Raw genomic sequence first — 67,998 nt, forward strand, 5'->3', positions numbered from 1 at the left:
GAAAAAAAAAACCACGTTACAAGGACTTTTTTTTAAAGCAATTAATGTTTTTCGTGTAATGGTTTTCAATGCCTTGAGAGGCTCTCTCCTCTCCCTTTTAAGTTTTTGCAATATTTAAAGGAGACGTGGTTCTTGCGGCTAAAGTTCGTGTGACAATTCTAACATTTCTCTTCACATTTTAGTACTATGATGAGTATGTTGTTAGTTGTCAATTGCTCAATCCTAACCTATTCTTGAAAAAGTTTCAATTTAAAAAACCCTTTAAGTGGTGACTAAAAATAGTCTCCAATTCAGAGTCCCATCTCAAGTAGGTTAGGGTCAAGATTAAGGTGAGTTTAGCCTAACTATAAAACTTTAATTAATTTTTAAAAACAATATTATTTCTTTACACATATAAAATTATATATTTTATTAGATAGTTTAATATATTATAATTTTATTATATTTAAATCAATATTCTTATATCATAATTATTATTATGTTATTAAATAAAATATATAATAACATTTCATACGTTTTGAGTTTTCATATATTAAATAAAATATATATTTTTATATTTTATATCTTACTCATATATGACAATCTTCATGTATGAAATAACACTTTATATATATTTCTCATATATTACTATACGACCATGTCAAATATTTAATGATTTTATTAATTACCAACTTTATAAAACAAGAAAAAAAACTCGAGTTATTTCTTCTAACATATTTTCTAACTAAATGTACTTTTTATAAAACCAAATTTATGCTAAATAAATAAAATGATTTTTCTTTGTCTTAATTTTTTTTTAATTTCTTTAAAATCAAATAAACATTTTAAAAGATATAAATGAATTACTTAATTAATAAGAAGTGAATTTTTTTTATATTGTGATAATAATTGATATTTTATATATTATTTACTTTTTATACACTAGTGCAATAAAGGAAAATGACACCGGTTAATTTCGCTTATAGGCACCGGTTCTGCAACCGAGGCATATACAGGCGAGGTAAAAAGGATAAGTTTAATGCCTCGGTTATGAACTGAGTCAAGAAGGGATCGGTTTTCGCCTTGGTCCTCTTTTGAACCGAGACCGTATCTTAGAAAATTCAATAAAAAAAAAATTCAAAAAACTGCTAAACCTGCTGGGTCCTTCTCCTCAAACCTTTAATATAGCAGCCCTGTCCTAACCAAGCCAACTAACTCCAAAACACAAACCAACTCCCAGAATCTGTTTTTTAGACAGAATTGAGGTGCACTTTTCACTCAGGTAACAAGATAATCAGTATTGGGTTTGGGTATGCAAGTTAGGAACAAAAGGCACTGGGATGAAAGAATCAAAAGGTCTAGTTCTTCCGCATCAGAAAATCAGAAAATAATTAGGAGTTGAAGGCGTTAGGGATTCATAATAGTTCAGAGTAACAGATACATGACAGAGCATATAAAACCAGCATAACAAATGGAAAAAAAAAATCAAAGAAACCAGGGATTCATACTTTTGAAATTGCACACTCAAAGTACTCAATAACCTCCTCATTTTCATGCTTCAGCAATAGAATCTGTCCCAGCCTCAAACCCCATTTCCCAGTTTCTGAAAATCGTCAACGGCAAGCGGCTCCCGACGGCAAGCGGCAAGCGGCTCCCGACAGCAAGCGGCAAGCGGGTGCTAGGCCAGCGACTCCACCACTGGCACGGGCCGCACCAAGCGGTCCACGAACAACACCATCTGAGAAACAAAAAGAAAAGGGAAAGAAAGGGGATCAGGATCTGGATCTGGATTAGAACCCTAAAAGATGTTATCGAGAAGCTTCTTCACTCCCAACGGCCACCGCTTGCTCTTCACTCCAGAGGTGATGCACTCACAGGCGAGGTGGAAGCCGCACTCGAAGCCGTCGCACACGACGAGGTGGTGGTGGCTCCCGATGGCGGCAAGGCGAAAGGTGGCGTGGAGAAGGAAGAAGAAAGCTATCGATGCTCGAGGAGGAAGAAAAAACCTTATTCGCGTGGCGTGAGAAGATGAAGATGGTGGTCGTGGCCTCCATGGAGTTTGGATGAGAAGGAAGACGTTGTGGTGGCAGCTTGCGGGTTTGTGCGTGGTGGCCGGCGACGTGGTTGAACGACGGTGCTTGTGGCAACCGTAATGGCTGGTGATGGTGGCGGTCTGATGATGGGGTTTGGTGGAGAGGAGAAATCGTGACGGAGGGAGGCAAAGATGAGAGCGAGAGTGCGAGAGATGAGAGCGAGAGTGCGAGAGTCTGAGAGAGGTTTTTTTATTTTAACCTAAGGGTATTGCCTCAGTTATATTTAAAACCGGTGCCTAAACCCTTTAAGTGCATCAGTTACACAACAAACCGGTGCCTAAACCATTTAAAATTTATATTATATGCCTCAGTTGGCCTTCTACTCGAGACAGTAACATCTATAGGCATCGGTTCAAATATAACTGAGGCATATAACTGCTCAATATTTACCGAAATGCCACCACACTTTTATACGCTTCGGTTTCAGTAGAACCGAGGCGTATATAGCGTGTTAAAAAAACCTTTTTTTACTAGTGATAACATTTTAATAGTTTTTTAATTTCTTTTCATTCTATAAAGAAGAAAATCAGCATGATTAAAAATTTAAGCATAAAGATAGAAGTTTCATGTTAAATTAATAAAATTATATTTTAAAATTTTGAATAGAAAATAACATTTTATATTATTTTTTATTCACATTTTTGTATGCATGATGGAAAAACATATACTTTGAAAGTGAAATAATCAACATCTAAGAATTGTAACATCCCAAAAATATAGCATAAAACTATATATAGGTGTCATCATTTAATAATATGATAGAACAATTATAGGTCATAAAGTTAACCTTACAGTTATTACAAAATAACCATAAAATTTAAACTTTTACAGAAACTTCCTATACTACTGCAAAATTATACCCATAACCGATCGGTTAATTCAAGAGTATAGTGGTGACCGAACGGTTCACCCAAAACTATAAACACTAATATGACCGAACGGTCATAAACTAAATAGCAGGATTCTCGCCGTCCAACTCCTGCTCCAACGTACACTCCTCCCCTTCTACTCATACCCAAAAGGTGATCATCGTAAGAGAAAAATCGAACGGAAACATGGACAAACAAAAAATAAGGGTAAGCTAATATAATTTAATTTAGGTTTAATTGCTTCCTTTGTCCCCAGTTTGGTTGAATTGTGTCAAATTCATCCTCATTTTTAAAAAAGTTTCATTGTCGTCCTCACGTGGTATAAAAATGTCAATTGAATCCAAACATAGAAAAAATTTGTGTCAAAGTAGTCATTTTTCCTATATCTCTGTGTCTTCCTTTCATATGTCACTTCTCTGGAGCTATGAAAAGCCTTAAATTGGATAAGGTAAAATGAATATCTGTACTTGATTGTATGAAAGGAAGACACAGAGATATAGGAAAAATGACTACTTTGACACAAATTTTTTCTATGTTTGGATTCAATTGACACTTTTACACCACGTGAGGACGACAATGAAACTTTTACACCACGTGAGGACGACAATGAAACTTTTTTAAAAATGAGGATGAATTTGACACAATTCAACCAAACTGGGGACAAAGGAAGCAATTAAACCTTTAATTTACTATACATACATACAGTTTCTACAAATTCAAACAATGCAAAACCGAACGCTACATCAGATTAAAACCAAGCACAAACAAACATATATAAATTAAACATTTAAATAGTTAAGATCGATCGTAATACTCATGTATAGACCTGACATCTGACTCAACCATCTGGATCATATGAATATGTAGCTTGAGGCCGTTCATGCACTCGGGTGGTGTAGTAACTGGAAAACCATCAGCTGCCACCCGAGGTTAGTCCGTTATAACTCACCCAAGAACCTATGGGCTAGGACCTCCTGTCATTCTCACACAATACATTACCCACATCTACTTGAGAATTGGTAATCATCAGAATATCAGGATGAACTCCGTGAATTTCACTGTCCATATTCATACTTTACCACTTCAATACACATTTCACTGAGACATTCCTCCTTGGAATTCTCTTCCACATTACATGAAACATATGCCTTATTTTCATAACAATAAAATTTCTCATATCCAATAGATCAATACAACTCGCTCAAAGAATCATAGTCAAATAGTGAAATTAACATTTAAAGACTAAATAATCATTCGTAGAAGAAGACCGAACAATATTAACACAACCACTGAATATGACCGAACAGAAACTCACTAACTGTAACAAAATCGAACATTTAAGCTTAGACCGAATACTTATAAATTGAACCAAACTCTTAGTGTAAGACCGAACGGTATTTTGCTATCCACTGAACAGGACCGAATGGTTCATACTAGGTAAGGATGAGAAAATGACTCAATACTAGATCTAAATAAAATACTAACACGAAACCGATCGCTATAACATAAGACGAACACTTACAGTTTTAGTTCGAATACTTAAGGTTGATCCTAAATACTATTCATAAGACCTAACCTTTTTAAGAAACCAAGCGTTACAACAATATGACCGAACTATGTAAATTAACTACTATCCAATTATAACCAATGCATTTAAGCCTAATACAAGTACCAGGTCCAACACTAATATGAGAACAATCGCTAACAAGACTACCCAACTCGATAAAATTGATCACTATTACATAAATCATACACAACTAGGAGGTCGACCACTCACCTAAGATCGAGCGGTCATGAACGGATAAAACTAAAGAAATCTAACCCCGTTGATGACCTAGTGTCAGACTATGACCGAACGGTTAACTTCGAACTCTCAGTTTTCTGCATAATTCTACAGAACTCCTGCAGAATTATACAGGATCACCAAACTCATAAACATAACATTTCATACAAACATCACATAACCATCAAATCATTCGATTTCACATCCACACAAAATCATCAACAACATTTTCATACATCATCACCCAATCAATTAAATTAAATAGCTTCCCTTACCTCTTAACTGGACAGAACGTTCATAGTGAAGAACTCGCTCACCACCAAAAATCTAAGAAACCTAAGATTCACTGATTGAGGAAAATAAACCAACCACGAGACTGAAAATGTGATCAAAATTTTAAGAGAAGAAGAAAATGAATACATGCAAACAGAAACTTGACTTGCAAGTGCCAAAAATATAATTTCTAAGAATAAGAAGGACCTACCAGCTCAAACAACCACTTGATCGGTGAAAAGAGAACTATTGCCACCATCCAAGCTCAGACACAATCTGATTGATGATCAGATGAAGAAGAATGTGAGAATTTGTAGGGAAAAGAAGGATAATTTTAGAGAGAAGCTAGAGAGAAGGAGGAGAAAAGAAGGTTTCAGAATTTTAGAAAGATGAGTTGCATGCAGAGAGTGGCACCAGATTTTAAAATTTTCCATACCGTAAAAAACTGATCGGTTCACTCTATTACTCACACCTGTCTTCCACTTTCTGAATTTCAAATCTCCTACACCTACACCTGGCTTCCACTATCTCTATTGAAATTAAGAGTTCTGACACGAATCCTTAAAATATATATGTATGATTAAAAAAATTACAAGAATAGAAAAATGAGAAACTAATAAATTACATGCATGTTAAACAATTGAATTAATAACAACTAGCGTAGAAAATGCATATAATCTCTAAGTATTCTAATATAATAAATTTAGTGAATATTAAGAAATGATACATAATAAACCACTTAATATTATAAATAATTTATTGCTAATTTTGATAAAAAAATCATTTAAAAAGTAAGAAATTACTTACTTAAATATAAACGAAATTATATATATATATATATATATATATATATATATATATATATATATACGAGAAATATACATGAAATTTTTGTACAACAAAATTAAATATCTATTTCATATTCTTAAAAAATATATTTAATCAATAAAAAGAATTAAATATGTTTAATTAGTTAAGAATTTTAACCTCTTATGTGACTGTATAATTTTCTTATATATAAAAACAATCTAATTTATTAAAATCTCTTACAAAATTTATTTATTAAAATATTTGTATATAATTATTTAATAAATTAAAAATGTTTATATTTACAAATAATTAAGAATTAATTATATTTTTCATGTAAAATGAATAATTTTTCTAAAAGAAATTCATGGATCGGTCCTATGTAGGACCTTTTTATCCTGTAGATTTTTTTTGACCCAACGTGATTCAAAATTAAGCCAAATTGACGGATCTACGGAGCAAATTGGCTTAATTACCTACTTAGTCCCCATGTTCGGAGGTAATTTGCTGTTTAGTACCTGGTTTTAAAAATGTAGGCATTTGATACTTATGTTTTGAAATTTGTATCAATTGAATCCTACCCACTTAACGCCGTTATAAATCTAACGTTTTTCTGACTGTGTATGTGATTTGTGGACGAGCGGTTATGGACGAGCGTTCGCTTCGTTGGACGAGCGTCCTCTTCTGCCTGACTGGGCGTTCGCTTCGCTGGACGAGCGTCCTCTTCTGCCTGACTGGGCGTTCGCTTCGCTGGACGAGCGTCCTCTTCTGCCTGACTGGGCGTTCGCTTCGCTGGACGAGCGTCCACTGAACGTACTTGCGTCCACAGGGCGAGCGTTATCAATTGCTCGTCCAGCGAAGCGAACGCCCAGTCAGGCAGAAGAGGACGCTCGTCCAATGAAGCGAACGCTCGTCCATAACCGCTCGTCCACAAATCACATACACAGTCAGAAAAACGTTAGATTTATAACGGCGTTAAGTGGGTAGGATTCAATTGATACAAATTTCAAAACATAGGTATCAAATGCCTACATTTTTAAAACCGGGTACTAAACAGCAAATTATCTCCGAACATGGAGACTAAGTAGGTAATTAAGCCGAGCAAATTCTACTTAACAATGAACTTTGTTCAATATTGAAATGACACATCTTATTGACACTGCGTTTTATCATTTAGAAATTTATTGCCCTAATGAAAAGCATATTGGAAATGTTGTATTCTCAGTAAATTTTCATTATTATAAATGGCATTTTTTCTTTCTATTAAAAATTTATTTGTTTGACTTTATTTTATTCGTGTCACGGAAAAAAGTACCTGTTTACAAAAAATAGTCAATTTTAACAACTTTTAAAAAGTAATCAAAAGCTGAAAAATAAAATTAACAGTTTTCATTAAATCAATTTGTTTTAAAAAAAAATTATTGTAAACAGACGTGAGTTAAAATTTCTTTTTTTAACTCAAAATAACCACTAAGTTGTTCTATAATAAAATCATTTTTATTTTACCTTAAATAAGCTCTTGCCTGAAAGATAATACAACAATATTATATATTTAAAGGAGTTAGTTGGAATCACAAGTGAGAAGACATGCAACAAATCCATTAAATTAAAATTGTTGTAACAGATAGATGTTACCGAACAAGAGCCATAGCATGATAACTCACTTTGGCTATTTTTGTTATTGGCAAATTTGACTATGTCTTAATATCTATTCCATGCTCATATGCCTTGAAGAAGCAAAAGAAACCATGTGAGATGACAGATTCTCAGAATCTAGAATATTTGCATGGTATTTTGCAGAACAAGGTTTGAATCAATAACAATCAAACAAAGATTTTAAGGCACTTTTGGGGTGTTGGATATTGCTGGGTACGTAACATTTACATAAGAGAAGGGTTTCGAAAGCCAATGCAATAAGTTTCTAAAACTTTGAAAATGGAGCTTTGATCAAATCAAATTTTGAAAAAAGAAAATGAGTTTATTTCCTTGTTGTGCTTCGCAAAAGAGGCTCAACAAGAAGACATTGAAGAAGAGCATTAAGAAAGAAAGAGAATACGAAGATAGAAGTGTCACCTCATTTTCTAACATCTCTTTTAAATCAGGTGATGAGTTGTCATAATTATTGCTCTTATTTTTGTTGTATGTACAGGTTTTGAATTACATTTTTTTCATAATTATGTTTCTTATTCTTACTTTGCATTAGGGTTTTTTAATTGCATTTTCTTATCATATAGATCGAATTGTATGATTTAGAGGCTAAAATGTTGCAAAAATAGTGTTTTTTTATGATAATTTGCTAAAACTATTCAAAATCTCTTAAATTTTGGTCTAAAATGAAAAACAAAATGTGATGTTAGAACAATCAAAATTGTGGTGCACAGGTTATGTAAAACTCATCAAATCTTACAACAAGTGTAAAATAAAAAAGATTTGAAAGGAAAGAGTTTGTCTCATTTCTTTGCAAGTTTATCATTTGTGAAAGAAAAATATGAATGCTGAAAACTTGAAGAATTTTTGTGTTGTAGATAGTGGCAAGAGAAAGTTCATAACAGATGAGATAGCAAGGCTTGGGAAAGGAAACATTAGCTCTAAGATAATTTCTTATGGCGAGATATGTGCTGCAACTCAGAACTTTCACCCTGACAACATGATTGGTGAAGGAGGGTTTGGGAGGGTATACAAAGGACACCTTAAAACCACTAATCAAGTATTAATTACTTTAACTTCTCTTTGAAATAGTGTTAAAAGGAAGAAATTATATCCAAGTTTTGACTAACCTTCAAAGCTTTGTCACATGCAGAATGTTGCTGTGAAGCAACTTGACAGAAATGGATTTCAAGGAACCAGAGAATTTCTTGTAGAGGTTTTAATTTTGAGCCTTTTGCACCATCCTAATCTTGTCAACTTGATAGGGTATTGTGCTGAAGGAGAACATAGAATTTTGGTGTATGAATACATGGTCAATGGTTCTCTAGAAGATCACTTACTTGGTGAGTAAATGATGAAATAAATAAAGTAAGTTTTCACTGTATGATCGATTTAACAAGAATCTAATGTTATTAATGAAAAAAAAAATGAATTTTCAGACTTACCTGAAGGAGCAAAGGCTTTGGATTGGCATACCAGAATGAAAATTGCAGAAGGTGCAGCAAAAGGACTTGAATATCTGCATGACCAAGCAAATCCTCCAGTGATATATCGTGATTTCAAAGCATCAAACATATTGTTAGATGAAAACTTCAATCCAAAACTCTCTGATTTTGGACTTGCAAAGCTTGGTCCAACAGGAGACAAAAAACATGTGTCTACCAGAGTGATGGGAACGTATGGATATTGTGCTCCTGAGTATGCATCAACAGGCCAATTGACTACAAAATCAGATGTCTATAGCTATGGAGTGGTGCTTTTGGAGATGATCACGGGAAGAAGAGTCATTGAATATTCAAGACCAGAAGAAGAGCAAAATTTAGTTCTTTGGGTATGTTTTCAGACCTTTCTTATGTACTCAACTTCATAGTATTTCTTTAGGAAAATATCCTCCTACCAAATTTCATTGGTCGAATTGAAGTTTTCAACTTCAAAATCAGTTTCTGACTAGCCCATCAAATTAATGAGTTGAAAATAAGATAGAAAGACCAAATTTTTTAAATTAAAAATTAAAATATAAATACTTTAATAAATTAATTCTTTCATATTTTATTACTTTAAAAATATTATTACTATTATAATTTAAATCATTAATATTTATAAATTAAATTTTAATTATTAATTATAATAAACTAATTTAATATTATAATAGAATAATTTAACATATAAATATAGTAGTTATTTTAATTTATTTGATTAGAACAATTAATTAAACAAATTAAAATTTTATAAAATATTTACATAATCAAATATTTTTTTAGTATATAAATAAATATATTATATGACGGATTGGAATTTTCAATTTGTTTTTGTATGACGGGCCACCTACATCCTGATTTTGGCATGTTGTCACCATTAAAAATATGTTTGGATATGTCTTTATATTTTTTTCAAATCTTTAATTACATAATTAACTTCATTTACATTTATTAATTTTCTATCTTTTCTTCTTCTTTTTCCTCCTGATTGATATACATAGACGTAGATCATGGATATGCTTATGAATTTGGATAGTTGGAATAAGATTGAAAATTTTACATATTAAAATGTCTATTTTAAATTCAAATTAGTAGGCTCAGATATGAATTTTTGTGTTGTTTATTCAACAATTTTGATTGACTAGCTATATGAAAGTGTGAAAAATATCATTTGAAAAAGAAAAAAACATGAACTAATTAGGATATATGCTTCTCTTCAGGCACAACCACTCTTAAAAGATAGGAAGAAGTTTACACAAATGGCAGATCCATTGTTAAAATGCGAGTATCCTGTAAAAAGTTTATACCAAGCTTTAGCAGTGGCAGCAATGTGTCTCCAAGAAGAAGATGAAACTCGACCTTTAATCAGTGATGTAGTTACAGCAGTTGAATTTTTGGGAAGGAAGAGAGTAGAAGAGGATGAACCACAACCCACCAAAAAAATTACTTCTACTGAAGAAGAAGAAGAAGAAGAAGAAGATAGTAATGAAGACAAGCAATCTCATAAAGATCGAGACGACAACCACAATGATCAGAACCAAGATGAAGAAAAGAAGAATTGATCAAAAGTAGTATCAACAAAATTCTGAATATCCATTCATTTTCAAATGATAACCTTCATTTTCTTATGTTGGAAGATTATAAGAACTTCTCTTCATGTAATCAAGACAAAAAACATGCTTGCCCTAATGAAATTTCAACACCTTACACTTGCTAATATTCTATCATTTTGTTTTAATTGTTAATGATTTTGTAATGTCACACGAAACTTTAGTTTAGTATCGTTGTCATACTTGATACAAATAATGGATTATTCAACCATTTCTTTAAAACATTCTTTAAAATTAAACCTAAAAGTTGTTGTTTTAAGATTTATATTTAAAAGAAATATAGCTTAAAATATGTAAATAAAATAAAATAATGGAAGAGGAGAGATAAAAGAAAGCGAATAATCTTTTATAGATAGTTACGAAGAAGGAAGATGAATAAGTAGATGAGATGAAAAAGAAAAATAAACTTTCTCTCTTTAAAATTCTCCTTCTTTCACTTAATTTTCTTTTTAAAATTTTATTTATTTTTTATACAAGTTAAATAAATTTCACTACAGTGTGCTTATATTCTAAAACAATTGTTGTAATATAGTAGGTTTTGATTTTTGAAATAATTATTTTAAAATTAATTTACAATATGGTTTTTAATTTATTCATACTTTAAAAGTTATACCAACGTATATAAAGGGATACATTTTTTTAATCACTCTTAGTATCCTCTTTTTCTTAAACAATTTTATCTTTTCAGAATGATATGTTTTTTTAATTATCATTATTCTATTTTTTAATTATACAATTTTATCTATTAATATATAAAAATGTTTTTTTATTTAATAAAATACGTTCAATTTCTCTTTGCGTGTTTTCAAATATAACACATTTTTTTTAATTTCAATCATTCTTTTAAAATTATGTACTTTTATAAAGTGTATTATTTAAGTTTTCTACCTACTAACAAAAAAAAGGTATTATATTTTAAGATTAAATAAATGAAGTAGAAAAATAAAAATACTATAGTTTTTTTAGTAGGTGTAAAAAGATTGAAAGGGGTATGTTTATAATTTTCTTTATATAATGATTATATATAACGCTATCTCTTTTTTATCGTTGTTTATTTTCTTCTCTTACTCCTTATGAAATTTTATCTTCAATATTTATTTTTTTTAGATCACGCACCTCACAACAAATGAAAAGTCAAGGAATTGACCAAATTTTTAAACATGTTTTCTATTTACTCTATAATTTTTTTATTCTCTTAAGTGATAGGGTCGAAAAGTAATTATCCAACTTATTTTATCATATACTAAAATTTTGTCATGTTTGGATACTTTTTCCATGTCCTAAATGTTGAATAAGTTTATGTTTTAGCCAAAAATTTAATTTCAACAAAGACTTACATGTAAGGAAAACTAGTTCTTTTTAAAGTATCAGTATATAAGTTATCTCTATAAGTTATCTGGAAATAGGAGTAAAGTAATCGTCATTATATTTATTTTGATGGAGATATTTTGTGATGGAAACAATTGTGTTCTTATCGAAAATTGGACCGTGTATATTTTTGAATAGGTGACAAGATCCAAAAAATGGTGGTTTGAATGCTCCTTATGACAATTGGAACCAAAACCCTTATTGTGTAGAGGGAGAAGGTTCACCTGCAAAAGACTTTTCGACGTTCAATTTAATAAGAGAGTTTTAAAATCTATGAGAATAAAGTAATAAGTATGAGAATGTGTGCATTTTATGGTAAAATACTATTTGTATTTACAAGATTGATAGACCTTATGAGATTTGTTATAAAAACTAATAATATCAAGATAATATAAACAAATATAACAACTTATCATTTATATGTTAAATTAGCATAATAATAAAATTAATGCAATATTTTACGTGATTAACCACATATTATGTTGATATTGTTGGGATAAACTTAAATTTTAGAGATTCATTAAAATGTTATTTTATTAGTTTTGGGTTTAGTAATATTTGATTTGATTTTGATAGAGATAAAATAAATATAGGTAGTTTTGATTTTCCTTTTATTTAGGAAAGTATTATTTTATTTTATTAATATAAGATAGAGATAGATTAGGTAGATTTTATTTTAAGTTAGTTGATATTCAATTGTTAGTTTTTATTATTTGTACTTGGCCCAAGGCCTTATTTGCACCTATTTAAAGGTTGCCAAGGTTCAATGAAAAATAACCCCAGTGAATTGAAGAGTATTATTATTTATGTGGGTCACGTTTTTCCCAATAGTGGTATGCAGAAATGGAGAGTCGATGCCTGCCAGTCGAGTTGTGGAGAAGAGTTTGAAATCATTGATAGATGATTTCGAGAGTTTTGTGTGCGTCGTCGAGGATTCGAAGGACCTACCAAAGCTCATGGTTGAAGACTTTGATCAGGTTCTGGAGGCGTACTGACAGCGGAGATTTTAGCCACTAGTTCAAGTGCTTCAGGAAAAGTTTCACCTGAAGGGGGGCCTACTGAAGGAAGGAAGAATTTAAGTTTATGGGAAAGTTTGTTGGGATAAACTTAAATTTTAGGGATTCATTAAAATCTTATTTTATTAGTTTTGGGTTTAGTAATATTTGATTTGATTTTGATAGAGATAAAATAGATATAGGTAGTTTTGATTTTCCTTTTATTTAGGAGAGTATTATTTTATTTTATTAATATAAGATAGAGATAGATTAGGTAGATTAGGTAGATTTTATTTTAAGTTAGTTGATATTCTATTGTTAGTTTTTATTATTTGTACTTGGCCTAAGGCCCTATTTGCACCTATTTAAAGGTTGTCAAGGTTCAATGAAAAATAACCCCAGTGAATTGAAGAGTATTATTATTTATGTGGGTCACGTTTTTCCCAACAGATATCTGGTATTAAAAGATATTATAATATAATCAAACCACCGAGATTTAATCACATATTTTGTTAATATATGATAATTGCACCAACAAATACCTCTTAGAATATTATTTACCCACTTTAAGTTAATAATACTTAATTAGCCTTGTTGGACCATGTTACTTAGTATATTTGTTGGGTGGGGTACATACATAAGCCCCTCAAAGCTTGGAAGTTTGATTAGTGTAAAGGGGATGATTGTTATGATTGCAACTGGCCATTTGGTCAAGTTGTAGCTGACTTTATGTTTGCAACTTGATGAGTCATTTGGTTGTGGCCATCTTTGACTTCATAAGTGGATTGACCGTTTTACAAAGTTATGGGTAGTCATCTTTGACCATGGATGTTGTCTTGGGCGCTTTGAATTATTGACTTAGATAGGATTTAATGTCGCTTATCTAAGCAAGTTTTGCCTGCTGACTTAGGCAGGCTCGGGTGCCGCCTAAACGGGCTTAATGTGGTGTTATAGGTAGGCTATGGTTTCATCTGTGTGGGCTTAACTTATGTTACCATCTTAGGTAGGCTTGGGTGCTGCACTTGCGAGCATGATTTGTGCTAGAGCCTTAGGTAGGCTCGGGTGTTGCGTGAGCGAGCTTAACTTGATGCTACCATCTAGGTATGTAGGCTGAGGTGTCGCCTATGTGGTCATTTGTTTATGCTAATGTCTACGTAACGCGAGTGCCACGTTTATGTACTTTTATTTGTGTTATTGTCTAATAACTCGGGTGCCTCATTTGAGAGCTTTACTTATGCTATTGTTTAAGTAACTCGGGTGCCTTGTTTGAAGGTTTTGCTTGTGATATTGTGTAAGTAACTCAGTTGCCTCGTTTGCGGGCTTTCTTTATGTTACTGTCTAAGTAAATTGGGTGCCTCGTTTTAGGACTTTGCTTATGTTACTAACTAAGTAACTTTGTTCCTTGTTTGAAGGCTTTTGTTTATGTTATCATTTAGATAACTCGGTGCCTGGTTGGAAGGCTTTTCTTCTATTATTGTTTAGGTAAGTTGGTGCCTTATTTGACAACTTTACATATGTTACTGTCTAAGTAACTTTGTGCCTCGTTAAAACCTTTCCTGATAAAACCCAACCTGGGGACAACTTAAGGTTTCACTATAATCTTCACCCGATTACAAATGAGTATTAGCACAACTCCTGGTACTCAGCAACCTCACCGAGATTTCCTTTGAGTATTTGCACCACTCTTGGTACTTAGCAACCCTGCCGAGATTTTCTTTGAGTATTAACACCACTCCTACTACTCAGTAACCTTAGCCGTGATTTCTTTGACTATTCGCACTACTCCTAGTACTTAGCAACCTTGCTAAGATTCCTCAACTCAAATAGAGTTCAGTTGTCAGTATTTTCATTCTTTTCAGAATTGTAATCAACGATTGTTTACAAGTAGTTCAAACTATATCTCTCACATAGAGGATTTGATTATAATACAAAACAGTCTAAACACTCGCAAGTGTTTCTCTCTTCTCTCTTACAATCGTAAGCAATATAACAATGAAGCTTGAAAATATCTCTTTCTCTTTTTCTCTTCACTTTTTTTTTTCAACTCAAATGTATTCTTTTTCTTGAGCTCTTTCTCTTCTTCTTTTCAGGATGAATATGTCGTTGTAAGATTTTCTTTTCTTATGCTCTTAAGTTATCCTCTTGATTTTCTTCTTGAGAGATATTATATTTATGGCTTCATGTATATATGTCCGTTAGACTGAGTTTGTAGTTTTTAGTCTTGATACTTGTGCTTTCTCTTTCTTCTTTTCACAACAACTATTGTGTAAGTTAACTTTATGAGAGTAGGCATGCTTTTTCAGTCCTTTGTTTGGAGTAGGTTGTACGATCTTTTTAAACTTTGCTTCCAATGAGAAACATTCTGTGAATATTTTCTTTGTCTCTAACATCCCCTTTTTTATATTTGATTTGTAGCACCGTGGATGCGTGTAGTATAGTTTATCTGCAAAACTAGAGTAAACTGTGCATGCAACAAATATGTCTTCTCTTATAACTTTTGTTGTTTTGACCATTGAACATTTAATGTCATTTAATGCTTGCTCAAAACAATAAAGTGTTTTTTATTTTCTATCGATGGGTAGCATTTTTAAATTAAGCTTTTCTCTAAGGATACCAAGCATGTATATATACTTGATCATAAGATGAGGTACTCGTTAAGCTCATGACATCATTTAGTCAAGTAAACTTTTCTTTGGCTTTTGTCTCTTTTTAGACAGATAACGTTTAACTTGCTTAAACTTTCTTACACATTTTAATCATTAAGTCTTTTAATATGTTTTGTCAGACCCATTTTGTTTTCGAGAGAGGCTGAATACCTATTCAAGGTACTATAAGCATTGAACGTTTAACTCAATCTCTCTTGGATGCTTTTAGGCATAACATCGTTTAGCCATGAGTCTGGGTATTTTAGCCTAGATGTTTTTCTATTTCCTAAGACCTAAGCGTGTTTCTAAGTTTTCTATGTTTGGGGTTCAGGCTCTAAGTCTTGTGTTTTCACCCTAGGTTATTTTTTGATTATTATCTCGTTTCAATGTTATTTGATTAAACTTCAAAACATGAAAGCTTTTGAACATATAGACGATTTTGTCTTTAACAGTCTTTAACTAGGGATGTTGTCTTGGGCACTTTGAATTATTAACTTAGGAAGGATCTAATGTTGCTTATCTAAGCAAGTTTTACTTATCAAATTAGGTAGGCTTGGTGCCGCTTGTGCGGGCTAACTTAATGTTATTGTCTAGGTAGGGAAAAGTGCCACTTGTGTGGGTTTACCTTATGTTACCCTCTTAAGTAGGTTGGTGTGTTGCATTTGTGGGCTTGATTTCTTCCTATCACACCCAATAGTTCCACATTACTTAAAAGTTGAGACCTTAGACAATTTAAATACTCATTTCTCCTTCCACTGGTGCCTTTTAAGGACCAAACCATGAAAGAGCACAAACTCCAAAGCAGAAAATTCTTCAGATGAGGGGTGGTTGACCCTAATGATGTAACTCAACAAACTTGGGATCATAACATTGGCGCACACAGTGAGGCTGATAACAAGGTTCTAAGACGAATCATCAGTCCTTAAGCCCTCCATTAGGGATGAAACCTCATTCCCCTTATACCTCGACTAAGGGGGCTTTTGTTCCTATCATATCCATTAGTCTCACATAGCTTAGAAGTCGAGACCAAAGATAATTTAAATACTTATTCTTCCTTCCACCATTTGAGACACTTTTTAAGAATAAAACTATAACGGAGCTTCACACTCCAAAACAGACAATACCTCGAATGAGGGGTGATTCACCTTAACATCATCACTCAACAAACTTAGGATCGGAACAAGTTGATTTTCAGCATTTGAATGAAATATTTGATTTAAAGGATTTATGTTGTGTGAATAATTAAATGAGTAGGATATATTGAGTTAAATTTGCTTTTATTGAATTTTATTTATATATATATATATATTTATTTATTTATTTGAAGAGTAAGTTTATTAGTTAATCTTATTTAAATTAATCACAAATATTTTGTTTCAATTTATTTTCTACTAATGTTATTTTAATTTAATATAGTTCTTTTTAAAATAATAATTCACATTTCATTCTAACATCATTTATATTAATTATAATTTATTTTAAATTATTTTTATGATCAAAGATAAAAAGTAGTCTACCATTTTTATCAATTAAATAAATTTTTTAATTTATCAAACTCATCATATAACTCAATAATTTTTATAAACTTTTATCTCAAATTTATTCATTTATCACTATATTTCTCTTAATCCAAATAATTTCATTTTTACTTTTATTTGTCTTCAAATTCATTGTCACAAATTCATTTTCTAAAACAAATAAGAGGAAAGTCATAGAAAAAGAAGAAGAAAAATGTAACTTTGTTTCATGTTATGTTTTTCACTAATCTAATTATCTAACTATAATAACAAATAAGACCAAATTAACTTTATTAAAAATATAGGAATTTAATTGAGTAAAAAAATAGAAACAAAAATATAAATAGAAACAAAAAATATATAAATATAAGTAGAGATCAAATTATTAATTAAATATTTTAAATTTTATAACAATAAACTATATGTATATTTAATAAAAAGGAAGTATATTACTTTAGATTATATATATATATATATATATATATATATATATATACCTACGAAATAAGTTTAAAATTAATTCCTTAAATGATTTTTAGTTCCTAATTTTTCATTATGGGATATTGTTGATTCCTATCAAATAAATAAATCTTAGGAACGAGACAAAATATTTAGTAGTCAGCAGCAGGCACTTTAGTAACCTAACCCGAACAGAACGTAGTTTCTGCATAATTCCCCAATAAAAAAAAACAACATAAAAGACCCCTTTCCAACGATATTTTCCTTTTTTTTTTTTCCACATTCTCTGTTCTGCACTTGCATGAATTTTCAAAGCTTCAGGGTTTATGGGCTCTCTCTTTCTCTTTCTCTTTCTCACTCACTTGCACCCTTTTCGCCCTCTTTTCCCATATAAACTCTTGTTCATTCACAGACTCACTTGTGTTCTTCCAACTCAAATAAGGCCCTGAGACTCTTATTTACCATTTTGCCACTGCCCCAACAAAAAGGCTCAAAGCTGGGGAGGCTTGTGGGTGTGATTGCCACCATGGGGTTCTCTTCTCAGACCACCCCTTTATATTGCCCCTCTTGTTCCCGCCACTTCCGTGCTGCTCTCTCTTCACTGTCCCTCTTGGCTCCCTCTCAATCACCACACCCCAGGTTGCTTTTCCTTCAAAGTTTTTAACTTTTTCTCCATTGGGTGTCACTTTTGTCTTTGTGGTGGTGTTATGTTGTTTGTTGTTGGTATGTGAGCAGTGTTTTTTCTTTTTTTGGTTGCTTTGTTAGATGGTTTTGGAGAATTTGCTTTTCTATTATGGAGTACTGGAGTACTGTTCAGCTGAACTCTATTGTGTTTTCATGGTTTGTTTTTCTTTATGTTTGAACATTTGATATAGGGAATATTGCATTTCAGGGGATTAAGTTTGAATTGTTTAGTATGGTTTTGTTCATTGTTTATGGCGTTTTGTGGAGTCTCTAGTTTCTACGGGTGTTTCTGAAGTGATAAGCGGGGTGGGGGAGGTATTGATTAAAGGTGTAGGAGAAGTTTGATTTGATTGAGAAAGGGTTTTGTGGAGTGTATTTGAGTGTCTGTGTGTGTTCTGAAGATGGCCTCTGAAGCATTTTGGTCATGATCTGTTAGGAGGTTTTCTATTAAGGTGAATGTTCAGTTTATGGATAGTTCTGGTATTGCCAGTGCTTGAACATGGTTTCCACTTTAAATGGTATACAGATTTGAACAAAATTAAACGTAAAATTGGCAACTCGTCAGGGTTATGCAGATTTTGCACTGCACACCAGAAAAAGGGGGGTCACCATATAAATTTCACTCACGGTTGCTTGTGTCTTGATATTAGTTTTCAAATGTTTTAGTTGCTAAGCTTTCAACCAGTGACTAAAAAGTTAAAATTAAAATGAAGAATCCATCCTTGAACGGCAAGTTACTAAAAAGTGAATGGTAATCTCTAAATCGTGAAGGGTAACTGATATCAAGGTTCTATGGACTTCAAATTGTTTTCTCTTCTCTACACTTTTTTATTTGGAATTATATGTCTTGCATTACGGATCAAACAAAGACTAAGCTAAAATTGTTTGTGTTAGTTGTTGACTTCTATAGTGGAAAGATTCTTGTACCTTCCTTGTTTGATACACAATCTCACATAAAAGCTGGCAACTGCATATGATATTGTTTGTGTTAGTTGTTGACTTCCATAATGGAAAGGTTTTTGAACCTTCCTGGTTTGTTACAATCTCACATAAAAGCTGGCAACGGCATATGATCCTGGGATTAACTATATGCAAATGTGGAGTACGTTGCCACATATGATATACAGGAAAATGGAAATTTTCTAATATTAATTGTGACATTTCAGAAGTCAAAATATGTATTGTTTTAGCTCACACCTGTGGGGTCTTTTTCTTGAATGTTCTCATGCTGTTTCTTCTTCATATTAAACTGAAAAGCTAAATATGCCTTTATATTCCTTTGATTGGTTCCTTTTATTTTTTTCTTTTAACTTTCTGTGCATGATATGACTTGCAGAAGAAAAATCCAATCAATTCTGATTGCCAACAATATCATTCGACATAGTGCATTGTCTTTCAGAAAAGGTTATTCCTGCCTAAAGAGAACACCTTTTGGGTTGAATAAATTTAAGGACGTGGAGTATAGCCATAAATCTCCTGTACATATTTCAGTTAAGAAATTTTCTGACATGTCATATGGCATGTTGGAGGAAAGGAGATGTGAAGAAGAGTTGGTTCCTTTACATCCCTCTAATAGTCAGGTTAAGATTATGGGATTAACTCGATCTCCCATGACCCTTGGTAAACAATACTGGGTTGAGGAATGTTATAAATTATCTAAAAGTAAAAACGAAATGCACTTGCAGAATAACAGGGTTGCGCCGAATGCAGTTACTTCCACTGGTCAGGAACAGGCTGTTTCTAGTAGTGTGAAGCACACTCATGTGCAGCAGGATCTTGATGAACCTGCCTTGCCTTCTGTTAAACATTCTAAATTAAAGAACTCAAAAGAGTTGGTTGACACCAAAAGGGTGGACACTCTGTTAAAGGTACCTCCATCAAAGATCCTTAAGGAGAAGGTTGACAGAGTTGAAGACAAATGCAATTTGGAGACAATTGCAAAGTATGAAGCCAATGCAACATCTTTTAAAAAGGCACGTAGTTCTGAACAATTAAAACTTCGAGGCAGACTTTGTAGTATCTATGAAGACATATTGGTTGTTAATAATATTTCTCTTGCTGAGGAAGTTGCTAAGATGCTTACAGTAAATTACAGGCATCTTATTCATGCATGTGATACTGAGGTACTGCTCTTGTCTTTTTTAGCATATATTATGGTTTTTCCTTGATTGCAGCAGTGTTCATATCTGGATTCTTGTCAAGTTCAGTGAATTTGTCCTTTATAAATCATACTCATTGAAGTGATATATTGTATTCTTAAGCCATTTCTTCAATTGAGTGCATATTAGCTAATGTATCAGTATGAATCTCATCATGGATATTTCATAAATGTTGAAATGTAATATACCAACTTTTAATGTCGTCAAAGGTGGCCAAGATAGATGTCAAACAAGAAACACCTGTAGATCATGGGGAGATAATATGCTTCAGTATTTATTCGGGTCCAGAAGCTGATTTTGGAGGTGGAAAGTCATGTATTTGGGTAGATGTACTTGACGGTGGAGGTAAAGAGATCTTTAATAAGTTTGCTGAGTTTTTTCAAGATTCATCCATCAAAAAGGTAATCTTCTCTTATTGCGGACCCTTTTTATGTTTTAAATCCTATCATTGACATTGCACCTTTCAAGGCCTGCTTGGCCTATATTTTATAAAAATTAATTTTTGAAGAATTGATCTTAAAAAAAAAATTGATTTGTGTTTGGGAATAATATTATAAAAGTTTAGAATAATTGATTTTGTTTGAATGGTAGAGGAGAATCTCTTTTGAAGTGTAAATGCAGGAATTTTTTGAACAGTTTGATAGGTGAAACACCAAAATTAATTCTATTTAAAGAAAAAGTGAAAGCATTTCACTTTCAAAATCATTTATTCTTACAGTATTAAAAAATGCAGCTGAAATGCTTTTTTCTGAAATTTAAAACAGTAGCTTCCAGAAAAAGCTTTAAAAGACTATTTCGTATAAATTAGTTTTTAAAAGGTTATACAGGTGCATTTAAGCTTCATAAATTCAAAATGGCTCCATATTACTTCTGGGTTTGTGATATGGGATTCAAAATAAATTTTGAAGTAACGAAGTCATTGGTGCATTCTGTAGGTCTGGCATAACTATAGCTTTGACTGTCATGTTATACAAAACTATGGATTTAAGGTTTCTGGATTTCATGCTGATACAATGCACATGGCACGGCTGTGGGATTCATCTAGGCGCTGGGTTGGTGGTTATTCTCTTGAAGGACTTACAGGTGACAGAGAGGTAATGGCTAGGGCTAAGCTGGACCATGAAAAGGATTTGATTGGTAAGGTGTCCATGACAACTATATTTGGCCAGAAAAAGGTGAAGATAGATGGATCTGAGGGTAAAATGACTACCATTGTTCCTGTTGATGTGCTGCAGAGAGATGAGCGAATACCTTGGATATGTTACTCTGTCTTAGATGCTAGAAGCACTCTAAAGCTTTATGAGAGCCTAAAAAGTCATCTTTCAGACATGCCTTGGAATCTTGATAGTCTACCTGTTTTACACAAAAACATGTATGATTTCTATCAGGAATATTGGCAGCCATTTGGTGAGCTTCTAGTCAAAATGGAATCAGAGGGAATGTTAGTTGATCGGTTATATCTTAAAGGCATAGAAGACGTGGCCAAAGCAGAGCAAGAGGCAGCTGTTAATAGATTCCGAAAATGGGCATCTAGATATTGTCCTGATGCCAAGTATATGAATGTTGGAAGTGATGCACAGTTGCGAGTACTTCTCTTTGGTGGCACCATTAACAGGTGCTCATCATTTAAATCTTGCGCGGAGCATGTTTCTATCTTAAAAAATTGATGGTTTTGAAGTTGAAATTGATATACAATATTTTCTTTGGTGAATGATATCATGCAATCTGAACTATACTGAAATATGCTTTGTAAAAATACTAGAGATATTCATTATGTTGATATCATTATAGTTTATCAAGCATGCTTTTTCTCTTAAAAAAATTGGTTGCTACATGAAGGCTCCTGTTAATACTAACTGCATATATGTGGTAGTTGATTTTTGGGGAAAGACCTGTTTGGTATTATACTGAGACTCTTGTTTGTTTTGTTTTAATAACTTGATCATATTTTATGAATTATGTTAACTAGCTTCTTTATTTCTAGTTAGGGCAATAAATGGCTGTATGATATTTCTTTTTCTCTTAAAACAATATACACTGTAAAGTCTAATTTAACTATATACTTGTCAATGTTCTGGATATGTGCTTGTCTTATCATTTTGTTGTATTCTCTATTCCAGAGGGAAAAAAAGTTTTGAAGTTTGAGTTTTACTGTTTCAAGATATTTTTATCAATACCATCTTGCTCTGTATAATGTCAGCACTTAGAATTTTTCAGGTTTTTCATTTTTGAAGAATATGATATTTTATTCAGTGTCAATCATAAAGTGGCTGACCTTGATCTGTACACTAGAGTTATAGATCTATTTTCTTTGTATATATGAAGGTCCTTAGTACAATGTGTTGGAAGTCCCACATCGACTAAAGATAAGACCAATTCATAGTTTATAAGTGGGTGCAAACCTCAACCTACAAGTCGGTTTTGTGGATTGAGTTAGACTTAGAGTCCACTTCTAACACAATGTATCCATGATTGTTACCGCATTCTTTGATATTTCTTTTTCTCTAGCTGAGCTCATTAAGGGGGATAAAGTTATGATTCAATATACAAATATTTTTCTCCACTGGTTTTGATGAAGTTGTTGAAGTATATAGATAAAGTAAAGCTTTCATTTTCACTTGCTACAGTATTCATTACAGGAAAAACCATGATGATGTAATTCCAACTGAGAAGATTTTCAAAATTCCCAATGTTGATAAAGTGATTGCAGAAGGCAAGAAAGCTCCTACAAAATTTCGTGATATTAAGTTGACTAGCATTGGATACAACCTGAATGTTGAGATATACACACCAAGTGGTCGGCCCTCAGTTAGTGGTGATGCTTTAAAAGTCCTGGCTGGCAAAGTTTCTGCTGAATATGACTTCAATGAGGCTTGTGATGTGGATCTTGATGTTGAAGATGGAAATCCCTCTCAAAGTGAAGATTTACCTAAAGAAATAGACAAATCGGTCTACGGAACAGCTCTTTCTCGTTTTCCAACAGAGGAAGAAGGGAAAGAGGCTTGTCATGCCATTGCTGCTTTATGTGAAGTCTGTTCAATCGATTCTTTGATATCTAACTTCATCCTTCCCCTGCAGGTGATATTCCTTTTTAAATTTTTTATTTTGAATATCCCTTGTCTGGTTTGTTTATTGATTTTCATGTTACCCTATAAACTCTACTTACCCAGCGGGATTGGCATCAATAGGGTTGATAGTGCAATATAAGTAGTAAGCTAGTTTTTGTTTGTGTGCTGGAGGAAGGAGAGGATGGAATTTGAGATCACTTGATTAATCCAATGCTTGCATTAACCTAAGAGGGTGTTGTTGGTATATTAAAGGTTGTGTATACATTCAAGTTTGTAGGTTATGTGTGTATATGTTAGTTTAATCTGTTCTCAATGGCAGGGTCATAATATATCAGGAAAGGATGATCGTATTCATTGTTCCATAAATATCAACACAGAGACTGGACGCTTGTCAGCAAGAAGGCCAAATCTGCAGGTTCTTATAATTTTCAAGACTTCGCTCTTGGTTTACTTTAATTTTTAAAGTGCTATTGTTTTCAATCCTTCATATATGTATATATTTATTTATTGACGATGGTATAATTCTATCGTTTTATGTTTATAAGATATGAAGCCATTTATGTGGCTTCACTTAATAACTTGTGCATTTAGGAGAGTTGGTCCTTGATATGATATAAAACCTTTATGACGAAGTAGTTAGTTTGATTATCGTTGCTTCCATTCTTCTTCAAACAATTTTTATTTTTAAGCACCAGTTACATGGTACAGCTGTACATATTCCATGCTTCAAGCTCAAAGAACGTAATATGACAAGCCAAGTTAAATATAGATCCTCACCTAATAGTTTAAGCTTTTAGAACAACTCATTATTGACAATAACGGCTATCTATTACTAGTGATATGCAAAAACTGTTACTTTAAGCCTAGTAATAAAAACATATGCCAAAGTTTTCCTGTTTGCTGTAAGTTTAGTTCATGAACTCTCTTATTTTAGTAAAAATTCTTTTATACTTCCTGTGGACTGTACATTAATTTGTTTTTTCTGTATTTTGTTATGAATAAATTATTCCAAAGCTTAACCCAGTTGAATATACTAAAAACTATATATGAGATTAATCTCCCTTGCGTTCAATATACACAGAGTCCTTTATTTATAATAGAAGAAATATGGGCTAAGCTTAAAATACAAATAAGAAATAATAACAAACAAACTAAAGATAAAAGATAAATATAAAATAAAGATAATATATCTAACAAACTCATTGAGTGAAAACACATAAATGGTCTTGTAAACGTTATCTCTCACACAAGTCCCATTTGGGCTTGAAGTATGAAAAATGCACAAGCCTACTTATGCTGAAACTCAACATTTTGTTAGAAGCATGGGAGTGGCAGGCTTCCAATTCTAGACCACTTGGTCATGAGGCCCTAATACCATGTCATGATTCATCTTAAAAGTTTAAACTAAGACCCTAGAAAAATATTATAATTAGGAAAATAAACAAATGTAGTGGTAGCTCAATTGATTAGAGTGCTCGTTTGGTAAGCGAAAGGCCTTGAGTTTGAATCTTAGCAGTAGGAAATTTTGTTTTGCTGGGTAGAGGTAATTCTTGCTGAGCAAATTTGTGACTTATTCATTGCACAAGTGAAACTCTTGTAGAGAGAAAAGGGTTTCTGAAAAATCTAGAGAGCTCACATGGGACATTTTTGTTGGGCGAGGAGGAGGTCTCGTTGAGCAGTGGGGAATGGACTTCAAGGAGTTCGCTTGTAAGTTTATATGTGAGCAGTGGGGAATGTTCATAAGCAGTTTAGCTCTTTGTGAGCGAATGACTGATAATCTGTATGAGCAGTAGGAAATGGGCTTCGAGGACTCTGCCCGTAAGTCTCTTAGTGAGTAGTGGGGAGTGGACTCTCTGTGTAAGCAGTGAGGAGTTTAGCTTTGTGTGAGCAAATGGCTAATAATCTCTATGAGTGGTACAACTGGTAATCGTGTGGGTTGAGATATCTGGCTCGCTCTACGAAGCAAGTGGTTGGGAGCTATGCTTGAGCAAATAGTAGATAGTTCTATGTGAGCAATTAATTGAAACTCTAAGAGAGTAAGGGTTTGTAGTTTCACATAAGCAGGATATCCAATAGCTCTGTGTGAACTAGCAGCTTTGTGTTAGGTAGTGGGTGTACTATGGGAACTAGTGACTTTGTGAGTTAGAGATCTTGAGGCGTGACAACGATTGACATTGTGTGTGAAGTTGTGGTTGTTATATGGATAATTTGTGATAGTGGATTATGTGTTGCTTGTGTTAGCTCATCCTTATTTTATGTGGTCGTGGTTTCTATCTGCGATGATTGAGATTTATTACGAGAGCATATGATAGTAGGGAGTGCTTAGGAAGATGCGATGTAAAGATGAGAGTTATGGGGATAGTTTTTGGGAGCAATTTCATTAGTTAGTTTTAATATTTTCACAAAGTAAATCTTTTTGGTGGTAAAGATTTTGTTCAGATGACAGTTTTACCTTTTGAGAACAGTAAGATGTGTATTTCTCTTTATTTGGTGAATAAAATCATTTTGTTTATGTTTAAAGAGTGGTATCAGAGTTATAAGTGTTATGGATAAGTATGAGGTAATACCATGTCATGATTCATCTTAAAAGTTTAAACTGTCAGGTGGAGATATATAAATGGTTTTATACACTGACAATATTTTTGAAAAAGAAGAATCAAACTAAGTAAATTGAGTTTTCATGTACATTAACAACTTACAATAATTGTGAATCTAATTGATTTTTTAAGTTGAACTTTGAAATTCAAGCATGGGTATTGTATACTGTAGATAAATCATTGGATTTTAAATCTTTCAATTTAATCTAACATATATTTCATAAACTAGAACCAACCTGCTTTGGAAAAGGACCGGTACAAAATCCGTCAAGCATTCGTAGCTGCTCCAGGGAATTCTCTTATAGTTGCTGATTATGGACAGGTTCGCTATTTACTTATCTAATTGAACTAGTTACTAGAAATTTCATTCTGTTGATTGAGTTGCGTACTGTTGCAGTTGGAACTTAGGATTCTTGCACATCTTGCTGGTTGTAAGAGCATGTTGGAAGCCTTTGAAGCTGGTGGAGATTTTCATTCAAGAACTGCAATGAATATGTACCCATATATTCGTGAAGCAGTTGAGAGAAAGGAAGTGCTTCTTGAGTGGCATCCTCAGCCTGGTGAAGACAAACCCCCAGTTCCGCTCCTGAAGGTATATTGTCTTCTGATCTATTTAATGTAGACCATAACCAGTAGTAGCCTTGATGTTAGATACCCAAAAGTATTTTGTTAGTTTGGTATGTCTCATTATATGGTAGCTCATTGTATGTCAGTTATGAGTACTCTTTGTTTGCATTGAACACATGATACAATTAAGACGTGCTAAATTTAAAGGCTATTTTCTGTCTTCATTTATGTTCTAAGTAATTTATCTTTAGGGAATGGAACCAATTAAGAGTGACCCTCAAGTAACTTGAAAAATAAACCTTTAAAGAAATACAGGATAACATATTAGAGTATGTACTTAAATAGATAAATTTAAGTTCTTTATCAGAAAACATTTGGATTAGGTACCTGTCGGAAATATATCGGAACTGTATCTCATAAATAAAAAGCATTTTGTACTCATGGGTGTTAGTGTCTTTCAGTTTAATAGTGTTTAGGTCTGCCAGCGTGATGGTTTAAAAATCATTTATCTATTACGTTTCTTTTTCATTTCAGGATGCCTTTGCTTCAGAAAGAAGAAAAGCCAAAATGCTTAACTTCTCAATTGCGTATGGAAAGACTGCAATGGGGCTATCAAGGGATTGGAAGGTACCTTCAATTCTGTAACTTATTGTGAAGGGCTTAAATAGTTTACAAGTCCCCTTCATTATTGATTTGGTTGTCCAAACAAAGTTACATATATTTTTCTCTCAGGTTTCTGTGAAAGAGGCTAGGAGAACAGTTGACCTTTGGTACAATGACAGAAAAGAAGTGTTGAAATGGCAAGAAAAACGTAAAAAAGAAGCCTGTGAATTTCAACGGGTGCACACATTGCTAGGGCGAGCCCGGAGGTTTCCAAAGATAGACCCAGATCATAGCTACCATAGAGGTCATATTGAGCGAGCTGCTATCAATACACCAGTCCAGGTCCTTGATCTTTCATATACTTTTATACAATAGTCTGCAACACTCCCTTTCTGTATGTCACTATTCTCAACTTTGATGGTTACATATAGTAAATGTAGACTGTACCAATTAGTTGATAGCAGTCCTACCATATAAAAAAGGTGACTTGTTCTTACTGGAGGGGTTTACTATATAATCAGTTACATTCATATCTCTTGGAACCTGGAACCTTTTTCCCTCTAAGAACAACAGTGAATGGTGCGTTACATTAGGCTTGTGAAAACATCACAAGTCAAAGGTTATATTAAAATGATAATTTATATAAATCTGTGAATAAAATCATATGAAAGGCTAACTGCATTGTTCTTAATTTCTTATCAGATTTCATTATTCTTGTCAGCTATTTGTCTATTATATTAAAGAAAAGGTTTCCATGTATAAAGTAAATGTAATAAACAATATTCTCACCAGACATGTCATCGGTGTGTGTGTGTGATAGGTTTCTTTAGTCAAGAAACCAATCTTTCACTCCTCACAGTACCCACTCACACACAAAAGAAAGAATATGTATGTATATTGCTTCTGTAATCAAAGAATGAAGTGTTTACAATCTTTCCCCAAGAGAGCACTCTCCCTCCACAGGAGCAACCTCCTGTCAAATACACTGAATATCCAAAGCTACCCTCACACAAGACCTTCCTGCCTTCTTATAAAGGCTCCTCCCAACCAACTAACCAACTAACAATTAATTCTTAACTGTTTCCTCTGTCCTGCACCTATTATCCATTATAACCTATCATATTATATCCTATCAGTGTGTGTGTAGAGTTTCACTGAGTGGCTTCTTTAAAAGTAAGCCTCCATGTTTCTAAACAGCTTAGGAGAGTATTGATGGTGTTTTTCTATTGCAAATAGATGTATATTATTTTTAATCCATGAGTTTTGATCCATCTCCACCTTCATGCCTTTCTTTTTTTGGCTCTTCTGATTTGTCAAATATTACAGGGTAGTGCAGCTGATGTTGCTATGTGTGCCATGTTACAAATATCCAAAAATAAGAAGTTGAAGGAGCTTGGATGGAAGTTACTTCTACAGGTTAATATTTTTGTCAAGAATTTTCTGCTTTTTATTTGTGCTCACTTTTTGTCAAGTTTCATTTAAGTATGTTCACACAGGTTTGCTTTCAATAATATATTTATTCACTTTTGAGAGAATAGGGCACGGACAAGTATCAGTGAAAGAGTACATTAACTCTGAAATATAATTTCTATTGATCAATGAAATAGTGTCTGTTTGTGTTACTGTTGGATGTATTACCGAACCAAACTCTTTGATACTTACCTATTCAATTTCATTAAAATTCATTATTCCAATCTTTGAATGGTGAAGCAAAATGCTCCAAGTAGTCTGCTTAAGCAACTGGCTGTTGATAGAAAAGCTATACAAATTATTCTTTTCAAATAAGCATAATCGTGGCATCTCGATTGATGTATTTTCCTTGCCTTCTACTATTTTCCACTTTTCATAATATTCCAGTTTATACATTGGTTGCTTTGACATTTTTCCATTTTGGCACTCTCTTCAATTCCTCATTTTCTGATCTTTAATATTTGAACGTCATGAGCATTGAACTTCCTAACCATGGATGCTTCAGATTGCTTAACTAATACATCTCTTAATGCTCCATTTTCTCCTTTAACTTCTCATGACATCATCTTTGTATTACTTTCATATCTGTGTTGCCCTTTATCACTCCATTCCTTTATGATGTTTCAACTCTTAATGTTAGCTAAGAGTTTTGGCTACGGAAAATCAGGTTCATGATGAAGTCATATTGGAAGGACCAACAGAGTCAGCCGAGGTTGCTAAGGCCATAGTTGTCGAGTGCATGGAAAAACCCTTTAATGGCAAGAATTTTCTCAAGGTTGGCCTCTCCGTCGATGCCAAGTGTGCTCAAAACTGGTACGCTGCAAAATAGATGGCTGGTCATACAACATGAACGGTGATGACCTGGTGTGGTGGGGTAATTTTGCACCTTTGATTTCATACAAAGGCCATAACATGGTTGGATCAGGAAGAGTTGTTTTCTTGGCAACATGATTCTTCCTTTTGGTAACTGTAAAACAGAAGAGGCTGCTACTTTTGTGCTTCTTTTTCCATGGCAAAGGAATTGCCCTTGAGTTTATCCTCCTTCATTTCTATCGAGGTTCTTGATGTTCCGGAAAGAGTAATTCCATACTGATGTTTTGCTGTGCATAGCAATTGTGTCTTTGAAGGAAGAAACTAAGTGGAAAAACCATGGTGTTAGCAATTTGTCTGCTTATGCTATCTGTTAAAGAGTAATTGGTGTATCATTTGTATACATCATGTAACATTATGGCATAATGGCTTTGTGCAACTGTATCATTTGTATATTGTATATAAAAAAACAAAATTTGCGAAATTTCTATTTCATTTACATCATGCAGAAACAAGTGTTCGGGTAAAAATTTTGATATAGGATTTTTAGGGTGGTTTTATTTTTGTTCCTAAATCCTTAGTTTAACTCTTTAACTTAATTTTGTTTTTGTTTACGAAAATCTTGCTTAATAATAAAAGTCATATAGAATTTGTTCGTAATGTTTCGATCACCCAAGGGTTTTAACGAAATTTAATTCTTTTCACCCAAATTTTTATGAAGATATGATGAAGTTGAAAAGATTATGTTAGGTTTCTCGGTGACAACAAGAAGCTAAGAAAGTTCTTAAAGTTCTCGTTTGATCCAAAGAACTCCAGTGACTCAGACTCAGTACAGGAAAAACAACTTTATCACTAACAACTGCGGTGTTTGAATACAATAAAGGGATAATGCTTCCCTTCACACATGATGTCATAGTTCCTGTCTAGCTCTCTCAATTACAAAAATAATCATTCCCTCTAAAAGACACCCTCCGGTATAGTTTTACCCTTAGGTAACAACCCTAAACCCCTACAACTTATGTCCTGTTTTTAACTCCCTTTCTTCTAACATAGACCTTCATAGTCTTATCATTACACACCACGGTTTGAATAACCTTGTCCTCAAGGTTAAAATCTAAGAATTGATCCTGTAAGGTGGCCTTATCCTTCCAAGTAGTTGTCTCTGATCCCCCTTCTTGCCACTCAATGAGAACTTATTGTACTAGTTCTCCTTATTGTTGATTTTTCCTCCTTTGTAGCACCTTGTGAGGGAAACCAAATGTTGTTCTGCCCTCCAATTCCTCTAGCAACTCTTTCTCCACTTGTTGAGTTCCCATAACCATCTTTAATTGAGACACATGAAAGATTGGATAGATGTGTATTGTGTCGAGCAGCTGTAATCCGAAAGCAACAGGTCCCTCTTGTCGAAACACCTTGAAGGGACCATAATATCTAGCTTACAACTGATTGAGTTTCAACTATTGGTAAAGCAGTCATACTTCCTTCGCCTAACTGAGAACTTAATTTAGCGGCTCTTTCCAAAAGACGCGAATGTAAATAAAAAACATCCCCTGGATAAGCTTCGCGACCTGGTGGTCTTCGTAATAGAAGAGACATTTGCCTATAAGCCTGTGCTTGTTTGGAGAGATCGTCATAAATGATTAAAGTGTGACGTTCGCGGTACATAAAATATTCAGCCAGAGCTGCTCCTGTATAAGGCGCGAGGTATTGTAATGTAGCTGGAGAATCCGCTGTTTCAGCTACTACAATAGTGTATTCCATTGCTCCTCTTTCTTGTAAAGTAGTCACCACTTGAGCCACAGAAGATGCTTTTTGACCAACAGCTACATAAACACATATTACATTTTGTCCCTGTTGATTGAGAATGTGTAATATGGTTGGCATGTATACCTGTCTATGAGGCCGAATCTTTAAATAAACCTAATTCCCTACCTTTATCTTAGAAGGTTTACGTCTTTTGTTGGCAAATTTTATCATTTGTTCCTGAGCTCTTAATAGGTGATAATGTAGTTTTTTGAGAGCCTGATCCCTACTCATAAACTCTTCTGCCACTATCTCTATGATTGTCTCCCTTGGTACAAAAATGGGCTAGGGATGGAGGGGGTCTTCCATACACTATCTTAAAGGAGTACATTTAGTTTAACCTTGGAAACTAGTGTTGTACCAGTATTCTTCCCAGGGTATAAAATTATTCCAATTCTTAGGCTGCTCAGAACTTAAACATCTCAAGTAAGTTTCCACGGTTCTATTCAACACCTATGTTTGTCCATTTGATTCGGGGTGATAAGTTGTGCTCATATGCAATTGTGTGTCTTGTAGTCTGAATAACTCCTTCCAAAACAAGATTAGGAAAGTAGGATCCCTATCACTTACTATAGATGAGGGAATTTTAGGGAGCTTTACTACTTCCTTTACAAAAATATCAACAATGGCCTTAGTTGAGTAAGGGTGTTTAATGGGGGATAAAGTGCCATACTTGTTGATCCTATCCACCACTACCAAAATTGCATCATATCCATTAGATTTAGGTAGGCTTACAATAGATTGTAGGCTAATCTCATCCCATACCTGTGAAATAGATAAGGGTTGTAAGGAAGAAGGCTAGATATTTATGTTGATGACACACCATATATGTTGCCACAAAACCCATCACGATTTTCTTCATCTTTATCCAATACAAGGATTGGACAACTTTTCTATACGTGCGAAACACCCAAGAATGTCTCCCTGTTGGAGTTATGTGGTATTTAGCTATCAACTTCGGGATTTAGGATGAATTGGCGGATAAGATTAATCGCCTTTTGTAGTGGAGGCGATTATGTTCCAGGGTAAACAAAGGGTGTGAGTCTGCATATTCTTCCAAATCCTCATTGATCTTTTGTGAGGTTGGATCCTTTCCACTTCCCCCAAGAATGTCTGAAAATCCTGCCAGAAGGACCTTGCAATCACCCTCATTTCCATCTCCCCTTCGACCTTGTCTTTAAATTTTTGTGACAGTGCATCTGCCACCTTATTAGAATCCTCATTTTTGTATACTATCTCAAATTCACACCCCAACAATTTAGCCAACCAATTTTGTTGGTTTTGGGTGGTGATCCTTTGTTCCAAGAAGTACTTGAAACTCCTTGGGACTGTGTGAACCATAAATTTCTACCTAAGTAGATAGAGCCTCCAGTGTAGAATGGCTAGAACTAAAGCCATCAACTCCTCTCAAAATGGACTTCAAAAGAGAGCAATCAAATAACGTTTTGTTGAAATAGGAATAGGCCTATTGTTTTGTGACAGTAGAGCCCTAACCCCCTTCCTTGACACATCACAATACACATGGAATGTTTAGGAGAAATCTGGCAGGGTCACCACTAGTGCAGTGGTAATAGCCTTCTTAAGAGCTCGCATCGCTTTTGTGCTTTGTTGATTCCATTCAAACTGACCCTTTTTCACTAGGTTCCTTAATGGCCTTGCTATTTTGCCATAATCCGTTATGAACCGTCTATAATACACTATAAGGCCTAGAAAACCCCTTAGAACTTTAATTGTCCTTGGTATAGGCCACTCTTGCACAATAGTAACCTTCTCCTGGTCCATTTCCAGTCCTTGACTATATATAACATGTCCTCGATATTGAAACTGTCTCCTTCCAAATTCACATTTTTTCTTAGGTTTAAACCCTCAGATGGTCCTCGTATTTGTTGAGAAATCTCAAGTGGGTCCTCTTTCTGCAAACAGTCTCAATTGAGTCTTAAATTTTGTAAAATCGTAACAATTAAGCCCTTTCTGTTAAGTGGTATAAAACGGCATTAAAACGTGATGACGTGATGCATAGTAAATATGTTGAGGTGGATCATTTTATTACGTGAAAATAATTAAATTATGACATGAAATATAGTAAAGTAAAAGAAAAAAAATAGAAAGATATGGAAGCATAATCCTATTTTGAAAATGTTTCCAAAAAAACCATAGAAGCTTCATTCCTCATCACCCACAGAGCATCTCATCCTCCATTAACCTCATCAGCCATCACCAGCCATGATCAACCTCCCTTTGCGAACCAGCACTGTGAAAACCTTCAGACCACCATAAAAGCCCATGCGCCACCATAAGAAGAAGCCAAATTACCTTCAACTTCAGCCAAATCGCACAAACCCAAATGCCGACACAAAACGCGAACCACCAACAGTGCAACTAACGCACCACCATCAACGAACCTGGCGTCTCCTCCATAACAACCACAGTAACCACCTACAAACCAAAACCCCAAAATCGCGAACCCTAAATTGCGCCTTCATCTTCCTCTGCAAAACCTCGAGCTTCATCACGCCATTGAACCCCAATCTACAAATAAAAGCCAATGTCTACCACTGATTTGCAAAACCACTGCGAAAGCCGCCATGGAAACCCTAAAACCCAAATTACGTCGTCGCGAAACCTCCATTCAACTCCATTGTCGACCATCTTCATTCAACTTCCATGGCCACTGGTTTACATTTTCTTCTTGTTCAAACTCTGATGCTGGGGTTTATCAACGAAGAGGAGGAAGCCAAATTTGGGGAAAAGGTGTTTCTGATTAGGGTTATTAGGTGAATTAATATTTTTTGAAAGCTAATTGGCATAATTAAAGCTAAGGGGATTTAATTGCATTACTTAATTAGAATAAAAAACGTAATTTAAAATTGTTATTACAAGTCATAATTTAAAATTTCCACATAACAAAATCATCCAAATCAGCATCACCACATGAGCATACTTTGACGTTGTTTCTGACCAATTAACGAAAAAGGCTTAATTGTTATGATTTTACAAAATTTAGGACCCAATTGAAACCGTTTTCAACAAGATAACTCTTGATTTTTCAACAAATACGAGGATTGTTCGAGGGTTTAAACCTTTTTCTTATTAGCAAAAAATTAATGTTGCCATAGAGTGTGCAACACTTGCTTGAGTTGATCAACATGTTCCACCCAAGACTTGTTGTATATTAATATACCATAAAAAAAATACTAATACACGCTTTCTTAAATAATGTTTCAAAATCTTGTTCATGACACATTGGAAGGTTACAGGGCGGTTAGTAAGCCCAAAGGGCATTACCAAAAATTCAAAATGCCCTTAGTGTGTGCGAAAAGTCATTTTTTGGATGCCTTCCTCCTTCATTCGTATTTGATGATACCCAACCCTTAAATCCTTCTTAGAAAAGAAGTTAGCCCCTTGATTTTCATACAATAACTCCTCTATCATTGGTATGGGAAACTTATCCGGAATTGTAGCCTTATTTAAGGCCCTGTAATCAATACAAAATCTCCAATTGTCATCCCTCTTCTTAACTAGACTAACCAGACTCGAATAAAGGTTGTTACTGGGTTTGATTATTCTCGTTCTCAACATCTCTGATACTTGTTTTTCAATTTCTGTCTTCAAGATGTGTGGGTATCGATATGGCCTTACATTGATAGGATCTACTCTAGCCTTAATTGGGATTTTGTGGTCCATGTGCCTGCTGGGTGGTAGCCCATTTCGTTATAGACAACATCCACTAGTGATTTTCCTATGTCCATCTCCTAGGAAAACCTCATATGGAGGTGTTTCCTCCACTACCAGGCCCAGTTATGTCACCAAATTTGTTGAAATAATATTGTGGCTTGCATCACTATCAATCAAAATCAACAATCTTTTTCCCTTCACCCATGATCGAGGACGTACCCGAATCAAATTAATATGCAATTAAAGTGTAGTATAAACTAGGAAGTGACTCTTAGACCAAACACAATTTGATTAAGCAATTGTGACTCTAACCAACTAGGCAATGATCAAACACAATTTAGGAAACTAAGCTTATACAAATTGCGAACACAAAATCGAATTGACATCATGGAAAGCAAGAATAACACCATCAATTACAATCTACAAATCTCAAGCAAACAATGCAATATCCCCAATTACCAACCCAAACAATTTTACTCTTCCATTAAAATGAAATTAAAGAACACATTGCAGCAAACGAAATTCATTTCAAAAATGCAACACAAACGCAAAGACAAAAACGAAATGTGATTAGAAAACGAAAGCAATTCCAAAACGTAAATGGCAAAGCTTTAAATGAAACTAGAAATGAAATTGGAAGCAAGAAACGAAAACGAAATTGCAATTAATAATGTAAATTATTCAATACATTAAGAAAATGAAAGAAAGAACCTAAAACCCCCAAAGGGGGCTTGAAAATGCCCTAGCCTTCGAGAACGAGAATGAGGGAGAAGAGAGCACATAAAATCTGATTTTGGGTATTTAAAAACTCCTTTGGATGAAAATGCCCTTCATACGGGCTTCTCTTAAATTTGACCAAAAATATGCCCAAAGCTTAAATGTGGTCCAAAATTGAAATAATAAAAATTACAAACGAAATTAAATGATGTGGCAACCCTCTTGAAGTCCTAATTTTAATACCAAAATTTTCCTGTATTTAATAATGAGAATAATTAGACTCGGGTAATCCAAATTAATTAAAAATATGAATTACTGATCAAATTAAGCCCAAATAGTGAAAATGAGACAATAATGAAGAGTAAAACACAATTCATTAATAAGATTTGGTGCGGAAAGCTAAGTGAATAGTACAAAATAATGATTCATCAACCCACCTTTGTAGTTTCATTCTAATGGATTGGGTTAATCCCCTTACTGAGAACACGGATAGTTCCATTTGTTTTTGCTCCATTTCCTCCTTTTCTTCCCTTTCGTTTTCCTCCTCATCTTTAGCCATGATCAGCACCCGTATATTCTTCTTTGGCCACCTATGGCCAAGGTTGTATGCCTCTTCGTAATGGAAGCATCTTCCTTCTTCCCTTCTCCTAATGTACTTTGGGTAAGCAAGATTTTGTATTCCATTGCTCTTAATTTCCCTCATTGTGTTTCTCCCATCTTGCAACCAATAGAGGTACCTCTTCCCTTTTTCCTAACAGTACTCACGTTCTAAAGGTCCCTTAACCACTCTTGGCGCCTTTGAACATTTTTGTTCTAGATATTGTCCATATTCCCCATTCATACCACAACAATGATTTGTTGTTTTGGTTGGCCATTCTTCCTCCAGACCTGGAATCTATCGTTACTTCTTCCACGTCCTTGACTATTTCTATAACCCTTATTAAATCTTTCGGGTTATGAAGGTTGATTTGGCTTCTAACTTCATTTTGCAACCTTGCAAAGAAATACCATAAGAGTTGTTCTTTTGACCGTTTTCTTGTTTGAGAAACCAACATCTCAAAATCTTGAATACACTCTTCCACTTCTCCCTTTTGTCTTAATATCGTCAATTTCTCAAAAACAGAACACTTTTCCTTGCCCCAAACTTCCTGATCAACGCTTTTGTTAACTCCTCCCAAGAAGGGCTCTTGACCTTCCTTTTCTAGAATCTAATCCAATGATCGACCTCTCCTTCCATACTAATGAAAGTCAATCAAATCTTTTCTCTAAACGAAATATTCTAGATTTCAAATAACTTCTCAACTCGTGTTATCCATCCATCGGGTTTGTTTCTTCAAAGGTGGGTAATTTCACCCTTTTCATCAAACACTTTTGGATTTCCTCCATTGGTTCTAAGCTTCGTCCTTTTTTCTCTCCGTTAACAGAGTTATGGCTGCCTTCGGATCCCCTCTAATGAGTTTTAAACTTTCGCATCATATCATTTATTTCTTGCAGGTTTTCCCTTAATTCTTGCATATTCTCTTTCATTTCAATCATCGCTTTTCCTTGTTCGATGGCCCATCTCTCCAATGTATTGAATTTTCCTTCCATGTTTCCACCATTTCTGGATCTGGCAGGTCAGACCAAATGTTAGGTTTCTTGGTGACAAGAAGCCAAGAAAGTTCTGATTTGGTCCATAAAACCCTAGTGTCTCAGACTTAGCACTAGAAAATAACTTTATTACTTCAAAACAAGTATGGTGTTTGAATACAATCAAGGGGCAATGTTTCCCTTCACACAGGATGTCACAGATCTTGTCTAGCCCTCTCAATTACAAAAACAATCCTTCCCACTAAAAGAAACCCCCTTCCTATATATAGTCTTCTCCTTAGGGAGAATAACAACCCCAAAACCACCTAACAACCTATGTTCTATTTTTAACCCTTTATCCTAACATAGACCCTTACAGTCCAATCAGACTATGACATAAGCATGTTTTCTCTCGAAGTCTAAATTTTTGTAACTACTATTTCTCACGAGAGGGATTTTGTTTCGTCCATCCTTACAATTACCCCTTCCATCCTTCAATTTTTTTGAAGTGCATATTTTGTTCTGTCTCTTTTATATCCCATTAAACCTCAAAGAACTGTTATTGTTGTTCTTCATTAGTTTTTTATTTATTTATGAGTTATTATTTTAGATATTGGAATTTGACAAAGATTATTGTTAGAGGCTAAGGACTTTTAGGTGTTGAAATTAGTTAGTTTGTTAGTTAATGTTTCGAGGTGTAGGGTCGAGGTCAATGGTCCAAAGTTTGGTGATTCGTCCGAGATCCAAAAGTTGTCCGAAGTCCATGTTCTAGTGTTGCCGCTAGTCCAAGCCACTCGAAGAATTTCTACGAAAGGCGCTCCAATGCAAAAATCAGTTTAACGTTGACAGTACAAATATTAATAGCGCATTAAATGCAAATCACTTATCTTATTACCTTAAACCTATATTTATAGGTTCCGGAGTGGACTTTTGAATAACATCGGCCTAATCACGGCTCAATCATGGATAACCACACGTTACGTCTATTTGAATTAGTATTACGATTATTTGTGTTGAGTCGTGACCGACCCATCCATTTTAAGACCCATTATTCTTGCTAGTTGCTCCTTTGATGGTTCGAGGGATGGTTGATGGTTCGGTATGTGGCTAACCAAACAGTCATGCAGTACATAGGTCTCCTAAGCCCGATCTTGAAACGATTGATAAAGGGGTTTGAAGTTGGTTTTGTTGAATATAATGAAAAAGATTAAGAGAAATCTCCCTTATGTGTTTAGCATACACATAGGGTAGTTTATTTATAATGTAAGATAAGGGTTAAACCCTAAATACATAATGGGCTAAGCCCAATTAACAGAAACACACAACTTAACATCTAACACTCCCCCTCAAGCTGGAGCATATAAATCATATGTTCCAAGCTTGTTACAAAGATAGTTAATTCTAGGTCCTTGTAAGGACTTGGTGAATATGTCTGCCAACTGGTTGCTTGAGTTAACGAAGTCAGTCTTGATATCTCCGGATATGATTTTTTCTCTAATAAAATGACAATCAACTTCAATGTGCTTGGTTCTCTCATGGAAGATAGGGTTAGAGCTAATATGAAGAGCAGCTTGATTATCACATATAAGTGTCATGTGAGTGACATCTCCAAATTTCAATTCATTAAGTAATTGTTTAAGCCACACAAGCTCGTAAGTAGCAGATGCCATAGCTCTATATTCTGCTTCTGCGCTGGACCTTGCCACAACACTTTGCTTCTTACTTTTCCAAGATATCAGGTTGCCACCAATAGAGACACAATATCCAGAAGTAGACCTCCTATCAGAAGGGGAACCAGCCCAATTAGCATCTGAATAGCAAACGATTTTTGTATCGGTGTTAGGGCCATATAGCAAACCTTTTCCAGGTGATCCTTTAATATACTTCAGTATGCGAACAACTGCATCCCAATGGTCTTCACATGGGGAGTTTAAAAATTGACTCACCACACTAACTGCGAAGGAAATGTCAGGAAGCGTAACAGTAAGATAGTTTAATTTACCAACTAATCTTCTGTACCGTTCAGGATCTGAGAAAGGCTCCCCATGATTTGGTAGGAGTTTGATGTTAGGGTCCATAGGTGTCTCAACAGATTTACAGTTCATTAACCCTGTTTCCTCCAAAATGTCTAACGCATACTTCCTCTGAGATATGACAATACCATCATTTGATTGTGCTACTTCAATACCCAAAAAGTATCGGAGTTTGCCAAGATCTTTGGTTTGACAATGATGACAAAGGTGTTGTTTCATCTGAGAGATGCCGAGATAGTCACTTCCTGTGAGAACAATATCATGGACATACACTATTAAGTAAATACATCCAGCACTTGAGTGGCGATAGAACACTGAATGATCCGCTTCACTACGAGACATACCAAATTGTTGAACAACTCAGCTGAATTTACCAAACCAGGCCCGAGGAGATTGTTTTAGGCCATATAAGGATTTGCGAAGATGACATACCAATCCAGATGACTCTCCCTGAGCAACAAAGCCAGGCGGTTGCTCCATATAAATTTCTTCATGCAAATCACCATTTAGAAAAGCATTTTTGACATCAAGTTGGTAAAGAGGCCATTGTCGAAGAGCAGCCATGGCAATGAATAGGCGAACATAGGTCATTTTTGCCACTGGAGAAAAAGTATCACCATAATCCAAACCAAAAATCTATGTGTACCCTTTGGCAACCAGTCGAACTTTCAGACGATCAATTGTGCCATCAGGGCCAACCTTGATAGCATACACCCACCTGCAACCAACAACAGACTTTCCATATGGTAATTGGACAAGCTCCAAAGTTTCACTTTTCTGTAAAGCACTTAATTCAGCATAGCTTGACGCCAGCCAGGATGAGTTAAGGCATCACCCACAGATTTAGGAATTAACACAGAAGAAATGGATGAGAGACAAGTGTAAAAAGATGGAGATAATCTGTGGTAACTAAGAACAGTATAATGGGGGGAAGCGTTACGGGTAGAGCGTATACCTTTACAGAGGGCAATAGGCAAGTCAAACTCATTTGCTAGAGCCGGAGGAGACACAGGAGGCGGCACTGGAAGTGAGTCATGAGGGAGACAAAGGCGACGACTATAAACCTGAAGGGGTGGTGGTGAAGGACGATCCTGTGGTGAATGAGAGTCTAAAGAAGGAGGAGACAAAATGGGTGGAGCATCACCAGGAGGATCACAGATAAGAGGAATATCAACAGTAACAAGGAGAGGTACAGAACTAGAAGATAGATGTGTAAAGTAAAAAGAAGATTCATCAAAAGTGACATCAGCAGAGATAAAATGACGATTGAGGGAAGGGGAAAAACACTTATAGCCCTTTTGTGACCGTGGAAATCCTAAGAAGACACATTTGTGAGACCTAGGAGATAACTTATCAAGACCAGGACTAAAATCATGAACAAAACATGTAGACCCAAAAACTCTAAGAGGTAATGGATGCAAAGGGCCTTGAGGAAATAAGATAGAATGAGGGATTTTGTTCTCTAGGACGGAGGATGACATGCGGTTGATAAGATAACATGTCGTGAGAACAGCATCACCCCAAAAACGTGAGGGTACTTGACCATGAATGAGAAGGGTACGAGTTGTTTCAATAAGGTGTCTATTCTTGCGCTCAGCCATCCCATTTTGTTAAGGGGTATAAGCACATGAGGTTTGGTGAAGAATGCCATGAGAAGCCATAAAATGTTTAAACTGTTGAGAAAGGTATTCACGGTCATTATCACTGCGTAAAGTGCGAATAGAAACCCCAAACTGAGTTTTTATTTCACTGAAAAAGGTTTGAAAAATAGAAAACAACTCAGAACGATTCTTCATGAGAAACAACCAAGTACATCTGGAATAGTCATCAATAAAGGTAACAAAATACTGAAATCCTAAAGTTGACTTAACACGACTAGGTCCCCAAATATCAGAATGAACCAATGAAAAGGGGGATGACGCTTGTTGTGAAACACTACGAGGAAAGGAACTACGAGTATGTTTACCTAACTGACAAGACTCACACGACAAACTTGATAATTTGGACAGACTCGGAACAAGTTGTTGCAGTTAGGCAAGACTGGGATGACCTAACTGAACAGTACCAATACCATGAGATGAGACTCTAGACCCATCAGCCATCGTTACCGAGGGTAAATTAACCGGACATGACAAGGAAGAAAACAAGGACTTGTTACCAGTGATATGATCGGTGGCGCCTGAGTTAAGGACCCAAGATCCGAGAGAGTGAGTCAGACCAACAAAAGGAGTACCTGTGTGTGTAATAGAAGCAGATGTAGTGGAACTAGAGTGTTGACGGTCCTCATACCATCTGAGAAATTCCTGAAAGAGTAAAGGGTTATTTATGGGATTTGATGTAGGATGGTCTGCAGACGGTGATCGGAGAGGTGGATCAGAATTAGCCATTGCTATAGGTCGAGGAGGACGTCCATGAAGCGCATAACATCTATCAATTTTGTGGCCTAGCTTGCCACAGTGGTCACATTTTGGACGTCCTTTACCTGATTGGCGAGACTGACTCCGATCATCAAGTTGGGCAGCCATGGAGAAGGAGAAACCCTAAAAATTCAAAGTGCTCCGATTGACGCAACGACCACAGATCCAAAAAGAGGGCGAGGAGGCGATCACGGCAATGCTGATCGGCGGAGGAAAGCTCCGGTAACGCGCCGGCACGCGCGGCGGCAGCCGCAACTCTTGCGGCGGCGCGTGGAGGCGCGTGGGTGGTCCGTTCGTCGCGATCTTCGTACCACGGTGGTCGCTCGGCCGAGACGATTCCGATGGTGTGGTCGCCGGTCGATTCTGGAACTCCGGCGACGGTGGCGGCGATGGCAGCGGCGGCGACAGCAGCGGCAGCGGCAACGGCAGCGAGGGAGGCGACAGCAACGACAGCGGCAGTGATGGGTGCCGGAGACCGTGGAGTTGACTGGAACTATTCCTGTGCTCTAGATACCATGTTGAATATAGTGAAAAAGATTAGGAGAAATCTCCCTTATGTGTTTAGCATACACATAGGGTAGTTTATTTATAATGTAAGATAAGGGTTAAACCCTAAATATAGAATGGGCTAAGCCCAATTAACAGAAACACACAACTTAACATCTAACAGGTTTAATTGTAAAGTACCTGAAAAACACTAGAAGGAGAGTTGAATAGTGTTTTCTAGATCTTTTCTTTTCAGACGACTAAGCATGATGTATGTAGCACTTGTAAGTTAGTTATACTTCGTTTGTAAACGCTATTCTATAATATCGTTTACAAAACCAACTCAACTTTATCCAAAGATGTAAAAGTAGTAATTTGTTGAAGATGTGAACATTAGCTAATAGCTTAAGGCTATCTTGAGCACTTAAGGAGATTGTGTTGATCTAAAGCAGTCGTTTACCTAGAGAACTACAACACTCAAGCAATTTTATACTGGTTCACTTGTTAGGGCTACTTCCATTTCTCCTCTAGGTCAACCTAGAGGGTTCCATTAAATATTCAATGAAGTACAATTGAGTGTTTTAAACCACTCCTAGTGTTCGTAGTCCTATTGAGTAACCATCGTTACTTCTGACTAGTTGAGTTTGACTCATTCTTGATTGTGTAGTACTATTTACCACTCTTGGTATCCCTAGACGGTTCCAATATCATTGTGATACATCGTCTAATTGAGTTTCACACACTCTTGGTTGTGAAGTATTTTTCACCACTCCTGGTATCCCTGATTAGCGAATAACCTTTAGTTACCCTAGACTAGTTAAGTATTCGCACCATGTTTGGTTTCTCAGTCAACAAGTATTTGTTAATTACCTTTGACTTGTTGAGTATTCTCATCATTCCTGGTCTCAGTCAGTGAATAACCTCTTGTTATCCTAGACTGGATGAGTATTCTCACCACTCTTGGTCTTAGTCAGTGAATAACCTCCTGTTACCCTAGACCGGATGAGTATTCTCACCATTATTGGTCTCAGTTAGCGAATAATCACCCATTACCCTAGGCTGGATGAGTATTCTCACCACTCCTAGTCTTAGTGAGCGAATAACCACCTATTATCCTAGATTGGATGAGTATTCGCACCACTCCTGGTACTAGACAACCTTTGCAGATTTTCTTAACTCTCTAGAGTCAAGTTGTAAGTGTTTCGATTCTCTTCATAATTGCAATCAACGGTTGCTTACAAGTCATTTAGATTATTACAAGTCATTGGTTAGAGGAATTTTGTTTTTAGTAGCTCCAAGAGTCTTCCTTGCTCAAATGATGATGATATATCTTTGTACTCATCTCATTTCCCTCATCATCACTTTCTTCTTCTTCTTATATTTTATTTATACACCTTGATGATATAACTGTTATGGCGAAGCTTTTCTTGAGATTTGATAATATGATCGTTTGACGAAGCTTGTCTTTGAGATTTGTTCTTTTTTGGCTATTAGTGTGCTTTCTGTCATAGGATGGAGTCTTTGGTTAGAGCAAACATGCTTTTCAGAGCTTTTATCAAAAGCATATTTGACATCTCATTTGGCACAACTTTTGATAAGTTGATAAGTTCTTCTTTTATCTTCAATATTCATTTTAATACTTACAAGAAGAGGTAACTGATCATTTATAGCTAGGGATGGCAACGAGTCGAGTCGGGCACAGATAGTGCCTACCTGCAACCCGACCCACAAGTAAAAAATCGTTCCCGTACTCATCCCGCTACCCGTCAGATACTCGCATAAAAAAAATCTATGGATTTTTTCTAATCCGTGGATACCCGTTGGATACCTATTTTCCAACTTACTTTAGCCTAAATTCTGGCCCAATAATTTATTCTGCTTTCTTATTCAAAATTAAAACTCACAAACCCTAGGGTCTTCACTTCAAAGAAAGTAGTCATCACCTCCTCCATTGGTAGTAGCTGCCCTTTGTCGCGTCCTCCTTCCAGTAAAGCCTTCTTCACTCTCATCTAACAAACGTTCATTGATTTCCACTTGCATTCATCAACGCGCCCAGCTCCAAAATGCCAGACCCCAAAGCCATTTTGATCTCATCCAATACGGTTTATGATAAGTCATGTGAACCTCCCTGCCCCAAAACGCGTGGATGGCCCTCGTTAGTGTTGGACGTCATCACTGTAGCATTCTTCGGCCTCGTCTTCCTTTTATTTGTCCTCGTCTTCACTTCCCTGGAGGACTTACTCGCTAACAAGTGAAACCCGAACCCAAGCCGTTAACAAGTGGGTATTAAATTACCCGCTATCCACGGGTACCTTTTACCCATGGATACTAAATATCCGTAACGGATTTTACCCGTGGGTATCCGCGGTTGTGAATTTTTTTGCTATCCCTATTTGTAGCAAATGACCTGCATAAGATAAAACAGAAATTTGTACAATAAGTATGTCCTATTTCATGTTTGTTTTGGTGTTCTCAAAAGGTTTTATTATTGGTAAAAGATTTTATTATTTTCTACTTTGACTGATATCGTTTAGTCTATGAGAGACTTCTTCTTGATTGGCGTTTTACTTATTGTCTTCATGTTCTGTTGTAGGTATTGTGTCACGATTTCCTTAGATACGAACATTCTGTGAATGTCTTTCTTGTTACTGACACTTGCTACCGATCTGATTGTGTAGACTACTCATCAAATGTCACTTTTGTTGTTTTCGAACGTCGAGCACTTAATGTCATTTAATGCTTGTTTATAACAATAGAGTGCTTTTTTATTTTTTATCGTTGAGGTAGCCTTTGACAATTAAGATTTTCTTCTAAATATGCAAAGTGTTGATTAAAGACTCATCGTCTGATGAAGTAATGTTTTGGCTCATGGTAACGTTTAGATAGAGTAAACGTTTCTTGTGATTTTTCCTTTTTTGACAAACAACTTTTTGCTTAGTTTAAGTTTTCTCTATTGTTTTAAGTTTTAATCTTTTAGTGTGTTTTATCACTGACATCATCTTGACATGCTTACTTTTCCTGAGAGCTAAATTGAATACCTTTTTAGGTATGATAAGTTTTATGCTTTTAGCTTCAACTCTCTTAGATGCCTTTGACTTGATAGTCATTTTGCATTGTGTGTGGTTGTTGTTAGCAAAAATCACAGATGAAGTTTTGATGATGAACATATTTGCACAAGTCAAGATCCATAAAGACAAATTGAAGATCTCTGTATTTTATAAAGCTTTTATAATAATCAAAATTGATGTAATAGTGCTCAAATATGTATTAGGGTTGATTCTTGTAATTTATATTTGATTTATTGACTGTTGAGAATCATCCACAAGCTGTTTTAATCGATTAAACCCAGTTTTAATCGATTAAAACGAGGCTGGCACTGAAAACCCAATTGCCCTTGTAATAATCGATTAAAGCTAATAATAATCGATTAACACTAGCCATTGGGGGTTTCAGATTTGAAAAACTAGCCGTTGTACTCATTTTAATCGATTAATACTTGTGTTAATCGATTATATGCGTTAGATGGCCCGTTTTCGAAGAATGGAAGAGTATTAGGCTGAGTCTATAAAATGGCTCACTCTTTATCTCAAAAATAACTCTTCCCTTGTGCTAAAGATCTCTGAACTCTTTGAGAACTCTGTTGAAGCTAAGGAAACTCTTGTCTGCAAAGTCCTGAAGTGCTACTGCGGTGACAGAGGAATAACTTGTTCATCCTTGGTGTATCCGAGGAAGTGCCTGGAAGAGAATCATCCTTCGTGAATCATTCGAAGGAGGTGGTCATCCTTTGTGAAGATTCAAAGGAAGTGTAAGTTCGTCTCTTGTGGTTTCAAGAGAGGTGGTATTTCTAAAACTCTTACAAATTGTTTTTTTTTTGTGATTAATATTTGTAACTGTTTTGTGTTAGTGAAAAAGGTTTATCTTGTTTGAGATAAGCGACTGGACGTAGGATCCGAGTGATCTGAACCAGGATAAAATCACCTGTGCAATTTTTCTCTTTCCCTTACTCTGTCATTTATATTTAATTATCTGCTCAGTAAGAAAAATTAAGAGAAAAATAATAAAAGGCACGATAATAGTATATAACCAATTCACCCCCCCCCCCCTCTTGGTTGGTTCCACGCTAATAATTCCATTGCAGCGATTCTAACAATTGGTATCAGAGCTTGCTTTGATAGTCATTCAAATGGCAGGATCACATCAAACCTTTGCAGAGGGTGCATCAATCAATAGACCCCCACTATTCACAGGTGAGAACTATGCATTCCGGAATATCATTGCATCAGCGTTGACTGTTGATGAGTTCTACAAGGTCTCTGTCTGCAAAACTGCTCAAGAAATGTGGGACGTACTCAGAGTGACGCATGAAGGAACAGATGATGTAAAGAGGGCAAGGAAGAACTCCTTAATCCAAGAGTATGAAATGTTCCGGATGAAGCAAGGAGAAACAATTTCAGACGTTCAAAAACGCTTCACCAACATTGTCAATCATCTCATTGGACTGGGTAAGTCATTTGATACCGATGAACTTAACATTAAAATCTTGAAGTCTTTAGACAGGTCGTGGCAACCAAAGGTGACTGCAATCTCGGAGTCACAAAACCTCAACACCATGACTATGGCGGCACTCTTTGGAAAGTTGAGGGAACATGAACTAGATCTTGGAAGACTTGATGAAGAAGAAGCAAAAGCCAAAAACAACAAGAAGAGTTTGGCATTAAAGTCGGAGGTTGAAAGAAGCAAAGGTAAATCGAAAGATGAAGACTCACACGAAGAGGAAAATTTAAGTCTTGTGATCAAAAGGTTAAACAAGTTCATGAAGTCTAAAGGTAAAGGAAGATTTAGATACGAAAAGAAAGACAATCAAGTATCTTCCTCAAATTACCGATGCTACGGCTGTGGAGAAAAGGGGCATCTAAAAGCAGACTGCCCAAATCAAAAGAAGGGTGAAGACAAAAAGGATAAAAGATTCTTCAAGAAAAAGAAGGCCTACATTGCATGGGAAGACGACAATGAGACCATTTCAGATTCAAGCGACTCAGATGAAGAAGCAAACATCTGTTTGATGGCAGATGATGATAATGTCAGCCAAGTATTACAGAAATCAAGAAAAGTCATGTGGTGTCTCGATAGTGGTTGCTCAAAACACATGACAGGAGACAAAACGAAGTTCACAAATTTTAAAGAAAAGGAACAAGGCTTTGTTACCTATGGTGACAACAACAAAGGAAGAATTCTTGGAAAAGGGGATATAGGAAGCAAAGACACCTTGATGATCAAAGACGTGCTATATGTAGAAGGACTAAGGCATAACTTAATTAGCATAAGTCAACTGTGCGACAAAGGACTCAAGGTAACCTTTGAGAAGAATTCTTGCACTATTTTTAAGAATGATTCTTCTGAAATTGCATTAAAAGGAGTTAGACATAATAATATTTATTCAATTGATTTAGAAAATGCATCAAACAAAAATATTTCATGTTTAGTTGTTAAAGAGGAAAACCCATGGTTATGGCATAGGCGTGTTGCTCATATACATATGCAACAATTAAACAAACTTATATCTAGAGATCTAGTAATTGGTTTACCTAAATTAAAGTTTGTAAAAGATAAATTGTGTGATGCATGTCAAAAGGGTAAACAAGTTAAAAATTCCTTTCATTCAAAAAATATCGTTTCTACTTTAAAACCTTTAGAACTTTTACATATAGATTTATTTGGTCCATCAAGGATAAAAAGTTTTGGTGGAAACTATTATGCTTTAGTTATTGTTGATGATTTTTCAAGATACACTTGGACTTTGTTTCTCACTCTTAAAAGTGAAGCTTTTAAAGATTTTAAAAAGTTTGATGTTTTAGTTCAAAATGAAAAGGATCTAAGAATAAAAGCTATTAGAAGTGACCATGGTGGTGAATTTCAAAATGAATTATTTGAAAGTTTTTGTGAAGAACATGGTATTTCTCATAACTATTCTTCACCTAGAACTCCCCAACAAAATAGAGTTGTAGAAAGAAAGAATAGATCCTTAGAGGAACTGGCTCGTACTATGTTAAATGAAAATAATGTTCCTAAACAATTTTGGGTTGATGATGTGAGTACTGCTTGCTATTTTTTAAATAGAATGATAATTTGACCTATTTTAAAACGTACTCCTTACGAGCTTTTCAAAAATAAAAAACCAAATGTTTCCCATTTAAAAATCTTTGGATGCAAATGCTATGCTTTAAACAATGGAAAACTAAATTTGGGAAAATTTGATTCAAAAGCTGATGAAGGAATTTTTCTTGGATATTCTTTAACAAGCAAAGCATATAGAATTTTTAATAGGAAAACGTTCACAATAGAGGAATCCATACATGTTACTTTTGATGAAATTATGGACCTTGAGGCAAAACCTCTTGAGTCAGAAGAATTTGATGCAGGAACAAGTGAAGATTCATCAAAGGAGACAAATAAAGAGAAGAATCATGACAATCCTCAAGATGAAGATTTAAATAAAATATAGCGACAACCTAGAGGATTATCTTTGGACAACATAATTGGCGATATCACACAAGGGGTAAACACAAGAAGTAATATTGTAAATTATTGTATGAATGTTGCTTTTGTGTCACAGATTGAACCAAAGAATATTAAAGAAGCCCTTCAAGATGAAAAATGGTGTATCGCAATGCAAGAAGAACTCAACGAGTTTGAAAGAAATCAAGTGTGGGAATTAATTCCTAGAAAAGACACTCATCAAGTAATTGGAACAAAGTGGGTGTTCAGAAACAAACTGGATGAAGAAGGAAACATCACCAAGAATAAAGCTAGGCTTGTGGCAAAAGGATATAGTCAAGAAGAAGGTATAGATTATGATGAGACATACGCTCCAGTTGCCAGGTTAGAGGCAATACGCCTACTTCTTGCCTATGCATCTATAATGAAATTTAAATTATTTCAAATGGATGTTAAAAGTGCTTTTCTAAACGGTTATATCAAAGAAGATGTATTTGTTGAACAACCACCTGGTTTTGAGGATTTTAAAAACCCAAATCACATCTACAAATTAAAGAAAGCACTATATGGTTTAAAACAAGCACCTAGATCTTGGTATGAACGTCTTAGCAATTTCTTTATCTTAGCAATGTCTTAGCACTACGTTGAGAGACACAAACTTATCCTAACTATATTTATTCTCGATAAAATATAGCACATTAAAATATCGTAAAAATATAATTTCAAATAGATTTTTATATTGTATATGTACCGATAAGTACATATCAATCAAACACCTCAAACCGATTGTTTAAACTGGTAGAAAACTGATTGGTGTCGATTATGATGAGTTAATAATTCAGCTAAGTTAAACAAATCAATAATAGGATTTAACAGAGACTAGGTCATGATTAGGTCAACTCTAATTAAAAGTTCATGACGAAATCTATAAATACAGGTTAAATGTATGATTGTTGAAACTTTTAATGATTATAACACTAATTGTCAAACCAATCAAATACTAAAATGACTGGAGGATTGGAATATCTTTAATGAATACATCCAATTAATTGGAGTGAACAACAAAAAAGGAAACTAAAGAAATAAAAAGACTCTTTTAAGTGAACACTTAACCCATAAACAAGAAACATCTTCTAAATAAACACCATCCAAAACATAATGTCTATGGATCAACCCAGTGGAAACGAAAAAGCAGAGAGAATGACAAAATTGACCTTCAGGGACACAATAAATGTGGCGAAAGACAAGCAAAAGGTGTTGACTGTCATGGAAGTACACAGAGAAGAGGGTTGCATCATAGAGACGTAGGTTAGAAGAAATCATAGGAGAAAATAGTGATGTGCGTGATTTTATAACAAAAGCATAAAAGATAAATTTAAATTTGAACATTCCATAGATCATAAATTACAAGGACACATCTAAACATAAATGTCGAAATAAGAATACATGCAATCCAAAAGATCACTTAATTTTATATTTTGGTTCGGAATGAACAAGTGGAAGAATTTAAATAAACACTTTTTTATTTAAAAATGTAAAGAAATATTACAAACTCAGTTTTTATTGATTTTTAGTTTCGAAGAAACTCATCTCTTTTCTATTCTTTATTTATGAAATTTGTCAGGTTCTAATCCTTCACACACGATCATATGTCAATTTCTCTTTAATCCCTCATTTACGAAAACTACACAACAAATTCCTTTGGGTAAAAAACACAATTGTCTCGGGTGACCAGCAAATATAATTGATTTAAGAAATAATTATATTTAATCTAAATTTCTTGATTAATGAAGAAACTGTAAGGAAAAGAAAAGGAAAATAAAATGTCGATCCTTTATCATCAATATGAATTATATTTTAATTTTTTTCCTTAACTTCCAAAATCCCAATCCCTGTCAATCGTGAATTGTTTTATGTTTTCTAAATATGGGTTTCTCTATCTTCTCCAAATAAGAAAAAAAAATCAGTAGTTTGCTTGTGATTATACATATATGTGTGTATATATATATATATATATATATATATATATATATATTCATTTTAAGCAGAAACATAGAAAATGGTGCAAATGGAACCCAGAAATGAAGAAAGATTACATATCATAATTACATGGAAGATTTGTCCATTCGTCTCAATTTACACAATGTCTTTAGCAGGACCATTTCTGACAACCAGACACTGCCACTTAGTAATGACAATATCCGTTGATACAACAAAAATAATAATGGTGATATTCAACGGTCAAACATTGGTCTGACCGGTATAGGATCAGCCTGAGTTCACCAAGATGCAGGGGAAAGGGGAACATTAATCTGTGGCATTCAAATTGCACTTGATACCATTCGATTCAATTTCAATCGCAGAGCATGATTTGTTCTCTCTGAGCTATTTGTCATGCTGTTGTAGATCAATTTCCCAGGCTGATGCCAACTGCAATAAAAGCTGATCTGGATGTACCCCTTCCCAGGCCTCAGTAGTATCAGTAGAAGCTTCATGTAAATTCAGTAATAGCTCTTTCTTCACTTCCATGGGGATGCCAAAGGTTTCGGCTCCATTTTCCAATACTATCTCCAGCAACTGAACATTATGGTCATGAATTCAATATATTATGCATCAGAAGAGATGTAAAAGCAGGCAAAAGAAGATAGCAAAAGGAGATGAATTCAACATTATGAAGTATACACCAATTGCGAAACAAGCTCTTTGTTGCAATTTGGTGCAGAATTATCATTCGAACGAATGAATGCACATATAACCAACAATTTTTTAAATCAGAATTAATGATCGGTCATATACATTTTGAAAAGAGATGTGATTCCATGTAACAGGGAATTATCCAAACCATGTTATGGAAAGGGACTAAGGGTTATATTATCCAACCTTGGGTTTTGGTAGGTTAAGTCTAAGTAGCACATTAAATTAAATCAATGTTGATTGCCAAATACACCCGATATTGCTCCCTTTCGAAGAGCCTTACTGAACATGAAACGCTTAAGATCTGGACCATCTACCAATAAAAAAGAGTGCACCTGACAGTCCCTGGCATTGCTCACAACTATTGAGTCATGCTAATGCAGACAAGGACACGAAACTCGCCCAAAAAATAATTAATATCTCAGTGACTGCTTAAAGAGGCATAAATTATGGTTTGAGTAACAGATATTTAATGAAGTAGCGGGTTCTCCGTCACTGCACTAAGTCAATTGTCTAGCTGATAAATTATAAAGAAGAAACATGTAAGCAAGCCCTCCAACAAAACATTGACGCAAGAAAACATTAATGGCCACACCGCCTAAAAGATGAGATTTTTCACTTATAATCCACAGGAGTTGTGATCTTGTAGCAATTTGAAAACCAGATCTTGAGACAGGATTACACAGACGAGTCATGAAACCCTTTAACAATGTATAATAATTTTTCTAGATGAAGATCTATTTCATGGTTTCATACTATACTAGTGTTGACACTGACAAAATATTAAGAAATACCAAAATCATCCCTAATTATTTTAAGGTGCTATTTTGATGAGAGGATTCATGTGACTACAGAATACACATATTCAGACAAGAAGAACGGAAATTCAAACAGAAGAAAAAGTCATACCTGTTGAATCCAAGACAAACAGATGTCATACATGTTCTGGTCCAGCAAGAATTGCCCAATGGCATTCACAATTTCACATGCAACTTCACTTGAAAGTTGGTCAATTACAGGACCTGTTCTGTCCATTAGCTTTACAAGCAAAATATCATCACCAGTGGACAATACTTCTGCAAAGGCTGAATCTGTGTCACCTACTTGAAGGGCATCCATTGCATTAGTCCAAGAAGTCCAGATGGCATCCCTCTCTTGCCCAACATTGTCATCAGCCAGAGCTTCTGCGGTCATTTCAGGGATTGCTACCCTCGTTGCTCGAGATGCTCCATTGTCCTCACCAGCAACTCGAATTGCTTCCAAGGTAGCTTCATCCTTGGAAGCTTGCCAGACACTTCTGGCAGATGGTCCCTCACCAAGCCGGATGGGCAGTGCTGCTTTATCCCAAGCTCTCCTGTTTCCTGACTGATCACTCTCATGCACAGATTTCGGTGATCTTCCATCAGCAGAACTACCTCCAAAAGCCCTCCTTGAGGAAACCTGGCTATTATTTCTAGAAGCACCATAACCAGGAAGATCCCACCCTTCAGACATGTCAGATCTCCAAGATGGCCCTCTTCCCCTCATTCCCAGAGCATTTCCATCAGATTGGGAAAATCTTTCACCAAATTGGATGCGTCCATCACCACCTCTTCCATACTTGGAATTGGAGTAGTCATTAAAACCATTATACTTATTAGGTGGCCTGCTAGATGATCCTTCAAACCCTGTAAAGTTTCTACGACCTGATGATATGGATAAATCTCGAGACATGTCTTCAACAATTCTCTCAAGGCCACGCACTCTATTCTCTAGAGTCACCATACTATCATGCGAACCACCCATGAAATCCTGCAAAATTGTTTAAACATCTATCACTTGTGATAAACATAATACCAGAACTATTTTTTGTGCTACACTGACCATACCTGAAGCATATTCATTAGATGAACCTGTTGCCTTTCCAGTTGCAGCAACTGCCTCTGGATGGCCAACCAATTTCCTCTGTTATTGGAGAAGGGTACTTCAGACTGACCATCAGTTTTAGAAAAACCTGCAAGATTGGCAGAACCCTCCCTCTGATCATTTTCAGTCCTATCATCAGTATCATATGCCTTAGTCCTCAGTTCTTTTGAGTTCATCCTTCTTTCGGAGTATCTGTCATGGCCAAAATCATCATAATTCCTTTGTTTGGAATTTCCATCATTGCCTCTCTCAAAGATACGATATTTATTACTTAAAGATCCATGAAAATCATCGTTAGGGATGTTTCCAACAGAACTTGTTCTTTCTTTTGAATCTTTAACATTTGCCTCTGACTCTTCCTCGTTGTTGGAGTTAGAAGAATTGAGGCCTCTCCGAGGAACAACTACTTCCACTGGCAAATCATCTGAACCCCTTCTTTCAAGTTTTTGGAAAAATTCTGGATTAAGCTCTTTATCAGATAAGGCTGGTGCTTTCTTTTTCAGTATTACAACCGCCTTCTCAGAGATGCCAGCTGCTTTGGCCTTAGAAGTTGAATCCGGATTCAAAGAACTAGTTGATGAATCTTTTACTGATGAATCAGTCTTCCTCTCATCAAGATTTACTTTTTTTGGGTCAGTTGTCTCTGACGAAATAGCTGATTCATTCCCACCATCTAAAGCATAAAAACAACAATCATCACCAACATAAACTAGGATAACAAACAGACAATGACAGACAACTCAAACATCCTACCAGACGAGGGCTTTGAATCATCAGGAGACCCATCTCCTTTCCCTGAGATCTTTTTCCACAATTGCAATGCCTCGTTGATGCTATCTCTTACAGGTTTTATCTGAGGACAATAATACATTAATTTAGGGGGGGAAAGTAGATAATAAAGCAAAGAATTAGTTCTCCAGTAATGGAGTTTCAACAAATTAAAATCTGGCATACTCGGACCAATGATCCTTGGCCCAGACTATAAAGAGAACAGCATAAGTAGTATTATTGTCAGACACCTGATACGCCAGTCACAATTAAATGCACTGTCAACTCTATGTCGGCACATAACTTCTTCAGTGCTCTTTGAATGAGATACACTAGAATGCAAGAACAAAGTCAACAGGAAAAGGCTAATATTTTGTGGCTACCTTCTTTAATGTTTTTACGATAAACATCCTCACTCCTTGCTGACCAGAAAAATAATTCTCACTCCTTGGGTGTGTTTGGTAAAACTAGACTATAATAAAGTAGCTGGTAACTAATAAAATAGCTTCTAACCAATAAACTAGTTGCTAGCCTCTAACTAATAAACTAGCTGCTAGCTGAAAAGTTCTAAACTTAAAAGTTCCAAGTTGATAAACTAGTTTGTTGGATTGGAAATGTTTGTAGAATTAAATGATAAGCTAGTTGGTAAATATAAAAGGAATAACTATGTAAACTCTAAACCCTAAACCTTAAATTTTGTTATATTAAAAAAGTTGTGTTTGCTAGACAAAAATATATTATGCTATTATAATTTGTTTTTTAAAAAATAATTAAATTCTTATTAACCTTTTCAGTGTTTCTGCTTACTTTTTTCAAATTTATCTGTTATTTATATTTGGACAAGTCACCTCACCTTATTTAAACTAGTTAATGCTGATGAATATTAATCAAATTTATTTTTTATTAATTTTCAAAAGTTTAATTTTTTATTTCTCAATTTAAATTATTATCTCTGATATCTTTTTTATAATCATTGTGTGTAATTTTCACATAATAATGTAATGATTTTATCTTTGTAAAATTGTAATTACCAGTGGAGAAGAAATGTTTGCCACTGTAAAATTGAAAATAATTAAATTCTTATTAATCTTTTCAGTGTTTCTGTTTATATTTTTCAAAGTTGTATATATGTTATTTGTATTTGGACAAGTCACCTCACCTTATTTAAATTAGTTAATGTGATGAATATTGATCAAATTTTATTTTTTATTAATTCTCAAAAGCTTAATTTTTTTATTTCTCAATTTAAATTATTATTTCTCTGAGGATCTTTTTTATAACTTTTATTGTGTGTAATTTTCACATAATATCATGTAATAATTTTATCTTTGTAAAATTGTAATTACCGGTGGAGAAGAAATGTTTGTCACTGTAAAATTGAAAATAGGAAAAAAAATTAAGAATGATAAGGAAATGTATTTAAACATAAGGGATATTAATGGAACAAAATTAAATAAGCAAGAAGCCAGTTGAAGTAGCTTGCTCGTAAGATATAAGCTCCTAAATAAGCCATTTTGAAATATCTTACTAAACACTTTTATAGAGATCAAACTAACTTAAAAGTTAATTAAATAAGTTAGTAACTAAGTTATTGGACTTACGAAACATACTCCTTGTTGAATTAATTCCTTCTTAGAAACACAATATTTAAATAATATAAGAATTGCAATAAGTGATAACACCAAGAATCAAAATGAAAATAGCATGGGATGTCAACAAGTTATAATTAGGAAATCTCACTGCAAATTCTACCTTGTCAAATCGGCAAGCCTCAAGTACTGCCAGTGTAGGTGCTGCTTTATCAGCAACCAAACTGCTTGAATGCAATGCCAATGAACTTAATGCCTCAGCTGCTGCTTTACGTGTTGCCCAATCCGTACTAGAAAGACATTCATGGATGCTAGGCAGCAAATGTTCCAAGCTTTGTGGTGCAATCGCTCCAACCTGCAATCAATACCCAATTACCTCTAAGGAATTTTCATACCAATTTTATACATCATAAAATGGTAAGTTGGCGATTAATGGCCCCAAGTTGGACAAAAACAAGCAAACCAACAGAATCAAAATTAAAGACATGGATCTTTGCAGCCTCTATCATCCAAATCTGATAGACCTATGCCAAATATTGAACTGCAACTTCCCTCGAACTTCATTGGGATTAGCCTCTGCAGTTGCCAAAGCCACTTTCAAACATCATTATCACCACATATGGCCATGTTAAATTGAATTCTATAAATGATTTTGTCAATATAATCAGGTCTAACTAAATCTCAGTGGTTCATAACCCTAATGAATCTACTACAATAAACAAACACTAGCATTTGTTTAGCATGTTAAGAGTTAAAATAGAACGGAACAGAGCCAGACAGACAGATAAAAAGTGATACGTTTTGGATCCAGCAAGAGAACTAAAACCAACACCAATGCTCCTCCTGATTATATAAAATGACTCCACCATAGTCTCTTAATAACAAAATGCCAAAATTTAAACGTAGTTTTGTAAGTACTTTTAACACTGTTTCCTAATCAGAACTAGAGTTTCATATCCAAGTCAGTCTGTGTTTGGATTAGCCTTTGAAACCTCAGATCCACAATTCAGATGTGAAAAGTAAAAGCTACTCTAAGTAACTTACTTGAATATAGATCGCACATTTCGTTTGGTCATGTCAAACCAAGCAAGCACAAAACTATCCTGTCCTGACCTTTAATGAAACTTTTATTACACAAATCATTGATGTGAAATTCCAATTCCAATTTGAATATAGAAACAAAAAATGCCAAAGGATTTACTTCTAAGTTTTAATCTAAAGATAACTCTATCGCAAAATAACTAAAGCATCTAAATGTTTTAAACTGAAGCTCCATGCATACCCAAATAAAGAAAGGACAAAACCACAGGACCACCTAATGACCAAAATAACCATTCAAGTTCAAACTGAAATCAACACCAGTGCTCCCCTAGGCAAGGTACTCCATAGATATAACTCAAGCACTCCACCATATCATTAAGGTAACACTCCAATTCCCGTTTGAGAAGAAAACCAAAAGAAAGCATCCGCATCTAAGTTTTGCCATAAGGGAAACCCTATATCTGAAAATAACCAAAGCGTCTCAAATCTTTTACACTAAAGCTCTGTACATACCCTAAATAAAGCAAGCACAATATCTAATGACCAAAATAACCCTTCAGTTCAAACTCAAAGCAACAATAGTGCTGCTCTTGGCAAGGTACTCCCTCCCTAGTTAAAACTAAACCACTCATCCTTACCTGAATCATCTATGAGGACCTTCAATGAAAAATGTAAACCTTTATTATGAGAATCATGGAGAAGAAACTCCAATAATTTTGATTTGAGAACAGAATAAAAATAACACCTATGGATCTACATCAAAGCTTTTGATCTAAAGAAAACTCTACATCCCATATTGATCAAGGCACCTCAAAATGCTGTATATTAAAGTTCCATTCATACCGAAATAAAGTGCAGAACCATTGGATCACCTAATGACCAAAATAACCCTTCAAGTTCAAACTCCTCAGAACCATTTCATAATGGACAACATTTAGATGCAGTGAAGTGATGTTGGTGTGGTTCTCCGATAAGAATTAAAATTTCACCTGAATAATCTATATAATAAAAGATTATATTGAATGCCATCCTGTATAAAGATGAAATTCAAATCTGGTTTGAGAAAAATAGTAATAGCATGTATGGTACTATATCCAGTATTTCCATTGGCAGGGTACTCCCTACATATAACTCAACCACTCCTCTATACCTGAATAATCTATGCGAACATTTAATGCAGATCTTCATTACAAAAGTCATGGAGGTGAAATTCCAAATCTGATTTGAGAACTGAACTAAAGAAACACCAATAGATCTGAATCTAATATTTGCACTATAGAAAACTCCGCAACCCAAAATAACCAAAGCACCTGAAATGCTTTACACCAAAGCTCCATTCACATTCCAAATAAAGCAAGCACAAAACTACTTTACCAAATAATGACCAAAATAACCCTCCAAGTTCAAGCTCCACAAACCATTCATAATGGACAAAAACTTCGATGCACTTAAGCGTTGTTCTACAGTCAGAAGTAGAATTTTACCTTAATAGCCTTAACAATAACAGATTCCATTAATTATCATCCTGAATTGCTGAAGTAAAACTCCAAATCTCATTCAAGAACAAAACCAATAGCACCTATGATACTACATCTAAGTTTTCTTCAAAATAACTCACATCAATACACCAACCCTCGATCCCACTTCACCCAATCCACAACAATGCAGTCCTCTCACCTGTGACAAGCTGGCAACCACCGGCAAAATCGCCGCCTTAGCCATGAAATTGGGACTGTTTAGCAGCTTGCAGATCCTCGGACAAAGTTTCTGGAACGCCGGCACCGGCGCCTCCCCTCCGCCGCCAGCACACTCCACCATCTTCGCCATGCACACTGCCGCGCCCGCCTGCACCCCTTTGTTCTGCTCCCCCATAGCCTCGAACAGCGGCTTCACGAACAGCCCCACCACCGTCCCGACCCCCCCTCCGCCCCCGTCGCCCTTCAGATACTGCGCGGCCAGTGCGCCGACAGTGTCCCTACAGGCATCGCGAACGGCAGAATCGGCGTCCTTGAGTCGGCGCACCACATGCGCTATAATCTTGGTGAGGTGCGCCGCCGCGGCGTCGGCGTGGGCGGCGCAGACGGCAGCAAGGAGGCGCAGCGCGTCTCGCTTGACGGCGGGCTTGGGGTCGGTGGCGGCGTCGTAGAGGCAGTTGAGGATCATGGGAATGGCGTCCGGTGACAGCGCAGCGATGGTCTTCTCGAGGTCCTCAACCGCGATCTGGTGCGTGTCGCGGTCGGAGAGCTTGGAAAGGGAAGTGAGTATCCTCTGCTTGAGCTCCACCATTGCAAGGTGCGATGAGAGTGAAGAAGATGAGGATGAAGATCTTGACGAGGGTGATGGTGTTGGGTTTGTTTGGGTTTGGGGTTTTGGGTGCTTCATTGCTGGCGTTGGTGTGAGTGAGTCTATGTTGTTAAAGGTTTTCCTTTGAACCTAATGCAATGGAAAAGAAGATAAGAGAGAAAGTGGAAGCAATCTGTGAAAGGAAAATGTGAACTGATTTGAAGTGGAGTGCGTTGGAAAGAAAAGATGGATCTGTGAGGGAAAAGGGTGCAAGACAAGTTTTCAAATATCAAAAACTCTAAATCATGGAGCCTTTCTTTTTCCCTGAATAACCAACCATTTCTGAATTGGAAGCTAAGAATTTGGAATATAAATTTATTATTTTTATCATTATTAAATTTAATTTAATTAAATTGTTGGAATATGAAAATAGGGTTTTCGGGTACCACAGCAGTCCTTGGATCTTACTGAGATGCCCTAGAACCATACTTCTAGGGCATGGGAAGGGACCCTGTACGGGTGTAGAGTGGGGATAGGTCCTACTGGCTTACTCAAGAGAATTTGAGTATAAAACATTTTTTCATTTTAGTTCTCTTTTTTTTTCTCATTTTTCCCTGTTTAATTATTAATTCTTATAAAATGTCGTTCTTGATAACATAATTTAAAAATTTTAATTATAACATTTCTATTAGTTTATTAAATTATATTGAACATATAAATCTCATATAGATCTCTAAGAGTATGATCAAATTATAAACTTTTCATATCATAACATGGTTGATGTAGTGTACTTTTAATACAATGACAACAAAATTGTATCATATAATTTGTGTTCCGCAATAAAAATATTGACAACAATTATCAATGTACATGTTCAAATTATTGTAGAAAAAATAGTATATGAATTGTTATAAAACTACCTCTATAAGATAAAATTACTAAATATACATAAAAGTTCTAATTTAAAAAAAAATAAACGCAGGACTTCGTGTAAATTAATTAAATTTATTATCACTAGTTATGAAAATGAGGTTATTTAATATTGTTTTGGGATAGGATAAGGCAACATATTGGAAAGTAGTTTAAAAGGTTTTAAAATTGTTTTATTCCAATATCAAAATTACTTTTTAACATGTATCAATAATATAATAAATGCAATATGATATTTTATTTCAAACTTATATTTATAAATTATATTTTACCTTTTATAATTTAATAAGTAGTAATTATATTTTATCTTAAATTATTCAACATTATAACTAATTGTCCTAACAATCGATTCAGTTGACTCGAATGAATACTAATTAATGTGTGTATATATATATAATAAAAATAAATAAATTAAAGTATTATTATGGTTGTATACACTTTACATGATGGATTTGGCAAAGAGAGATTTGAGAGGATTTGATACTGAATTGATTGTTGTTTTTTAAGGAGATTTGGAGGTGAATGAGAATAGACTTGGAAATAAAGTTTATGAAAATTAATGTAAGATTTGACTGCCAGATAAAAAAATGGTTTAATTAGTAGAAATTGAAAATTACCAAAATACCCTTAGTAGTATAAGTAATAAAAAATGATAATTTTTTAATGTTATATATATTGTAAAATTTATTACGAGGAGAAAACAAATAATTTTTAACATGATAAAAATTTGTATTATTATTATAATTAATTGTTATTATTATTTTTATTATTATCATTATTTACTATTATTATTGTTGTTATTGTTGTTATTAACGCATGTGGGAACCGAATATCATATTATGGAATCGAATACAAAATGGTAGAACTGAATACCTCATGGTGGAACCAAATACGGGGGACTGTAATCGAATACTGCCCATATGGAATCAAATAAAGGTCGTGTAACCAAATACAGCTCCAAGTGGAATCGGATCCAACCTCTGCAGTTTGAGCAACGTCCTCCTCTTTCACTTCACCTACAACCTTCATCACAAGACAACCCTTCATCTTCAACCTCTTCAATGTTTACGTTAACGGAGACCACGAAGATCCACTTCAATGGCTAATGAGTATGGATGCATGTATGGTTGCTTGCTCTTCAGGAGCATTTGGTAATTTTACTTGCAATCATCGCAAATCCGACCTATCATACGAGGATTCACTTTTCCTCCAATCCCTCAAATCCTCTTAATCACTCGCTTTTAAATCTTTGACAAACATGGTAAATTTCACAATTCCTTCCTCGCAAATCACCTTAAACAGTACATCCAAACCAAACAAACATAGTCTGTTTTATCATATAATTCAACTAATATATTATTTATCTTAATACGCAATTTACAATTCCTTAAATTTAAGTATATTCTCCATCTATACTTATATATTATCATTATCATGTACAGGAAATTCTCCTTTCTAATATCCATATTTTGTTTCCTATTTAATTATTTTACTATTTTATCTTTTAATTGAAACTTTTTTAAAATTTAACTACTTTTTTCTTTTTGAAATTTCACCCTTTTGTTTAAAATTTAACGATTTTGTTAAACTAAAATAATTATCTATAATAAAAAAATTCTATAAAATCCATTTTTAATAAAAATATAAAATTTATTTATATTTACTTTTATAATTATAATTAAAAAATAATATTTTTCTTTAATTGTCATAAAAAAATTGAATAGTAATATTAAGCAACGGTTGTAAAGTTAAATGCACTAATCTCATTCAACTTTTCATTGTCTTAATTTATATAAGTTATTAATGAACTTATAACTTTATCATTTTTTTAACAAACTGATTTACTTATTTTCATAAAAAATTGTTAATGTATAAACATATTATACATCATTAAATAAAAATATATCTTTCATAATTTTGTTTGGAACACTCATTGTTTTAATAATAAATAATATCATAATTTTTATTGTTTAATGAAGTAGTAATCTCTCAAATTCATAAGTGTATCATAGGACCGTTTCGGCAGCTATCGAGTGGCTTAGGATAACGGCATACTAAAGTACAAATCAAGTGACCATTTGGTCAAACATCGAGAATGACCGACCAGTCATGAACACTTAAAAACCTTAAGTATCACCCACAATCAAGTTTATATGTAAAGTATGTTTATTAGATATTGGATCATAATTAAGTCTATACTAATGATAAGCTCATCTAAAAACTTATAAATATGAGTTTAAGGTAAGGAGATAGCTTATTGCATTTATTGAGAATTTAAAATTTTATTATGCTACCTGAACGATCATAATACTCACTTGATTGTTGAAGTACCTTTGGCAAGTATACCCCGCACGACTTGGAGACACAAACTATTAAGGACTCAGAAGAACTTTGTAGCCGAAACAGAAGAACATGTTTGGAAGCTTGGAGAAAAGTGTGAATGACTGTTTTGATTGTGATCTCTAACCCCACACTCGAAACAATAAAATTATATGTAGGTCATAAATAAATCTAAAGAATCATTTATACAAAATCAAATGCAAGTAGTACAAGATGAAAAGTCTATTTGAAAATTATAAAACTCCCAACTATAAAAACTTATAGACGAAGATGTAATTGCTCAAACACTAAAAGTTAGCCCTCATGGTAACCTTTCATCAATTTTTTTTTATATTTTGTAATATGATAACCTAAGATTGGTCCATAACTTATCAGTATATAAACCTTTCCACTGGATTAATTCATTATAACTTAATAGAGAAGGAATTGACGATTCCTAAACTACCTATAGGAACCTCTTACACTCTTCACCACCAACTCTCATTCTCTATGAGTGTGAGAGTCTATTAGAGTCTAAGGATAACTTCACATAGCATCCTTAGAAATTGCATCACACTAACCTTATCAAATACTCTTCCTCCTTATAGAGAATATAACCTTACACACCAATCAATTTATACAAATAATTCATACATTTATCACATTTACATCATTTTCGAAAGTTTACCCTTCATTTTCATTCTTTATAACATAGCCATTCAATAATTATATCACACTTCTCATATAGCTCAACTAATCACCCATAACATATAGTTACGTTATTCTTTGATCCTCAACCATTCATGATTCTCAATACAAATAACGTACTTTACTAGTTCAAATCACACCTTTAATCACAAGGTACATGAATAATTATACAATTTATAGGTCATTAACTTTTCATAAATAATCATGTTAACTTCATATACACATTCATAAAGTACTCAATGAGACAATCACAGATACACTTTGGGAAGTAACCTCAATTCATTATAATATTAAATACTACTAACTTATACAAGCATAAATCCGCAACTTAGATCCCTTAGCAATTTAGAAAATGAAAAGAACCAAAACATCCCAATAAGTCATGCATAAAAATGAAAGCATTCACAAAGACATTACTCAATATTCGCGCTCAAAGCCAAAGCATCAGAGGCTCTGGTCTCACCAACTCTTAGTGATATGTAACACTTCCTAACGCCCTACTTCCAATGATCATTGAGTGACATAAGGTGCCTCCTAGCGCCAATCTTCCATGGGTTCTCTATTGAGCCCATGCTCAGCGATAGGTGGTACTGATCAACAATGGATGATATCGCTCAGCGGTGTCCGGGATAATAGCCTCTATTTGAGGTTTTGTGCAACTCGCACTTGACAATGTAGACTAATAGCCCAATGATGATGTTCCAACACTAAAGAAGTTTCACGATTTAGGTATAAATTCGACATGCAGTATCTCAATCTTGTTTATTTACAATCTTAAATACAAAACACAATTTATATCATTTAAGAATGCAGTTCTAGACCATAAGTTTAAGTAATCCTCTAAAATAAATTAGCTTTCCTTAACTTCTTACTGACCCTTACTCATTCTTCAATAGACACCAAGTTTCAACCTCTTACACAATTATAGAATATGAAACAAAAACTCAATTTAGTGATCCAGAACTCTCTTGAGACCAAAATCAAAAGAGAAATCCTAAGGAAGCTTTGACAACACATATAAGGAGAAAAGAGACAATTGCATATAATTCAAAACTAGTTTAAGGATGAAAACAAAAATTTCTCTTTCCCTGATGTTAGGGTGATGTGTTGTCCAATGTTTCCTCAATGACAACTCTTAATATAGAAGAAGAGAAAGAAAAAATAAGGACTAAGAAAATAATTGAAAATAATAACTTGAAAAAAAAATTCAAAGTGAAAGTGAGAGTGAGAATTCTATTTTAAATTAGGAAAGGGTTTTGCATTTATGAGGTTTCACTGATTACACAATTTTTCATAAAAATAAGTTATTTATTTTTCAAATAAAATAACTTTTATTATAATTTTTCATAAAAAACAATGGTATATGTATCTTTTTTTATTTATTGTATAATTTGTAAGACATATGTAATGTAAATAATAAAAAATGTAAAATATGCCACTAAAACAATATAAAATATTAAATTTTCAAAACTAATAATAAATATTATTGAGTAACAGCTACTTGAATCCATCCATTCCATTGAATCCATGGTGACTACTATTATTCTTTATTGTTTATCATTACTGTAAAACAATTTCCAAAAATTTAAATTAGTCTATTTTAAAGCTTGAAATTGGAAGAAAATAAAATAAAAACTAAATAACATCCAGCAAAAATTGGTTAAAAACTTGAAATTTATGACTAAAACCCATTTAAGTGGTTTTTTTTTTGGGGGGTTTGAGGTACAAGAATAAAAAATTGTGATGACAAAAAATATCAATGATCGATTAATTTTTTGAATAAAGATCAAGAATCTATACAAAAGTAATATCTTAGACATCAATAACAGATAGATAACAGAGTGGGTGAGAAAGAAAAGAATATTGCATTATTAACAAATTTCAACTAACATTCAATGATCACAGATATTAATCATATTGTTTAACTAACCAATTGCAATTAAAAATTATTGTTAGTTACTGGCATAGTTTTCAACACCAAAACGACAAAAAAAAAAGGGAATGTTAATCTCAATTTCTTTTGGTTTGTAAATTGAATTTGGTAAACCATGTCGTGTGACTCTAAATTATGGGTGGCTTATGCACAAATGTCAAATAGACGTGCAGACGAAAACATAAGTACTATGAATTGAGTATTTAATATTTAAGAAAATAAATTACTTTTGTAATCATATTATTGATTTGAAATATAGAATAATTAGCCTACATATTAGATGGGAAAAGTGAGAAATAGAGATTGAGAAGAAAAAAATTTTAAAAATGAACAATGATGAAAAAATAAAAGTGATTATGCAAGGAGTGAATCCATAAAGCCCAGTTTAAAGTAAACTAACTTTCTTATAAAATTATTTATAAAAATAGAAAAATTTTAAAAGATAAGTTTTTACTAAGTAAACCAATTCACCTCCTATTGGTTTTTGTCTACACACGAACCTTTTGTTGTGTGATTCTAACACATCTTGCCAAAAGACTGGTCCAATTAGAACCAGATTCAACATAACCCCTGTTATTGTTTGAAATCCAAAATGACCATATGAATCTACTTGCCCCTTCCCCTTTAGAAAGAATCACAAATTTGTGTTACAGTTTAGAAAATGATACCTTTGAAGTATCATACATGCATTCCTTTCTCCCTTTAGCATCGAAACAAAAACCATTAAATAGAAAAAATATAAATGATGTGCAATTTGAGGTAGGAGCAATAAATGGGTTCCCCTCCACCATTGTTCACACAAAAAAAAAGGAGAAAAGAAGGGGCATACAATGGTGCTACAATAGTGAAATGGTGCTACAATAGTGAAATAGTGTTGCAACATGTCTTTAATTCGTGTCCCTGCCACATGTACAAAACGAGTGATTAAAAATGTCCAATAACAGAGGGGTGACATAACATGCCATTTGCCACGTTTAAAAAAAAGTTAACGTCCTTAGGCATTAAGGATTGAGTTGATGCATGTCTTAAGTATAATGACCTAGTAGATCAAATTTTGAAAGAGTAACTAAAACAAAAATTATATTATAGTTTAGAAAATTAAACATAATTAATCCTAAATATAGTATTGATAAAATAATAAATATTTAATCATATTTAATGTAGAAATCATGTTATATATTTCGATCTCAAGTCCGTTGAGTGACATAGTTAAGATCAATAACTACATCTAATGTATTTTCCGCTTTAGAGTTATGGAATTTCGTCATAGTTTTGTCTTTAAAAGACGTCTCAAAGGTTGGAAGTAGGAAGGAATATTTAAATTGCGCTTGACCTCAATTCCAGAGTGATGTAAACTTATGGATTGATTTGTTTTTGCATAAATAGTGGGTCCCACTGGTTGGTTTCTACTTAAAGTTATAATGCTAAGCTAAATAAAAAGCAAAAACAACATACTCTAGTACACTAAACACTTACATCTTCCAAAACCTCTCCCATTTCAACCACTGACCATGCCTCAACAATGTTATCATATAAAAGTCAAGTCACACCATGTCCAACTCACTTCTTGTAGAATTGCAACCGGACTCAACAAACTCGATATAAAGAACGACGATGACATTCTCCTTCTCTCAAATTTTCCCAAGTTCGTCTTCTCAGTCCTCAACTTCTCCATCTGTTGCGCCACCATCACCGCAATTAATCACCTAGGCAGAGGCGGTCAAGTAAGTCATGACATCCAACGCCAAACTCATCATACGGAGAACAAACGAGGAGGACTTTCCTAACGCTTAAAGGATATGGATGCATTGTTGTATTCTTTAGGAATGACGAGACTTCAAAAAAAGTGATGCTAATGCATGAGAGGATGGCTACAAGCGTGGAACAACAAGTCGACCAAGAAAACCCTAATCAATATATACAAGGTGATGTTTTGATGTGGCGTGAATGTCGTTGGTGGCCTGGATGAGCTTTAAGACAGTGAAAGTGAGAAAATACGACAAAGATGTCATTGCAATAAAGAAAATCCAATCTCCTTGATTAGTGACCAAGCAACGTGAGCTAAGTAGAATTTTGGAAAGTGAAGACTCTATATTGAAAAAGAAACTTTCTGATTCGAAGTGCAACTCAACAGTCATGAAATATTTGTTCCACCATGGAAAGCTAACCCAATCCAAGAACTCCTAGTATACTTGAGATAAAAGGGAGCATAGGCATTGAAGAATGTCATGTCGATGGATATCAAAATGAAACCTACGCCAATTGTGGGAATACTAACAAAATAGTTGAAGACACATGTTTTGTTGATTCCAACCATCGTATTGTGGATTCCAACCAACATAGCAGAGTAAAGAAACTTAGTGCCAAAATTGTGAAATCAATGATTGAACAACAATAGATAAGGAACTTCATCAAGCCCAAATTTCAGCTCTTGCTTATGACAATAATCTTAAATGAAAAGTTATCTTAGAACTATTTCAAAAGTGTTAAGAGTAACACATAAGATTGAATGGAAATTCATTTGAGAGTCCATGTCATGACTAAGGTTGTTTCATCAAATAAAAAACATGGATTTCTATGAGGAAATTTGTAAAATGAAGGTTTAAGGAAAATTTTGGTTAGGAAAGATAAGATTATTAAGTTTGTTTATTATGATTTCTCTCTCTTTCCTAGGAGTTTACTTAATAAACCTTCAATAATATTTATCTCTAGAAAGCTTTTATGCACCACATAGCTAACCATTTGGGTGGTACCATTATCAACTTATATCGGGACAAATTGGTTCGACCTTCGACCTACGTCAAAATGGTTTGACCTTCAACCTACACAAAATCAACATGATCTTCGACCTACATTGGATCGTCTTAACTCGCCTTGACTTATGAGTCAAGATGACTCGTCTCGACCTTCGTCCTAAGATGACTCGTCTTGACCTTCATCCTGAGTTATATAGTCTCAACCTTCGACCCGAGCCAATTTAGTTTGGCCTTTGGTCTTTGTTGAATCAACGTAACCTTTAGCCGTGATTGACTCAACTCGTTCTTTGTCTTGAGTCGAATTGACTTGATCTTTGGTCCAAGTTGAATCTACTTGACCTTTGACTATGTTGAATCAGTTCAACCTTCGACTTGAACCAACTCGTCCTGTCCTTT

At 34.5% G+C, this 67,998-nt stretch overlaps 4 protein-coding genes across 7 annotated transcripts; 3 read left to right on the plus strand and 1 right to left on the minus strand.

The window, feature by feature from the left end:
* Positions 1-7,776: 7,776 nt before the first annotated feature.
* On the plus strand, positions 7,777-10,491 carry LOC148192594 (putative serine/threonine-protein kinase PBL23). The gene is made up of 5 exons (XM_088099245.1): positions 7,777-7,906; positions 8,330-8,511; positions 8,605-8,794; positions 8,891-9,282; positions 10,150-10,491. The coding sequence occupies exons 1-5, from the start codon at positions 7,777-7,779 to the stop codon at positions 10,489-10,491; spliced, it is 1,236 nt and encodes a 411-aa protein (XP_087955371.1).
* A 7,276-nt stretch (positions 10,492-17,767) lies between these two features.
* Positions 17,768-30,046, plus strand: LOC148192595 (DNA polymerase I B, chloroplastic/mitochondrial-like). Of its 4 annotated transcripts, none has more exons than XM_088098989.1 (12): positions 17,768-18,162; positions 19,544-20,330; positions 20,576-20,767; positions 21,302-21,981; positions 22,994-23,444; positions 23,754-23,849; positions 26,261-26,353; positions 26,429-26,623; positions 27,133-27,225; positions 27,331-27,543; positions 28,528-28,617; positions 29,312-30,046. In XM_088098989.1, the coding sequence occupies exons 1-12, from the start codon at positions 18,050-18,052 to the stop codon at positions 29,498-29,500; spliced, it is 3,192 nt and encodes a 1,063-aa protein (XP_087955115.1). In that variant the 5' UTR covers positions 17,768-18,049; the 3' UTR covers positions 29,501-30,046. The 4 variants fall into 4 exon arrangements, with proteins under 4 accessions (XP_087955115.1, XP_087955116.1, XP_087955117.1 ...); XM_088098990.1 differs by having other exon boundaries at positions 17,769-18,162; positions 23,006-23,444; XM_088098991.1 differs by having other exon boundaries at positions 17,776-18,162; positions 29,339-30,046.
* Positions 30,047-46,604: 16,558 nt separating this feature from the next.
* LOC148192596 (uncharacterized) lies at positions 46,605-50,307 on the plus strand. Its single transcript, XM_088099246.1, has 3 exons — positions 46,605-47,531; positions 48,795-49,060; positions 50,301-50,307. The coding sequence occupies exons 1-3, from the start codon at positions 46,611-46,613 to the stop codon at positions 50,305-50,307; spliced, it is 1,194 nt and encodes a 397-aa protein (XP_087955372.1). The 5' UTR covers positions 46,605-46,610.
* A 438-nt stretch (positions 50,308-50,745) lies between these two features.
* Positions 50,746-59,282, minus strand: LOC124843709 (TORTIFOLIA1-like protein 1). Its single transcript, XM_088099138.1, has 6 exons — positions 58,351-59,282; positions 55,796-55,987; positions 54,029-54,128; positions 53,239-53,948; positions 52,280-53,161; positions 50,746-51,253 (listed from the first exon to the last, which is right to left on the minus strand). The coding sequence occupies exons 1-6, from the start codon at positions 59,053-59,055 to the stop codon at positions 51,062-51,064; spliced, it is 2,781 nt and encodes a 926-aa protein (XP_087955264.1). The 5' UTR covers positions 59,056-59,282; the 3' UTR covers positions 50,746-51,061.
* Between the last annotated feature and the right edge of the window lie 8,716 nt (positions 59,283-67,998).

The sequence above is a fragment of the Vigna umbellata genome, chromosome 9, assembly GCF_029865625.1.
Source record: "Vigna umbellata cultivar VRB3 chromosome 9, Vumbellata_1.0, whole genome shotgun sequence".
Classification (NCBI taxonomy): Eukaryota; Viridiplantae; Streptophyta; class Magnoliopsida; order Fabales; family Fabaceae; genus Vigna; species Vigna umbellata.

Coding starts and splice junctions, on each gene's coding strand:
- LOC148192594 (XM_088099245.1), top strand. CDS start 7,777: ATGAGTTTATTTCCTTGTTGTGCTTCGCAAAAGAGGCTCAACAAGAAG. Junction 8,512..8,604: donor ACCTTAAAACCACTAATCAA/GTATTAATTACT, acceptor TGTCACATGCAG/AATGTTGCTGTGAAGCAACT. Junction 9,283..10,149: donor AGCAAAATTTAGTTCTTTGG/GTATGTTTTCAG, acceptor GCTTCTCTTCAG/GCACAACCACTCTTAAAAGA.
- LOC148192595 (XM_088098989.1), top strand. CDS start 18,050: ATGGGGTTCTCTTCTCAGACCACCCCTTTATATTGCCCCTCTTGTTCC. Junction 26,354..26,428: donor TAGTTGCTGATTATGGACAG/GTTCGCTATTTA, acceptor GTACTGTTGCAG/TTGGAACTTAGGATTCTTGC. Junction 26,624..27,132: donor CCCCAGTTCCGCTCCTGAAG/GTATATTGTCTT, acceptor TTTTCATTTCAG/GATGCCTTTGCTTCAGAAAG.
- LOC124843709 (XM_088099138.1), bottom strand. CDS start 59,055: ATGAAGCACCCAAAACCCCAAACCCAAACAAACCCAACACCATCACCC. Junction 55,988..58,350: donor TGGTTGCCAGCTTGTCACAG/GTGAGAGGACTG, acceptor TATTGATTGCAG/GTTGGAGCGATTGCACCACA. Junction 54,129..55,795: donor AGGCTTGCCGATTTGACAAG/GTAGAATTTGCA, acceptor TATTGTCCTCAG/ATAAAACCTGTAAGAGATAG.
- LOC148192596 (XM_088099246.1), top strand. CDS start 46,611: ATGAAGCAAGGAGAAACAATTTCAGACGTTCAAAAACGCTTCACCAAC. Junction 47,532..48,794: donor TGTGCGACAAAGGACTCAAG/GTAACCTTTGAG, acceptor TTTGTGTCACAG/ATTGAACCAAAGAATATTAA.